The sequence below is a fragment of the Ranitomeya variabilis genome, chromosome 2 (genome assembly GCF_051348905.1).
Source record: "Ranitomeya variabilis isolate aRanVar5 chromosome 2, aRanVar5.hap1, whole genome shotgun sequence".
In the NCBI taxonomy this organism is placed as follows: Eukaryota; Metazoa; Chordata; class Amphibia; order Anura; family Dendrobatidae; genus Ranitomeya; species Ranitomeya variabilis.
The window spans coordinates 537,262,649-537,334,737 of NC_135233.1; positions in this window are offsets into that span (position 1 = coordinate 537,262,649).

A 72,089-nucleotide genomic window follows, 5' to 3' on the forward strand; every position below is an offset into this window, starting at 1 on the left:
CACTCTACACCCTACACCCTACACGCTACACCCGACACCCTACACCCTACACCCAACACGCTACACTCTACACTCTACACCCTACACCCTACACGCTACATGCTACACGCTACACTCTACACCCTACACGCTACACTCTACACCCTAAACCCTACACGCTACATGCTACACGCTACACCCTACATGCTACACGCTACACCCTACACGCTACACGTTACACTCTACACCCTACACGCTGCACGCTACACCCTACACGCTACACGTTACACTCTACACCCTACACGCTACACCCTACACTCTACACGCTACACGCTACACTCTACACTCTACACCCTACACGCTACACGTTACACGCTACACTCTACACCCTACACGCTACACCCTACACTCTACACCATACACTCTACACGCTACACGCTACACTCTACACCCTACACCCTACACGCAACACGCTACACTCTACACCCTACACGCTACACTCTACAGGCTACACGCTACACGCTACACTCTACACTCTACACGCTACATGCTACACTCTACTCCCTACACTCTACACACTACACGCTACACGCTACACCCTACACGCTACACCCTACACTCTACACCCTACACTCTACACGCTACACGCTACACTCTACACCCTACATGCAACACACTACACTCTACACCCTACACGCTACAGGCTACCCACTACACGCTACACGCTACATGCTACACTCTACACTCTACACCCTACACGCTTCACGCTGCACTCTACACCCTATACGCTACACGCTACACTCTACACGCTACACGATACACGCTACACACAATACGCTACACCCTACACTCTACACCCTAAACCCTACACGCTACACGCTACACCCTACATGCTACACCCTACACCCTACATGCTACACTCTACAACCTACATGCTACACGCTACACTCTACACGCTACACCCTTCACCCTACACTCTACACGCTACACCCTTCATCCTACACCCTACACCCCACACTCTACACTCTACACCCTACACTCTACACTCTACATCCTACACTCTACACCCTACACCCTACACTCTACACCCTACACTCTACACCCTACACCCTACACTCTACACTCTACACCCTACACCCTACACTCTACACTCTACACTCTACACCCTACACTCTACACTCTACACCCTACACTCTACACCCTACACCCTACACTCTACACTCTACACACTACACTCTACACCCTACACGCTACACTCTACACCCTACACGCTACACGCTACACGCTCACCGCTTCCCGTATGCTTGTAGGCCAGTTGAAAGAGCAAGAAAACGCAAAAAATTTCAAATTCTGATCATTCTGACACAAGTTATGACCCAATGGGGAAATGGGGAAAAATGTAAAATGTTTTCAGCTAGCTCCTATACTAACAGAGACTACTGCTCACTGCTTCCCGTATGCCTGTAGAACAGTGGAAAGAGCAAGAAAACGCAAAAAAATTCAACATCTGGTCATTCTGACACAAGTTATGACCCAATGGAGAGATAGGGAAAAATGGGATATGTTTTCAGTTATATCCTATACTAATAGAGACTACTGCTCACCGCTTCCTGTATGCCTGTAGGCCAGTTGAAAGAGCAAACGCTACACTCTACACCCTACACGCTACACGCTACACGCTACACCCTACACCCTACACTCTACACCCTACATGCTACACGCTACACGCTACACCCTACACGCTACACGTTACACTCTACACCCTACACGCTACACGCTACACCCTACACGCTACACTCTACACCCTACACGTTACACCCTACACTCTACACGCTACACGCTACACGCTACACTCTACACTCTACACCCTACACGCTACACGTTACACGCTACACTCTACACCCTACACGCTACACCCTACACTCTACACCATACACTCTACACGCTACACGCTACACTCTACACCCTACACCCTACACGCAACACGCTACACTCTACACCCTACACGCTACACTCTACATGCTACACGCTACACGCTACACTCTTCACTCTACACGCTACATGCTACACTCTACTCCCTACACTCTACACACTACACGCTACACGCTACACCCTACACTCTACACCCTACACTCTACACGCTACACGCTACACTCTACACCCTACATGCAACACACTACACTCTACACCCTACACGCTACAGGCTACCCACTACACGCTACACGCTACATGCTACACTCTACACTCTACACCCTACACGCTACACGCTGCACTCTACACCCTATACGCTACACGCTACACTCTACACGCTACACGATACACGCTACACACAATACGCTACACCCTACACTCTACACCCTAAACCCTACATGCTACACGCTACACCCTACACGCTACACCCTACACCCTACATGCTACACTCTACAACCTACATGCTACACGCTACACGCTACAATCTACACGCTACACGCTACACTCTACACCCTATACGCTACACGCTACACTCTACACGCTACACGATACACGCTACACACAATACGCTACACCCTACACTCTACACCCTAAACCCTACACGCTACACCCTTCACCCTACACTCTACACGCTACACCCTTCACCCTACACTCTACACTCTACTCTCTACATCCTACACCCTACACCCCACACTCTACACCCTACACCCTACACTCTACACCCTACACTCTACACCCTACACCCTACACTCTACACTCTACACCCTACACCCTACACTCTACACTCTACACCCTACACTCTACACCCTACACCCTACACTCTACACTCTACACCCTACACTCTACACTCTACACCCTACACTCTACACCCTACACCCTACACTCTACACTCTACACACTACACTCTACACCCTACACGCTACACTCTACACCCTACACGCTACACGCTACACGCTCACCGCTTCCCGTATGCTTGTAGGCCAGTTGAAAGAGCAAGAAAACGCAAAAAATTTCAAATTCTGATCATTCTGACACAAGTTATGACCCAATGGGGAAATGGGGAAAAATGTGAAATGTTTTCAGCTAGCTCCTATACTAACAGAGACTACTGCACACCGCTTCCCGTATGCCTGTAGAACAGTGGAAAGAGCAAGAAAACGCAAAAAATTTCAACTTCTGATCATTCTGACACAAGTTATGACCCAATGGAGAAATAGGGAAAAATGGGAAATGTTTTCAGTTATATCCTATACTAATAGAGACTACTGCTCACCGCTTCCCGTATGCCTGTAGGCCAGTAGAAAGAGCAAACGCTACACTCTACACCCTACACGCTACATGCTACACGCTACACCCTACACCCTACACTCTACACCCTACATGCTACACGCTACACGCTACACTCTACACCCTACACGCTACAACCGACACGCTACACCCTACATGCTAAACTCTACACCCTACATGCTACACGCTACACGCTACAATCTACACGCTACACTCTACACTCTACACCCTACACCCTATACTCTACACCCTACATGCTACACGCTACATGCTACACTCTACACCCTACACGCTACACCCGACACGCTACACGCTACATGCTACACTCTACACCCTACACTCTACACCCTACACCCTACACGCTACACGCTGCACGCTACACCCTACACCCTACACGCTACACTCTACACTCTACACCATACACGCTACACCCTACACTCTACACCCTACGCCCTACACGCTACACCCGACACCCTACACCCTACACCCAACATGCTACACTCTACACTCTACACCCTACACCCTACACGCTACATGCTACACGCTACACTCTACACCATACACGCTACACTCTACACCCTAAAAACTACACGCTACATGCTACACGCTATACCCTACACGCTACACGCTACACGCTACAACCTACACGCTAGACGTTACACTCTACACCCTACACACTACACGCTACACCCTACACGCTACACGTTACACTCTACACCCTACACGCTACACCCCACACTCTACACGCTACACGCTACACTCTACACTCTACACCATACACTCTACACGCTACACGCTACACTCTACACCCTACACCCTACACGCAACACGCTACACTCTACACCCTGCACGCTACACTCTACATGCTACACGCTACACGCTACACTCTACACTCTACACGCTACACGCTACACTCTACTCCCTACACTCTACACACCACACGCTACATGCTACACCCTACACACTACACCCTACACTCTACACCCTACACCCTACACTCTACACTCTACACCCTACACTCTACACTCTACACCCTACACTCTACACCCTACACCCTACACTCTACACTCTACACACTACACTCTACACCCTACACGCTACACTCTACACCCTACACGCTACACGCTACACGCTCACCGCTTCCCGTATGCTTGTAGGCCAGTTGAAAGAGCAAGAAAACGCAAAAAATTTCAAATTCTGATCATTCTGACACAAGTTATGACCCAATGGGGAAATGGGGAAAAATGTGAAATGTTTTCAGCTAGCTCCTATACTAACAGAGACTACTGCACACCGCTTCCCGTATGCCTGTAGAACAGTGGAAAGAGCAAGAAAACGCAAAAAATTTCAACTTCTGATCATTCTGACACAAGTTATGACCCAATGGAGAAATAGGGAAAAATGGGAAATGTTTTCAGTTATATCCTATACTAATAGAGACTACTGCTCACCGCTTCCCGTATGCCTGTAGGCCAGTAGAAAGAGCAAACGCTACACTCTACACCCTACACGCTACATGCTACACGCTACACCCTACACCCTACACTCTACACCCTACATGCTACACGCTACACGCTACACTCTACACCCTACACGCTACAACCGACACGCTACACCCTACATGCTAAACTCTACACCCTACATGCTACACGCTACACGCTACAATCTACACGCTACACTCTACACTCTACACCCTACACCCTATACTCTACACCCTACATGCTACACGCTACATGCTACACTCTACACCCTACACGCTACACCCGACACGCTACACGCTACATGCTACACTCTACACCCTACACTCTACACCCTACACCCTACACGCTACACGCTGCACGCTACACCCTACACCCTACACGCTACACTCTACACTCTACACCATACACGCTACACCCTACACTCTACACCCTACGCCCTACACGCTACACCCGACACCCTACACCCTACACCCAACATGCTACACTCTACACTCTACACCCTACACCCTACACGCTACATGCTACACGCTACACTCTTCACCATACACGCTACACTCTACACCCTAAAAACTACACGCTACATGCTACACGCTATACCCTACACGCTACACGCTACACGCTACAACCTACACGCTAGACGTTACACTCTACACCCTACACACTACACGCTACACCCTACACGCTACACGTTACACTCTACACCCTACACGCTACACCCCACACTCTACACGCTACACGCTACACTCTACACTCTACACCATACACTCTACACGCTACACGCTACACTCTACACCCTACACCCTACACGCAACACGCTACACTCTACACCCTGCACGCTACACTCTACATGCTACACGCTACACGCTACACTCTACACTCTACACGCTACACGCTACACTCTACTCCCTACACTCTACACACCACACGCTACATGCTACACCCTACACACTACACCCTACACTCTACACCCTACACTCTACACGCTACACGCTACACTCTACACCCTACATGCAACACGCTACACTCTACACCCTACACGCTACAGGCTACCCGCTACACGCTACACGCTACATGCTACACTCTACACTCTACACCCTACACGCTACACGCTGCGCTCTACACCCTATACGCCACACGCTACACTCTACACGCTACACGATACACGCTACACCCTACACGCTACACCCTACACTCTACACCCTAAACCCTACACGCTACACGCTACACCCTACATGCTACACCCTACACCCTACATGCTACACTCTACACCCTACATGCTACACGCTACAATCTACACGCTACACGCTACACTCTACACGCTACACCCTTCACCCTACACTCTACACGCTACACCCTTCACCCTACACTCTACACTCTACTCTCTACATCCTACACCCTACACCCTACACTCTACACCCTACACTCTACACTCTACATCCTACACTCTACACTCTACACCCTACACCCTACACTCTACACCCTACACTCTACACCCTACACCCTACACTCTACACTCTACACCCTACACCCTACACTCTACACTCTACACCCTACACTCTACACCCTACACCCTACACTCTACACTCTACACCCTACACTCTACACTCTACACCCTACACTCTACACCCTACACCCTACACTCTACACTCTACACACTACACTCTACACCCTACATGCTACACCCTACACCCTACACGCTACACGCTACACGCTCACCGCTTCCCGTATGCCTGTAGGCCAGTTGAAAGAGCAAGAAAACACAAAAAATTTCAAATTCTGATCATTCTGACACAAGTTATGACCCAATGGGGAAATGGGGAAAAATGTGAAATGTTTTCAGCTAGCTCCTATACTAATAGAGACTACTGCTCACCGCTTCCTGTATGCCTGTAGGCCAGTTGAAAGAGCAAAAAAACGCAAAAAATTTCAACTTCTGATCATTCTAACACAAGTTATGACCCAATGGGGAAATGGGGAAAAATGTGAAATGTTTTCTGCTAGCTCCTATACTAACAGAGACTACTGCTCACCGCTTCCCGTATGCCTGTAGAACAGTGGAAAGAGCAAGAAAACGCACAAAATTTCAACTTCTGATCATTCTGACACAAGTTATGACCCAATGGAGAAATAGGGAAAAATGGGAAATGTTTTCAGTTATATCCTATACTAATAGAGACTACTGCTCACCGCTTCCCGTATGCCTGCAGGCCAGTTGAAAGAGCAAACGCTACACTCTACACCCTACACCCTACACGCTACACGCTACACCCTACATCCTACACTCTACACCCTACATGCTACACGCTACACTCTACACCCTACACGCTACAACCGACACGCTACACCCTACATGCTACACTCTACACCCTACATGCTACATGCTACACGCTACAATCTACACGCTACACGCTACACTCTACACTCTACACGCTACACCCTACACTCTACACTCTACACCCTACACCCTATACTCTACACTCTACATCCTACACTCTACAATCTACACCCTACACCCTATACTCTACACTCTACACACTACACTCTACACCCTACACCCTACACTCTACACTCTACACCCTACACCCTACACTCTACACCCTACACTCTACACCCTACACCCTACACTCTACACTCTACACTCTACACCCTACACCCTACACTCTACAATCTACACCCTAAACACTACACCCTACACCCTACACTCTACACTCTACACCCTACACTCTACACCCTACACGCTACACTCTACACCCTACACGCTACAGGCTACACTCTACACGCTACACTCTACACCCTACACGATACACACTACACTCTACACCCTACACGCTACACGCTCACCGCTTCCCGTATGCCTGTAGGCCAGTTGAAAGAGCAAGAAAACGCAAAAAAATTTCAAATTCTGATCATTCTGGCACAAGTTATGACCCAATGGGGAAATGGGGAAAAATGTGAAATGTTTTCAGCTAGCTCCTATGCTAACAGAGACTACTGCTCACCGCTTCCCGTAAGCCTGTAGAACAGTGGAAAGAGCAAGAAAACACAAAAAATTTCAACTTCTGATCATTCTGACACAAGTTATGACCCAATGGGGAAATGGGGAAAAATGTGAAATGTTTTCAGGTAGCTCCTATACTAATAGAGACTACTGCTCACCGATTCCCGTATCCCTGTAGGCCAGTGGAAAGAGCAAGAAAACGCCAAAAATTTCAACTTCTGATCATTCTGACACAAGTTATGACCCAATGGGGAAATGGGGAAAAATGTGAAATGTTTTCAGCTAGCTCCTATACTAATAGAGACTACTGCTCACCGCTTCCCGTATGCCTGTAGGCCAGTTGAAAGATCAAACGCTACACTCTACACCCTACACGCTACACCCTACGCCCTACACTCTACACCCTACATGCTACACGCTACACTCTACACCCTACACCCTACACTCTACACCCTACACCCTACATGCTACACGCTACACTCTACACTCTACACCCTACACACTACACTCTACACACTACACGCTACACACTATGTGCTACACGCTACACGTTACACTCTACTCCCTACACCCTACACGCTGCACGCTACACCCTACACGCAACACGTTACACTCTACACCCTACACGCTACACTCTACACTCTGCACCCTACACGCTAAACGCTACATGCTGCACGCTACACCCTACACCCCACACCCTACACGCTACATGCTACAATCTACACGCTACACGCTACACTCTACACCCTACACTCTACATTCTACACCCTACACCCTACATGCTACACGCTACACTCTACACCGTACACGCTACACCCTACACACTACACCCTACACCCTACACGCTACACCCTACACCCTACTCTCGACACGCTACACCCTACAAGCTACACTCTACACGCTACACTCTACACCCTACACCCTACACTCTACACTCTACACCCTTCACTCTACACCCTACACGCTACACTCTACACCCTACACGCTACACGCTACACTCTACACGCTACACTCTACACCCTACATGCTACACCCTACACTCTGCACCCTACACGCTACACGCTACATGCTATACTCTACACCCTACACGCTACACCCGACACTCTACACGCTACACGCTACACTCTACACTCTACACCCTACACGCTACATGCTACACGCTACACTCTACACCCTACACGCAACACCCTACACTCTACACCGTACACTCTACACGCTACACTCTACACCCTACACCCTACACCCTACACGCTACACTCTACACCCTACATGCTACACTCTACATGCTACACGCTACACTCTACACTCTACACGCTACACGCTACACTCTACACTCTACACGCTACACCCTGCACCCTACACGCTACACTCTACACCCTACACGATACACCCTACACTCTACACCCTACACCCTACACGCTACACTCTACATGCTACACGCTACACTCTACACTCTACACGCTACACGCTACACTCTACACTCTACACGCTACACCCTGCACCCTACACGCTACACTCTACACCCTACACTCTACACCCTACACCCTACACGCTACAATCTACACCCTACACGCTACACCCTACACTCTACACCCTACACCCTACACGCTACACTCTACACCCTGCACGCTACACGCTACACTCTACACCCTACATGCAACACTCTACACCCTACACGCTACACGCTACACTCTACACCCTACACGCTACACGCTACACCCCACACGCTACACCCTACACCCTACATGCTACACTCTACACCCTACACGCTGCACGCTACAATCTACACGCTACACGCTACACTCTACACTCTACACGCTACACCCTACACTCTACACCCTACACTCTACACGCTACACTCTACACCCTACACTCTACACCCTACACCCTACACGCTACACGCTACACTCTACACCCTACACGCTACACCCTACACACTACACCCTACACCATACACGCTACACCCTACACCCTACACTCGACACGCTACACCCTACACGCTACACTCTACACGCTGCACTCTACACCCTACACCCTACACTCTACACTCTACACCCTTCACTCTACACCCTACACGCTACACTCTACACCCTACACGCTACACGCTACACTCTACACGCTACACTCTACACCCTACATGCTACACCCTACACTCTGCACCCTACACGCTACACGCTACATGCTATACTCTACACCCTACACGCTACACCCGACACTCTACACGCTAAACGCTACACTCTACACTCTACACCCTACACGCTACACGCTACAATCTACACCCTACACGCAACACCCTACACTCTACACCGTACACTTTACATGCTACACGCTACACTCTACACCCTACACCCTACACCCTACACGCTACACTCTACACCCTACACGCTACAATCTACATGCTACACGCTACACTCTACACTCTACACGCTACACGCTACACTCTACACTCTACACGCTACACCCTGCACCCTACACGCTACACTCTACACCCTACACGCTACACCCTACACTCTACACCCTACACCCTACACGCTACATGCTACACGCTACACCCTACACGCTACACCCTACACTGTACACCCTACACCCTACACGCTACACGCTACACGCTACACGCTACACTCTACACCCTACACGCTACACCCTACACTCTACACCCTACACCCTACACGCTATACGCTACACTCTACACGCTACACTCTACACCCTACACGCTACACCCTACACCCTACACTCTACACTCTACACACTACACTCTACACCCTACATGCTACACCCTACACCCTACACGCTACACGCTACACGCTCACCGCTTCCCGTATGCCTGTAGGCCAGTTGAAAGAGCAAGAAAACGCAAAAAATTTCAAATTCTGATCATTCTGACACAAGTTATGACCCAATGGGGAAATGGGGAAAAATGTGAAATGTTTTCAGCTAGCTCCTATACTAATAGAGACTACTGCTCACCGCTTCCTGTATGCCTGTAGGCCAGTTGAAAGAGCAAAAAAACGCAAAAAATTTCAACTTCTGATCATTCTAACACAAGTTATGACCCAATGGGGAAATGGGGAAAAATGTGAAATGTTTTCTGCTAGCTCCTATACTAACAGAGACTACTGCTCACCGCTTCCCGTATGCCTGTAGAACAGTGGAAAGAGCAAGAAAACGCAAAAAATTTCAACTTCTGATCATTCTGACACAAGTTATGACCCAATGGAGAAATAGGGAAAAATGGGAAATGTTTTCAGTTATATCCTATACTAATAGAGACTACTGCTCACCGCTTCCCGTATGCCTGCAGGCCAGTTGAAAGAGCAAACGCTACACTCTACACCCTACACCCTACACGCTACACGCTACACCCTACATCCTACACTCTACACCCTACATGCTACACGCTACACTCTACACCCTACACGCTACAACCGACACGCTACACCCTACATGCTACACTCTACACCCTACATGCTACATGCTACACGCTACAATCTACACGCTACACGCTACACTCTACACTCTACACGCTACACCCTACACTCTACACTCTACACCCTACACCCTATACTCTACACTCTACATCCTACACTCTACAATCTACACCCTACACCCTATACTCTACACTCTACACACTACACTCTACACCCTACACCCTACACTCTACACTCTACACCCTACACCCTACACTCTACACCCTACACTCTACACCCTACACCCTACACTCTACACTCTACACTCTACACCCTACACCCTACACTCTACAATCTACACCCTAAACACTACACCCTACACCCTACACTCTACACTCTACACCCTACACTCTACACCCTACACGCTACACTCTACACCCTACACGCTACAGGCTACACTCTACACGCTACACTCTACACCCTACACGATACACACTACACTCTACACCCTACACGCTACACGCTCACCGCTTCCCGTATGCCTGTAGGCCAGTTGAAAGAGCAAGAAAACGCAAAAGATTTCAAATTCTGATCATTCTGACACAAGTTATGACCCAATGGGGAAATGGGGAAAAATGTGAAATGTTTTCAGCTAGCTCCTATGCTAACAGAGACTACTGCTCACCGCTTCCCGTAAGCCTGTAGAACAGTGGAAAGAGCAAGAAAACACAAAAAAATTCAACTTCTGATCATTCTGACACAAGTTATGACCCAATGGGGAAATGGGGAAAAATGTGAAATGTTTTCAGGTAGCTCCTATACTAATAGAGACTACTGCTCACCGATTCCCGTATCCCTGTAGGCCAGTGGAAAGAGCAAGAAAACGCCAAAAATTTCAACTTCTGATCATTCTGACACAAGTTATGACCCAATGGGGAAATGGGGAAAAATGTGAAATGTTTTCAGCTAGCTCCTATACTAATAGAGACTACTGCTCACCGCTTCCCGTATGCCTGTAGGCCAGTTGAAAGATCAAACGCTACACTCTACACCCTACACGCTACACCCTACGCCCTACACTCTACACCCTACATGCTACACGCTACACTCTACATCCTACACCCTACACTCTACACCCTACACCCTACATGCTACACGCTACACTCTACACTCTACACCCTACACACTACACTCTACACACTACACGCTACACACTATGTGCTACACGCTACACGTTACACTCTACTCCCTACACCCTACACGCTGCACGCTACACCCTACACGCAACACGTTACACTCTACACCCTACACGCTACACTCTACACTCTGCACCCTACACGCTAAACGCTACATGCTGCACGCTACACCCTACACGCTACACCCCACACCCTACACGCTACATGCTACAATCTACACGCTACACGCTACACTCTACACCCTACACTCTACATTCTACACCCTACACCCTACATGCTACACGCTACACTCTACACCGTACACGCTACACCCTACACACTACACCCTACACCCTACACGCTACACCCTACACCCTACTCTCGACACGCTACACCCTACAAGCTACACTCTACACGCTACACTCTACACCGTACACCCTACACTCTACACTCTACACCCTTCACTCTACACCCTACACGCTACACTCTACACCCTACACGCTACACGCTACACTCTACACGCTACACTCTACACCCTACATGCTACACCCTACACTCTGCACCCTACACGCTACACGCTACATGCTATACTCTACACCCTACACGCTACACCCGACACTCTACACGCTACACGCTACACTCTACACTCTACACCCTACACGCTACATGCTACACGCTACACTCTACACCCTACACGCAACACCCTACACTCTACACCGTACACTCTACACGCTACACTCTACACCCTACACCCTACACCCTACACGCTACACTCTACACCCTACATGCTACACTCTACATGCTACACGCTACACTCTACACTCTACACGCTACACGCTACACTCTACACTCTACACGCTACACCCTGCACCCTACACGCTACACTCTACACCCTACACGATACACCCTACACTCTACACCCTACACCCTACACGCTACACTCTACATGCTACACGCTACACTCTACACTCTACACGCTACACGCTACACTCTACACTCTACACGCTACACCCTGCACCCTACACGCTACACTCTACACCCTACACTCTACACCCTACACCATACACGCTACAATCTACACCCTACACGCTACACCCTACACTCTACACCCTACACCCTACACGCTATACGCTACACTCTACACCCTGCACGCTACACGCTACACTCTACACCCTACATGCAACACTCTACACCCTACACGCTACACGCTACGCTCTACACCCTACACGCTACACGCTACACCCCACACGCTACACCCTACACCCTACACCCTACATGCTACACTCTACACCCTACACGCTGCACGCTACAATCTACACGCTACACGCTACACTCTACACTCTACACGCTACACCCTACACTCTACACCCTACATTCTACACGCTACACTCTACACCCTACACTCTACACCCTACACCCTACACGCTACACGCTACACTCTACACCCTACACGCTACACCCTACACACTACACCCTACACCATACACGCTACACCCTACACCCTACACTCGACACGCTACACCCTACACGCTACACTCTACACGCTGCACTCTACACCCTACACCCTACACTCTACACTCTACACCCTTCACTCTACACCCTACACGCTACACTCTACACCCTACACGCTACACGCTACACTCTACACGCTACACTCTACACCCTACATGCTACACCCTACACTCTGCACCCTACACGCTACACGCTACATGCTATACTCTACACCCTACACGCTACACCCGACACTCTACATGCTAAACGCTACACTCTACACTCTACACCCTACACGCTACACGCTACAATCTACACCCTACACGCAACACCCTACACTCTACACCGTACACTCTACATGCTACACGCTACACTCTACACCCTACACCCTACACCCTACACGCTACACTCTACACCCTACACGCTACAATCTACATGCTACACGCTACACTCTACACTCTACACGCTACACGCTACACTCTACACGCTACACCCTGCACCCTACACGCTACACTCTACACCCTACACGCTACACCCTACACTCTACACCCTACACCCTACACGCTACATGCTACACGCTACACCCTACACGCTACACCCTACACTGTACACCCTACACCCTACACGCTACACGCTACACGCTACACGCTACACTCTACACCCTACACGCTACACCCTACACTCTACACCCTACACCCTACACGCTATACGCTACACTCTACACGCTACACTCTACACCCTACACGCTACACCCTACACGCTACACCCTACACCCTACTCCCTACATGCTACACTCTACACCCTACACGCTACACGCTACAATCTACAGGCTACACGCTACACCCTACACTCTACACCCTACACTCTACACGCTGCACTCTACACCCTACACGCTACACGCTACACTCTACACGCTTCACTCTACACCCTACATGCTACACCCTACACTCTGCACCCTACACGCTACACGCTACATGCTATACTCTACACCCTACACGCTACACTCGACACTCTACACGCTACACGCTACACTCTACACTCTACACCCTACACGCTACACGCTACACGCTACACGCTACACTCTACACCCTACACGCTACATTCTACATGCTACACGCTACACTCTACACGCTACACGCTACACTCTACACTCTACACGCTACACCCTGCACCCTACACGCTACACTCTACACCCTACACGCTACACCCTACACTCTACACCCTACACCCTACACGCTACATGCTACACGCTACACCCTACACTCTACACCCTACACCCTACACGCTACACGCTACACGCTACACTCTACACCCTACACGCTACACCCTACACTCTACACCCTACACCCTACACGCTATACGCTACACTCTACACCCTGCACGCTACACGCTACACTCTACACCCTACACGCTACACTCTACACCCTACACGCTACATGCTACACTCTACACCCTACACGCTACACGCTACACCCCACATGCTACACCCTACATCCTACATGCTACACTCTACACCCTACACGCTGCACGCTACAATCTACACGCTACACGCTACACTCTACACTCTACACGCTACACCCTACACTCTACACCCTATACTCTACACTCTACACTCTTCACTCTACACCCTACACGCTACACTCTACACCCTACACGCTACACACTACTCTCTACACGCTACACTCTACACCCTACATGCTACACCCTACACTCTGCACCCTACACGCTACACGCTACATGCTATACTCTACACCCTACACGCTACACCCGACACTCTACACGCTACATGCTACACCCTACACTTTACACCCTACACGCTACACGCTACACGCTACACTCTACACCCTACAAGCAACACCCTACACTCTACACCGTACACTCTACACGCTACAATCTACACCCTACACCCTACACCCCACACGCTACACTCTACACCCTACACGCTACATTCTACATGCTACACGCTACATTCTACACTCTACACGATACACGCTACACTCTACACTCTACACGCTACACCCTGAACCCTACACGCTACACTCTACACCCTACAAGCTACACCCTACACTCTACACCCTACACCCTACACGCCACATGCTACACGCTACACCCTACACGCTACACCCTACACTCTACACCCTACACCCTACACGCTACACGCTACACGCTACACGCTACACCCTACACGCTACACCCTACACTCTACACCCTACACCCTACACGCTATACGCTACACTTTACACCCTGCACGCTACACGCTACACTCTACACCCTACACGCTACACTCTACACCCTACACGCTACATGCTACACTCTACACCCTACACGCTACACGCTACACCCCACACGCTACACCCTACACCCTACACCCTACATGCTACACAATACACCCTACACGCTGCACGCTACAATCTACACCCTACACTCTACACCTCACACTCTACACGCTACACTCTACAATCTACACTCTACACTCTACACCCTACACCCTACACGCTACACGCTACACTCTACACCCTACACGCTACACTCTACACCCTACACCCTACACGCTATACGCTACACTTTACACCCTGCACGCTACACGCTACACTCTACACCCTACACGCTACACTCTACACCCTACACGCTACATGCTACACTCTACACCCTACACGCTACACGCTACACCCCACACGCTACACCCTACACCCTACACCCTACATGCTACACAATACACCCTACACGCTGCACGCTACAATCTACACCCTACACTCTACACCTCACACTCTACACGCTACACTCTACAATCTACACTCTACACTCTACACCCTACACCCTACACGCTACACGCTACACTCTACACCCTACACGCTACACCCTACACCCTACACCATACACGCTACACCCTACACCCTACACTCCACACGCTACACCCTACACGCTACACTCTACACGCTGCACTCTACACCCTACACCCTACACTCTACACCCTTCACTCTACACCCTACACGCTACACTCTACACCCTACACGCTACACGCTACACTCTACACGCTACACTCTACACCCTACATGCTACACCCTACACTCTGCACCCTACACGCTACACGCTACATGCTATACTCTACACCCTACACCCGACACTCTACACGCTACACGCTACACTCTACACTGTACACCCTACATGCTACACGCTACACTCTACACCCTACACGCAACACCCTACACTCTACACCGTACACTCTACACGCTACACGCTACACTCTACACCCTACACCCTACACCCTACACGCTACACTCTACACCCTACACGCTACACTCTACATGCTACACGCTACACTCTACACTCTACACGCTACACGCTACACTCTACACTCTACACGCTACACCCTGCACCCTACACGCTACACTCTACACCCTACACGCTACACCCTACACTCTACACCCTACACCCTACACGCTACATGCTACACGCTACACCCTACACGCTACACCCTACACTCTACACCCTACACCCTACACGCTACATGCTACACGCTACACCCTACACGCTACACCCTACACTCTACACCCTACACGCTACACTCTACACCCTACACGCTACACCCTACACTCTACACCCTACACCCTACACGCTATACGCTACACTCTACACCCTGCACGCTACACGCTACACTCTACACCCTACACGCTACACTCTACACCCTACACGCTACACGCTACACTCTACACCCTACACGCTACACGCTACACCCTACACGCTACACCCTACACCCTACATGCTACACTCTACACCCTACACGCTACATGCTACAATCTACACGCTACACACTACACCCTACACTCTACACCCTACACTCTACATGCTACACTCTACACCCTACACCCTACACGCTACACTCTACACCCTACACGCTACACCCTACACACTACACCCTACACCCTACACGCTACACCCTACACCCTACACTCGACACTCTACACCCTACCCGCTACACTTTACACGCTACACTCTACACCCTACACACTACACTCTACACTCTACACCCTTCACTCTACACCCTACACGCTACGCTCTACACCCTACACGCTACACGCTACACTCTACACGCTACACTCTACACCCTACATGCTACACCCTACACTCTGCACCCTACACGCTACACGCTACATGCTATACTCTACACCCTACACGCTACACCCGACACTCTACGCGCTACATGCTACACTCTACACTCTACACCCTACACGCTACACGCTACACGCTACACTCTACACCCTACACGCAACACCCTACACTCTACACCGTACACTCTACACGCTACACGCTACACTCTACACCCTACACCCTACACCCTACACGCTACACTCTACACCCTACACGCTAAACTCTACATGATACACGCTACACTCTACACTCTACACGCTACACGCTACACTCTACACTCTACACGCTACACCCTGCACCCTACACGCTACACTCTACACCCTACACGCTACACCCTACACTCTACACCCTACACCCTACACGCTACATGCTACACGCTACACCCTACACGCTACACCCTACACTCTACACCCTACACCCCACACGCTGTACGCTACACGCTACACTCTACACCCTACACGCTACACCCTACACTCTACACCCTACACCCTACACGCTATACGTTACACTCTACACCCTGCACGCTACACGCTACACTCTACACCCTACACGCTACACTCTACACCCTACACGCTACACGCTACACTCTACACCCTACACGCTACACTCTACACCCTACACGCTACACCCTACACTCTACACCCTACACGCTACTCTCTACACCCTACACGCTACACCCTACACTCTACACCCTACACCCTACACCCTACACGCTACACGCTACACGCTATACGCTACACTCTACACCCTACACGCTACAATCTACACTCTACACCCTACACCCTACACGCTTAACGCTACACGCTAGACCCTACACTCTACACCGTACACCCTACACGCTAAACTCTACACCCTACACGCTACAACCTACACCCTACATGCTACACCCTACACTCTACACTCTACACCCTACAGGCTACACGCTACATGCTACACTCTACACCCTACACCCTGCACGCTACACGCTACACGCTACACTCTACACGCTGCTCCCTTCACCCTACACACTACACACTACACTCTACACGCTACACCCTACACTCTACACCCTACACGCTACACTAAAAAACGCTACACGCTACACGCTACATGCTGCACCCTACAACCTACACGCTACACGTTACACTCTACACTCTACACGCTAAACTCTACACCCTACACGCAACACCCTACACGCTACACTCTACACCCTACACCCTACACCCTACACGCTAAACGCTACACTCTACACGCTACACGCTACACTCTACACCCTACACGCTACACTCTACACCCTACACGCTACACCCTACACTCTACACCATACACGCTACACTCTACACCCTACACGCTACTCCCTACACTCTACACCCTACACCCTACACGCTACACGCTACACGCTACACTCTACACGCTACACTCTACACCCTACACGCTACACTCTACAACCTACACTCTACACCCTACACGCTACATGCTACACGCTACACTCTACACCCTACACGCAACACCCTACACTCTACACCGTACACTCTACACACTACACGCTACACTCTACACCCTACACCCTACACCCTACACGCTACACTCTACACCCTACACGCTACACTCTACATGCTACACGCTACACTCTACACTCTACACGCTACACGCTACACTCTACACTCTACACGCTACACCCTGCACCCTACACGCTACACTCTACACCCTACACGCTACACCCTACACTCTACACCCTACACCCTACACGCTGTACGCTACACGCTACACTCTACACCCTACGCGCTACACCCTACACTCTACACCCTACACCCTACACGCTATACGCTACACTCTACACCCTGCACGCTATACGCTACACTCTACACCCTACACGCTACACTCTACACCCTACACGCTACACGCTACACTCTACACCCTACACGCTACACTCTACACCCTACACGCTACACCCTACACGCTACACTCTACACCCTACACGCTACACCCTACACTCTACACCCTACACCCTACACCCTACACGCTACACGCTACACTCTACACCCTACACGCTACAATCTACACTCTACACCCTACACCCTACACGCTATACGCTACACGCTACATGCTACACCCTACACTCTACACCCTACACCCTACACGCTACACGCTGCACCCTACACCCTACATGCTACACGCTACACGCTACACTCTACACCCTACACGCTTAACGCTACACGCTAGACCCTACACTCTACACCGTACACCCTACACGCTAAACTCTACACCCTACACGCTACAACCTACACCCTACATGCTACACCCTACACTCTACACCCTACACCCTACAGGCTACACGCTACATGCTACACTCTACACCCTGCACGCTACACGCTACACGCTACACTCTACACGCTACACCCTACACTCTACACCCTACACGCTACACTCAAAAACGCTACACGCTACACGCTACATGCTACATTCTACACCCTACACGCTACACGTTACACTCTACACTCTACACGCTACACTCTACACCCTACACGCAACACCCTACATGCTACACTCTACACCCTACACGCTACACCCTACACTCTACACCCTACACGCTAAACGCTACACTCTACACGCTACACGCTACGCTCTACACCCTACACGCTACACTCTACATTCTACACGCTACACCATACACTCTACACCCTACACGCTACACTCTACACCCTACACGCTACTCCCTACACTCTGCACCCTACACCCTACACGCTACACGCTACACGCTACACTCTACACCCTACACACTACACTCTACACCCTACACCCTACAAGCTACACGCTACACGCTACATGCTACACCCTACACTCTACACGCTACAGCCTACACCCTACATGCTACACGCTACACTCTACACCCTACACGCTACACTCTACAACCTACACTCCACACCCTACACCCTACACGCTACACGCTACACCCTACACGCTACACGCTACACTCTACACCCTACACGCTACACTCTACACCCTACACGCTGCACGCTACACCCTACACGCTACAGCCTACACGCTACACGCTACACTCTACACCCTACAAGCTACACGCTACACCCTACACTCTGCACCCTACACCCTACACGCTACACTCTACACCCTACACGCTACACTCTGCACCCTACTCGCTACACCCTACACTCTACACCCTACACGTTACACTCTACACCCTACATGCTACACGCTACACGCTACAGCCTACACCCTACATGCTACACGCTACACTCTACACCCTACACGCTACACTCTACACCCTACACTCTACACCCTACACCCTACACACTACACCCTACATGCTACACACTACACTCTACACCCTACACGCTACACTCTACACCCCACACGCTGCACGCTACACCCTACACGCTACAGCCTACACGCTACACGCTACACTCTACACCCTACAAGCTACACGCTACACCCTACACTCTACACCCTACACCCTACACGCTACACTCTACACCCTACACGCTACACCCTACACTCTACACCCTACACCCTACACGCTACATGCTACACGCTACACCCTACACGCTATGACCTTGGCAAGGTTGACTCCCCGTGACTTCCCCCCCACCTTTCTTGAATAACCACACCACACCAGTAATTTGGATAATAACGGCCACAGCAGCCAATTTATTATTAATATTAATAAAGAACGGACCCTTGGTGCGGCCCTCGAAGCTAACCCGCTCCTGGTCTGGTGATTATTCCGTCGGCACTGCCTCTTCCCTCTCAGCCTTACTTCCCGCCGCGTTTTTTCCCCTAGGCTCAGAAGCATCATGAGTTGAGGAAAGAGGTTGCCTCCATCCGTTAACCTGTACCCGACTTCCATCGTTGGGTACCCACCCGTCGGTACCGCGCACCCGACCTCCAACATCAGGGTGGCCCTCCGGGTCCCCCGATAACGTGACCCCGACCTACCTCGTCGGGTATCACGCAAGTATCACCAGACCACAAACTAAGTAACTATCCATGGCAGTGGGGGGGGGGTCCCGCAGTGCAAGAATCCCCCCTCTACCGTACTTTTCTGCCAGCTTCGAGGACCCACCAACGCTCCAGTCATCATCCGATGATGTAACAGACCTCGCGCTCACAAAAAGCTATCCGCCACCAGTCAGGAGAGGAAAAAACCCCTGTGGGGGAAACCTCCAGGGAACCATGGTGATGGACTGCCCTTCCCCTGGGCTTAAAGGTAACTGCCAAACAAATAATTTTTTTTTTTTGTTTGGTTTTTTTTTGTTTATAAGTCTCGCTCATGTCCACGTCCGAATGGTTCATCTGGCTACTGCGACCCGGTCCTCCTTCTTTTCGTCAGGGATGGGTGGGTGGGGCTTGATGTCCGGCCGTCCTGAGAGGGAAAGAGGGCCACGGCTCCTCCCTGCGTCCTTTTTATCCCCCCGTGCCCCCCCTCTCCCCCCGTCCTAGGTCACTTCCTTCCCCTATGTCATTTCCCCTTTAATTAAGCCCCCTAATACTTCCTCCCCTCCCGGCTTACCCTTGCCTTGTCGTCCCCCTGCCTTCTCCCAACCCCCAACTCCCCCGTCACTTGCAACCTGCCCGGTCATGGCCCCCTCCTTACGGACCCTTCGTGCCTTATCCGGGGGTTACTTGACCTTGGCAAGGTTGACTCCCCGTGACTTCCCCCCCACCTTTCTTGAATAACCACACCACACCAGTAATTTGGATAATAACGGCCACAGCAGCCAATTTATTATTAATATTAATAAAGAACGGACCCTTGGTGCGGCCCTTGAAGCTAACCCGCTCCTGGTCTGGTGATTATTCCGTCGGCACTGCCTCTTCCCTCTCAGCCTTACTTCCCGCCGCGTTTTTTCCCCTAGGCTCAGAAGCATCATGAGTTGAGGGAAGAGGTTGCCTCCATCCGTTAACCTGTACCCGACTTCCATCGTCGGGTACCCACCCGTCGGTACCGCGCACCCGACCTCCAACATCAGGGTGGCCCTCCGGGTCCCCCGATAATGTGACCCCGACCTACCTCGTCGGGTATCACGCAAGTATCACCAGACCACGAACTAAGTAACTATCCATGGCAGTGGGGGGGGGGGTCCCGCAGTGCAAGAATCCCCCCTCTACCGTACTTTTCTGCCAGCTTTGAGGACCCACCAATGCCACACCGAGAGCGCTTGACCTTCAAGTGCTCGAGACCCCACCAACCAACCCTGCTGCGGCCTTCCGTATCCCCCCAACCAAGCCCTCAATCCATAAGTCAGTTCCCACGGTGTTCAAATGCACCCCGTCCCCTAGCCAGTAATCTCCTTCTGTAGAGTCCAGACCTGCGTGACGTATTGTCACCCCCCTGTTCCGTGACACGCACTTGGATACCTCCTTGTTCACTTTTATCCGTGCTTTGTTAACCTTTCCCACTGACCGTGCCCCTCGCCACTTTTTTCTAGGTACCATGTCTGACCACACTAGCCTCAAGTTTGGATATGCTAATCCCAGCTGCCTTATATCCCTTCTGATTTTGGCACTCAGCCCTTTTCCCGAGCTAGCCCCCAAGTCGTTCCCCCCTGCGTGTAACACTAATATATCTGGGACCCCATAGAGGTTCACCGCCCGGAAAAACTCGTGCAGTAACCGGCCCCATGTTAAACCCCGATAACCCAACCACCTAATCACTGCCCCATCCCTTGCCATACCTAGCTGTCTCCCGCCCGTCCGTCTGTCAGCCCGCTGTGCTCCCCAGTAAACGTATGAATGTCCTAGAATCCAAATCACGATCGGGACTTGTCCTGTAACAACAAAAAGGAATCAGTGAGATGTATTAATTCTGGGGGGGAATCGCCGCCTCATATCCTTGAGGTCGTACGTAAGACCTGTACTGCCGCGACTCCCACCGGCCAATTCGCTTTACTGTTTCCGGGCTCAGCCCACCCACTGCGGCCCCGATCCGGAAGGAATGACCTGTGTATCTCCCAGGGTTCCCACCTGCCCTTACCATACACGTCCGGAATACTCTAATAAATTGATACCTGGACAAATATGACCCATCCTCGTGACATAGCAGCGGTCCCCCCTGCTTAGGCCTAGCTGCCGAGAATATCCCGAAACACTTACATGGACACATCATAGAACCCCTTACTTTTCCCAATAACACCCTTTTTCCCTTCCCCTTTTGATCCATCTTTGACCTCCTAATCCAAAATTCCAATCCCCTTTTTGTCTTCATAACCTCTTCGGCTAGAATGCCCCCCACTATGGCCTTGCCTGGCGCTACAAGCTCCCCTATCCTCATCGCTCCAAAGAATGCGAGTGAAAAGGCCAACCTAAACAAGCCAACCTCAAATTGTGTCCTGCACACCCCCTCTAACTGCTCTCCTAATATCTCTAACATGCCAAAAGACACGGGCCGCCTGTTGTCTTTTCTAACCTTTCCCTTACGGTAGCCTTTTAAGGCCTGCCTGACTAAGAAACTCTTCGTCAAATCGGTTCTGTTCCTAAGCTTAAACCCAAACGCTATTCCTGCAATTAGTTGACTCATTTTTGCCGCCGACCAACTATCGTCTGCGGCCTGCCTAATTCCCATCAATAACACCCCAATCTGCTCCTCCTCTGACATGTCCTCGCCACCCCGGCCTAGCCATTGTTCCCACAGCCCCCACGACCGTCCGTACGCCGCCCACGTGCTACTTGTTACGGATGCCTTGATCAGCGGTTCAGCCGCCCAGATGCCACGTTCCATAATCCGGGAGGGCAGGGTAGGCCCTCTTCTTCCGCTTTGGGAGCCAACGCCCGAAACCGCTGCCACTGAAAACGAGAAAGCGCATCAGCGACCGAGTTAAATTCTCCTGGAACATGAGATGCTGTCACCTGAGCATTGATAACTAGGCATTCCAACACCAACTGCCTCAACACTCTAATTACGGGCGGCGAAGACGCGGTGATGTTATTTATGGCCATGACCACCCCCATGTTATCACACTTAAACCTCACTTTTCGGTTTTTGAGCCGATGTCCCCATAGTGTTACCGCTACCAGGATTGGGAAAATTTCCAATAATGCAATGTTTTTCGTCAGCCCTGAGCGCACCCAATCCTCTGGCCATGCTGCCGCACACCACTGTCCCTGACAGTAATCTCCAAAGCCATGACTGCCCGCTGCGTCCGTGTATAATTCAATATCCGTATTACAACATCCCCCTTCCATCAAGAGGGAAAGCCCGTTGTAATTTTTCAAGAATGTGTCCCAAACCGCCAGATCAGCTTTGTTATCTGCCGTCAATCGCACATAATGATGCGGCGATTTAATGCCGGCCGTTGCCGCCGCTAATCTCCTCGTGAATATTCTGCCCATCGGCATGACTCGACATGCGAAATTTAAACTCCCCAGCAAAGACTGTACGTCCCGAAGCTTCAGTTTTTTAGCTCTCCTAGCCCTGCCTATTTCCAATTTTAGGGCTTCCACCTTCTCCCCTGGGAGACGACACTCCCACCTTATCGTGTCGATCATGATTCCCAGAAATGAGATACATGACGTTGGGCCGACAGTTTTTTCGGGAGCCAATGGCACCCCGAACTCCTTAGCAACCCCCTGCAAACCCTTTAAGATGGTACCGCACACCTTTGATTGTGCCGGACCTACACACCAAAAGTCATCGAGGTAGTGGATCAACGATCCCAATCCCGTGATATCCTTCACTACCCACTCCAGGAATGTGCTAAAGGCTTCGAACAATGAACATGACAAAGAGCATCCCATTGGCAAACACCTGTCTATGAAATACTCTCCCTCCCAATAGCACCCGAGCAATCGCTGACTCTCCGGGTGTACCGGCAGTAGCCGAAAGGCAGCCTCCACATCCGTTTTTGCCATCAGCGCCCCCTTTCCGCATTTTCTCACCCACTCTAACGCCCGATCAAATGATGCGTATAGCACCGTACATAACTCAGGATCGATGCCGTCATTGACGGACTTACCACGAGGGTATGACAGATGATGGATCATTCGGAACTTGTTTGGTTCCTTCTTTGGTACAATGCCCAATGGAGAAACCACCAAGTCCGACACGGGTGGGGAACAAAACGGACCCGCCATCCGGCCCATCCGCACCTCTTTCTCAAGTTTCTGCTTTACAACTGCGGGGTGCTGATAGGCCGAACAGAGATTCCTCAGCTTCCGTGGCGTTTGGCGCGCCGGGGAAGGGATGGAAAACCCTTCCCTGAAACCTTTGATTAATAGGTCCGCGTTTTTCTTATTCGGGTATTTAGTTAGATAAGGGAGCATCGCGTGCAGCTTGACTGGTGTTTTGCCCTTGACCATAACCGGCTCCTCCCACCTTACCACCGTACTTTCTAGGACACCTATAGGCCCCATGAGCCGATCCCCCACAATTGGAACACGTGTGCCTAAATTTACAACCTGTTCCGAATTTGCACTGTCCCTCATTGAATTGCCAGCAGAGCCCCCGTTTTTGATTACCGCCCCGACCTTGGAAGTTCCCCCCTGCCATGCTTCCTGCGCTGTACCCTGTATGGCCGGCCCCCCCGGCCCCTCCCTGAAAGGGCATCCACTGTCTGTGATTCTGAGACATAATCTGAAGCCACAGGCCAATATCCTTTTGATCCCATCTCATAGATGGTCGCATGGCCTTGCGCTGACGAAACTGTTCGTCATACCTCAGCCAAGCGTGACCCCCATATGACTTGTAAGCCTCCCCAATGGTGTCCATGTAACAAAACAATTGCGAGCAATTTTCTGGCGCCTTTTGCCCAATAATGCTACCAAATATCACGAAAGCATGCCACCAATTTGAAAACGTATGCGCCACCGTAATTGCTCTCTCCTCTTCTTTCCTCCCTCCATCCTTTTCTATTTTTGTGCTCAACCTCTCCACAGGCAAAAGCGCGAAAATGTCCACATACTCCTCCCTCCATATTTTTTTCTTTCATCTCTTTCTTAAGGTGCATACCCAGGTTACCCGTAAAACAAAAATATATATCCCCCCGCGCGGTGTCATCTAACTGCCCATACTCTTCCCCGGCTGCTGCCGACTCGGGTGCCCAGTTTATAACGTCCCCACCCCCAGCGGCACCAGGCCGCAAGTATGGACTCGTCCAAGCTGATAGGTGCCCGGGCCCGCACCCCTCAACACGGTCCATTCTGTCTGCCAGACTCGCTATCATTGCCCTCGTTTCCCTAGCGGTGGCCTCTAAAGACCCTAAAATAGTGGCTACATTATCCCTATGTGATCCCCCGCCTCCCCCTTCCGCTAGCAATGGGCCTGCATCTGGGTATGATGGAAACATAGATTCATGGTTACCAGGCCGCACGGGAGTCATCCTCCCCCCGGCCGCTGTGCTCCTGGAATCCTCCTCGCCGTTGCCGTCGCTGTCCGCGTCCAGGGATGAGGGCCATCTTGCTCCTTGCGACCAGCGTCCGTCCTCAGCTCGTTCGTCTCCCGTTCTTTCCTGGCTCCCGTGACTATATTGTGTGGTGGCCACCATGTCGCTACTTCTGTTCACCTGCCTGGCTCTGCCCTGTGTGCTCTGCTGTTGGCTCTGCAACCCGCTACATGGCCCTGGCTGCCTGGGGGTGCTCACCATCCTGGGCCGTCGCCGTCTGTTAACGCTGGCCCCCCGCTCCCTCGACGGGCTCCTTGTCCTGCGCTGCTGACCCCTTATCGGCATCTCCATGGCCAGCCTCTCGGGGGGCCTGGTCCTGCGAGTTGTTCTCCTCCCTCCCTCTTCCCCCACGGGCATCTGGCTGGACGGCCCCGGACTCTGAATACTTTCCACAGGCACCTCGCTGGGCAGCCCGCTTTCCTGGGGCCTTTGGGAAGGACCCCGGAAACAAGATGGCACTGCCCATGTGTCCTGACTCTCTTGCCTGGCTGCTGGGGGAACGCTCACACCCCCGGCTGCAACTGCTGCAGGGGCTACTACCGGAGGCCTCCCTGGAGATCCCTGTCCCTGCTGCTGCGCTGCGGTGGGTCTTGTGGACTCGCTCCTCCGCCCCCCCCCCCGCCGGCTCCGTACCGCATTCTTCCTGCCTTTCCTGCCCATCGGAGCATGCCGCATCCGACGCTCGACGCCTGCTAGCCTGCGCGCTCCTCCTGCTGCTGCTACCCCCAGCGCTCCTCCTGCGGGATCCGGCGCTGCCCTCCCTGCCGCGCCCCGGACCTGTCCAACCAGCTGGCGCCGAGGACTTCCCACCACCACCGCTCACCCCCAGGATACCTTCCGCAATGCTTTCTAACCATCCTGGGGGGTGAGCGCTGGCAGCCGCCTGGAGCCTGGCGATGACGTCCATGCCGGTAAGATGTGTCGGGATGGGAGAGCTCGGTGGCAGGGTGGGAGAGCAGCTTGCTTGATGTCCGGCCGTCCTGAGAGGGAAAGAGGGCCACGGCTCCTCCCTGCGTCCTTTTTATCCCCCCGTGCCCCCCCTCTCCCCCCGTCCTAGGTCACTTCCTTCCCCTATGTCATTTCCCCTTTAATTAAGCCCCCTAATACTTCCTCCCCTCCCGGCTTACCCTTGCCTTGTCGTCCCCCTGCCTTCTCCCAACCCCCAACTCCCCCGTCACTTGCAACCTGCCCGGTCATGGCCCCCTCCTTACGGACCCTTCGTGCCTTATCCGGGGGTTACTCAACCTACACTCTACACCCCACACCCTACACGCTACACGCTACACTCTACACCCTACACGCTACACCCTACACTCTACACCCTACACCCTACACGCTATACGCTACACTCTACACCCTGCACGCTACACGCTACACTCTACACCCTACACGCTACACTCTACACCCTACACGCTACACTGTACAACCTACACGCTACACCCTACACTCTACACCCTACATGCTACACTCTACACCCGACACGCTACACCCTACACTCTACACCCTACACCCTACACGCTACACGCTACACTCTACACCCTACACGCTACACTCTACACCCAACACGCTATACGCTGCACGCTACATGCTACACTATACACTCTACACCCTACACCCTACACGCTACACGCTACACCCTACACCCTACATGCTACACGCTACACGCTACACTCTACACCCTACACGCTTAACGCTACACGCAATACCCTACACTCTACACCGTACACCCTACACGCTAAACTCTACACCCTACACGCTACAACCTACACCCTACATGCTACACCATACACTCTACACCCTACACCCTACAGGCTACACGCTACATGCTACACTCTACACCCTACACCCTGCACGCTACACGCTACACGCTACACTCTACACGCTACTCCCTACACCCTACACCCTACACTCTACACGCTACACGCGACACTCTACACCCTATACGCTACACATTACACTCTACACTCTACACACTACACTCTACACCCTACTCGCAACACCCTACACGCTACACTCTACACCCTACACGCTACACCCTGCACTCTACACCCTACACGCTAAACGCTACACTCTACACGCTACACGCTACACCCTACACTCTACACCCTACACGCTACACTCTACACCCTACACGCTACTCCCTACACTCTACATCCTACACCCTACACGCTACACGCTACACTCTACACGCTACACTCTACACCCTACACTCTACACCCTACACCCTACACTCTACACTCTACACCCTACACACTACACTCTACACCCCACACCCTACAAGCTACACGCTACACGCTACATGCTACATTCTACACTCTACACCCTACACCCTACACCCTACACTCTACACCCTACACCCTACACGCTACACGCTACACCCTACACGCTACAAGCTACACTCTACACCCTACACGCTACACTCTACACCCTACACGCTGCACGCTACACGCTACACCCTACACTCTACACCCTACACGCTACACTCTACACCCTACACGCTACACTCTACACCCTACTCGCTACACCCTACACTCTACACCCTACACGCTACACGCTACACTCTACACACTACACTCTACACTCTACACCCTACACCCTACACGCTACACGCTACACGCTACAGCCTACACCCTACATGCTAAACGCTACACGCTACACTCTACACCCTACACGCTACACTCTACACCCTACACTCTACACCCTACACCCTACACGCTACACACTACATGCTACACGCTACACTCTACACCCTACACGCTACACGCTACACTCTACACCCTACAAGCTACACACTACACGCTACACCCTACACTCTACACCCTACACGCTACACTCTACACCCTACACGCTACTCCCTACACTCTACACCCTACACGCTACACGCTACACGCTACACTCTACACCCTACACTCTACACCCTACACCCTACAAGCTACACGATACACGCTACATGCTACACCCTACACTCTACACCCTACACCCTACACGCTACACGCTACACGCTACAGCCTACACCCTACATGCTACACACTACACTCTACACCCTACACGCTGCACTCTACACCCTACACTCCACACCCTACACCCTACACACTACACACTACACCCTACACGCTACACTCTACACTCTACACGCTGCACGCTACACCCTACACGCTACAGCCTACACGCTACACGCTACACTCTACACCCTACAAGCTACACGCTACACCCTACACTCTACACCCTACACGCTACACTCTACACCCTACAAGCTACACTCTACACCCTACTCGCTACACCCTACACTCTACACCCTACATGCTACACTCTATACCCTACACGCTACCCCTACACTCTACACCCTACACCCTACACGCTACACGCTACACGCTACACTCTACACCCTACACTCTACACGCTACAGCCTACACCCGACATGCTACACGCTACACGCTACACTCTACACCCTACACGCTACACTCTACACCCTACACTCTACACCCTACACCCTACACGCTACACGCTACACGCTACACTCTACACCCTACACGCTACACGCTACACTCTACACCCTACACGCTACACTCTACACCCTACACACTACACACTACATGCTACAGCCTACACGTTACATGCTACACTGTACACCCTACAAGCTACACGCTACACGCTACACCCTACACTCTACACCCTACACCCTACACGCTACACTCTACACCCTACATGCTACACTCTACACCCTACACCCTACACTCTACACCCTACACACTACACCCTACACTCTACACCCTACACCCTACATGCTACATGCTACACGCTACACTCTACACCCTACATGCTACACGCTACACGCTACACCGTACACCCTACACCCTACATGCTACACGCTACACCCTGTAGCATGTAGGGTCTTGGGTGTAGGGTGTAGAGTGCAGAGTGTAGGGTGTAGACTGTAGACTGTAGGGTGTAGGGTGTAGACTGTAGACTGTAGGGTGTAGGGTGTAGAGTGTAGGGTGTAGAGTGTAGAGTGTAGGGTGTAGAGTGCAGGGTGTAGATAGTAGTGTGTAGGGTGTAGAGTGTAGGGTGTAGAGTGTAGGGTGTAGGGTGTAGAGCGTAGAGTGTACACTCTACACCCTACACGCAACACGCTACACTCAACACCCTACACGCTACACTCTACACTCTACGCGCAACATGCTACACTCTACACTCTACACCCTACACCCTACACTCTACACGTTACACATTACAAGCTACACCCTACACTCTACACCCAACACCCTACACGCTTCATGCTACACCTTACACCCTACACGCTACTCGCTACACCCTGCACCCTACACGCTACACTCTACACGCTACACGCTACACTCTACACTCTGCACCCCACACGCTACACCCTACATTCTACACCCTACACGCTACACCCTACACCCTACACGCCACACGCTACACCCTACACGCTACTCCCTACACTCTACACCCTACACCCTACACGCTACACGCTACACGCTACACTCTACACCCTACACTCTACACTCTACACCCTACACCCTACAAGCTACACGATACACGCTACATGCTACACCCTACACTCTACACCCTACACCCTACACGCTACACACTACACGCTACAGCCTACACCCTACATGCTACACACTACACTCTACACCCTACACGCTACACTCTACACCCTACACGCTGCACGCTACACCCTACACACTACAGCCTACACGCTACACGCTGCACTCTACACCCTACAAGCTACATGCTACACGCTACACCCTACACTCTACACCCTACACCCTACACACTACACTCTACACCCTACACCCTACTCGCTACACCCTACACTCTACACCCTACATGCTACACTCTACACCCTACAGGCTACTCCCTACACTCTACACCCTACACCCTACACCCTACACGCTACACGCTACATGCTACACCAAACACTCTACACCCTACACCCTACACGCTACAGCCTACACCCTACATGCTACACGCTACACGCTACACTCTACACCCTACACGCTACACTCTACACCCTACACTCTACACCCTACACCCTACACGCTACACGCTACGCGCTACACTCTACACCCTACACGCTACATGCTACACTCTACACCCTACACGCTACACTCTACACACTACACACTACATGCTACAGCCTACACGCTACACGCTAAACTCTACACCCTACAAGCTACACGCTACACGCTACACCCTACACTCTACACCCTACACCCTACACGCTACACTCTACACCCTACACGCTACACTCTACACCCTACACCCTACACGCTACACTCTACACCCTACACACTACACCCTACACTCTACAGCCTACACCCTACATGCTGCACGCTACAAGCTACACTCTACACCCTACATGCTACACTCTACACGCTACACCGTACACCCTACACCCTACATGCTACACGCTACACCCTGTAGAATGTAGGGTCTTGGGTGTAGGGTGTAGAGTGCAGAGTGTAGGGTGTAGACTGTAGACTGTAGGGTGTAGGGTGTAGACTGTAGACTGTAGAGTGTAGGGTGTATAGTGTAGGGTGTAGAGTGTAGAGTGTAGGGTGTAGAGTGTAGGGTGTAGAGAGTAGTGTGTAGGGTGTAGAGTGTAGGGTGTAGGGTGTAGGGTGTAGAGTGTAGAGTGTAGGGTGTAGAGCGTAGAGTGTACACTCTACACCCTACACGCAACACGCTACACTCTACACCCTACACGCTACACTCTACACTCTATGCGCTACATGCTACACTCTACACTCTACACCCTACACACTACCCTCTACACGTTACACATTACACGCTACACCCTACACTCTACACCCAACACCCTACACGCTACATGCTACACCTTACACCCTACATGCTACACGCTACACCCTGCACCCTACACGCTACACTCTAAACGCTACATGCTACACTCTACACCCCACACGCTACACCCTACACTCTACACCCTACACGCTACACCCTACACCCTACACGCTACACGCTACACGCTACACTCTACACTCTACACCCTACACGCTACACGTTACACTCTACACCCTATACGCTACACGCTACACTCTACACGCTACACCCTACATGCTACACCCTACACTCTACACCCTACACCCTACACGCTACACGCTACACGCTACACCCTACACGCTACACCCTACACCCTACACGCTACACTCTACACCCTACACCCTACACGCTACACCCTACACTCTACACTCTACATTCTACACCCTACACTCTACACTCTACACCCTACACTCTACACTCTACACTCTACATCCTACACTCTACACTCTACACCCTACACCCTACACTCTACACGCTACACTCTACACCCTACACGCTACACCTGACACGCTACACTCTACACCCTACACCCTACACCCTACACGCTACACGCTATACCCTACACCCTACATACTACACTCTACATGCTACACGCTACACTCTACTCCATACACGCTACACCCTACACTCTACACCCTACACGCTACACCCGACACCCAACACCCTACATGCTACACTCTACACTACACCCTACACCCTACACGCTACACGCTACATTCTACACCCTACACGCTACACTCTACACCCTACACCCTACACCCTACACGCTATACGCTACACACTACACCCTACACACTACACGCAACACTCTACACACTACACGCTACACCCTACACTCTACACCCTACACCCTACACTCTACACTCTACACGCTACACGTTACACGCTACACTCTACACCCTACACGCTACACTACACCCTACACGCTACACTACACCCTACACGCTACACCCTACACTCTAAACCCTACACCCTACACGCTACACTCTACACGCTACACGCTACCCTCTACACCCTACACGCTACACTCAAAAACGCTACACGCTACACGCTACATGCTACACCCTACACACTACACGTTACACTCTACACTCTACACGCTACACTCTACACCCTACATGCAACACCCTACATGCTACACTCTACACCCTACACGCTACACCCTACACTCTACACCCTACACCCTACACGCTAAACGCTACACTCTACACGCTACACGCTACACTCTACACCCTAAACGCTAAACGCTACACTCTACACGCTACACGCTACACTCTACACCCTACACGCTACACTCTACACCCTACATGCTACACGCTACACTCTACACCCTACACACTACACTCTACACCCTACACCCTACAAGCTACACGCTACACGCTACATGCTACACCCTACACTCTACACCCTACACGCTACACGCTACACGCTACAGCCTACACCCTACATGCTACACGCTACACTCTACACCCTACACGCTACACTCTACACCCTACACTCTACACCCTACACCCTACACGCTACACGCTACACCCTACATGCTACACTCTGCACCCTACACGCTACACTCTACACCCTACAAGCTACACGCTACACGCTACACCCTACACTCTACACATTACACCCTACACAATACACTCTACACCCTACACGCTACACTCTACACCCTAATCGCTACACCCTACATTCTACACCCTACACGCTACACTCTACACCCTACACCCTACACGCTACACGCTACACTCTACACCCTACACTCTACACCCTACACCCTACATGCTACACGCTACATGCTACACGCTACACTCTACACCCTACACCCTACACGCTACACGCTACAGCCTACACCCTACATGCTACACGCTACACGCTACACTCTACACCCTACACGCTACACTCTACACCCTACAATCTACACCCTACACCCTACACGCTACACGCTACACGCTACACTCTACACCCTACACGCTACACACTACACTCTACACTCTACACGCTACACTCTACACCCTACACGCTACACCCTACACGCTACAGCCTACACGCTACACGCTACACTCTACACGCTACACTCTACACCCTACACACTACACCCTACACGCTACACGCTACACGTTACACTCTACACACTACATGCTACACTCTACACCCTACACTCTACACCCTACACCCTACACTCTACTCTGTAGAGTGTAGAGTGTAGGGTGTAGAGTGTAGGGTGTAGAGAGTAGTGTGTAGGGTGTAGAGTGTAGGGTGTAGGGTGTAGGGTGTAGGGTGTAGAGTGTAGAGTGTAGGGTGTAGAGCGTAGAGTGTACACTCTACACCCTACACGCAACACGCTACACTCTACACCCTACACGCTACACTCTACACTCTATGCGCTACATGCTACACTCTACACTCTACACCCTACACACTACACTCTACACGTTACACATTACACGCTACACCCTACACTCTACACCCAACACCCTACACGCTACATGCTACACCTTACACCCTACACGCTACACGCTACACCCTGCACCCTACACGCTACACTCTAAACGCTACATGCTACACTCTACACCCCACACGCTACACCCTACACTCTACACCCTACACGCTACACCCTACACCCTACACGCTACACGCTACACTCTACACTCTACACCCTACACGCTACACGTTACACTCTACACCCTATACGCTACACGCTACACTCTACACGCTACACCCTACATGCTACACCCTACACTCTACACCCTACACCCTACACGCTACACGCTACACGCTACACCCTACATGCTACACCCTACACCCTACACGCTACACTCTACACCCTACACCCTACACGCTACACCCTACACTCTACACTCTACACCCTACACCCTACACTCTACACGCTACACTCTACACCCTACACGCTACACCTGACACGCTACACTCTACACCCTACACCCTACACCCTACACGCTACACGCTATACCCTACACCCTACATACTACACTCTACATGCTACACGCTACACTCTACTCCATACACGCTACACCCTACACTCTACACCCTACACGCTACACCCGACACCCTACACCCTACATGCTACACTCTACACTACACCCTACACCCTACACGCTACACGCTACATTCTACACCCTACACGCTACACTCTACACCCTACACCCTACACCCTACACGCTATACGCTACACACTACACCCTACACGCTACACGCAACACTCTACACACTACACGCTACACCCTACACTCTACACCCTACACCCTACACTCTACACTCTACACGCTACACGTTACACGCTACACTCTACACCCTACACGCTACACTACACCCTACACGCTACACTACACCCTACACGCTACACCCTACACTCTAAACCCTACACGCTACACGCTACACTCTACACCCTACAGGCTACACTCTACACCCTACACGCTACACTCTACACCCTACATACTACAACCTACACTCTACATGCTACACCCTACACTCTACACCCTACACCCTACAGGCTACACGCTACATGTAACACTCTACACCCTACACCCTGCACGCTACACGCTACACTTTACACTCTACACGCTACTCCCTACACCCTACACGCTACACTCTACACGCTACACGCTACCCTCTACACCCTACACGCTACACTCAAAAACGCTACACGCTACACGCTACATGCTACACCCTACACACTACACGCTACACTCTACACCCTACATGCAACACCCTACATGCTACACTCTACACCCTACACGCTACACCCTACACTCTACACCCTACACCCTACACGCTAAACGCTACACTCTACACGCTACACGCTACACTCTACACCCTAAACGCTAAACGCTACACTCTACACGCTACATGCTACACGCTACACCCTACACGCTACACTCTACACCCTACATGCTACACGCTACACTCTACACCCTACACACTACACTCTACACCCTACACCCTACAAGCTACACGCTACACGCTACATGCTACACCCTACACTCTACACCCTACACGCTACACGCTACACGCTACAGCCTACACCCTACATGCTACACGCTACACTCTACACCCTACACGCTACACTCTACACCCTACACTCTACACCCTACACCCTACACGCTACACGCTACACCCTACACGCTACACTCTGCACCCTACACGCTACACTCTACACCCTACAAGCTACACGCTACACGCTACACCCTACACTCTACACATTACACCCTACACAATACACTCTACACCCTACACGCTACACTCTACACCCTACTCACTACCCCCTACATTCTACACCCTACACGCTACACTCTACACCCTACACCCTACACGCTACACGCTACACTCTACACCCTACACTCTACACCCTACACCCTACATGCTACACGCTACATGCTACACGCTACACTCTACACCCTACACCCTACACGCTACACGCTACAGCCTACACCCTACATGCTACACGCTACACGCTACACTCTACACCCTACACGCTACACTCTACACCCTACAATCTACACCCTACACCCTACACGCTACACGCTACACGCTACACTCTACACCCTACACGCTACACACTACACTCTACACCCTACACGCTACACTCTACACCCTACACGCTACACCCTACACGCAACAGCCTACACGCTACACGCTACACTCTACACGCTACACTCTACACCCTACACACTACACCCTACACCCTACATGATACACGCTACACTCTACATCCTACATGCTACACGCTACACCGTACACCCTACACCCTCCATGCTACACGCTACACGCTGTAGAATGTAGGGTCTTGGGTGTAGGGTGTAGAGTGTAGAGTGTAGGGTGTAGACTGTAGACTGTAGGGTGTAGTGTGTAGAATGTAGGGTGTAGAGTGTAGGGTGTAGAGTGTAGGGTATAGAGAGTAGTGTGTAGGGTGCAGAGTGTAGGGTGTAGAGTGTAGTGTGTAGGGTGTAGAGTGTAGAGTGTAGGGTGTAGAGCATAGAGTGTACACTCTACACCCTACACGCAACACGCTACACTCTACACCTTACACGCTACACTCTACATGCTACACGCTACATGCTACACTCTACACTCTTCACCCTACACCCTACACGCTACATGCTACACCTTACACCCTACACGCTACACGCTACACCCTGCACCCTACACGCTACACTCTACACTCTACACCCCACACGCTACACCCTACACTCTACACCCTACACGCTACACCCTACACCCTACACGCAACACGCTACACTCTACACCCTACACGCTACACTCTACACTCTACACGCTAGACGCTACACTCTACACTGTACACCCTACACACTACACGTTACGCTCTACACCCTATACGCTACACGCTACACGTTACACGCTACACCCTACATGCTACACCCTACACTCTACACCCTACACCCTACACGCTACACGCTACACCCTACACGCTACACCCTACACCCTACACGCTACATTCTACACCCTACACGCTACACCCTACACTCTACACTCTACATTCTACACCCTACACTCTACACTCTACACCCTACACCCTACACTCTACACTCTACTCCCTACACCCTACACTCTACACCCTACATTCTACACCCTACACCCTTCACTCTACACTCTACACCCTACACTCTACACTCTACACCCTACACTCTACACCCTTCACCCTACACTCTACATGCTACACTCTACACCTTACACGCTACACCCGACACGCTACACACTACACTCTACACCCTACACTCTACACCCTACACCCTACACGCTACACCCTACACCATACATGCTACACTCTACACGCTACACGCTACACTCTACACCATACACGCTACACCCTAAACTCTACACCCTACACCGTACACGCTACACCCGACACCCTACACCCTACACGCTACACTCTACACTACACCCTACACGCTACGCGCTACACTCTACACCCTACACGCTACACTATACACCCTACACCCTGCACGCTACATGCTACACACTACACCCTACACGCTACACGCAACACTCTACACACTACACGCTACACCCTACACTCTACAGCCTACACCCTACACTCTACACTCTACACGCTACACGTTACACGCTACACTCTACACCCTACAGCTACACTACACCCTACACGCTACACCCTACACTCTAAACCCTACACGCTACACGCTACACTCTACACCCTACAAGCTACACTCTACACCCTACACGCTACACTCTACACCCTACATGCTGCACCCTACACTCTACACCCTACACACTACACGCTACATGCTACACTCTACACCCTACACCCTACACGCTACACGCTACACTCTACACGCTACACTCTACACCCTACACGTTACAGTCTACACACTACACGCTACACTCTACACCCTACACGCTACACGCTACACCCTACACGCTACACTCTACACCCTACACGCTACACGCTACACGCTACACTCTACACCCTACGCGCTACACTCAAAAACGCTACACGCTACACGCTACATGCTACACCCTACACACTACATGTTACACTCTACACTCTACATGCTACACTCTACACCCTACACGCAACACCCTACACTACACTCTACACCCTACACGCTACACCCTACACTCTACACCCTACACCCTACACGCTAAACGCTACACTCTACACGCTACACACTACACTCTACACCCTACTCGCTACACTCTACACCCTACACGCTACACCCTACAATCTACACCCTACATGCTACACTCTACACCCTACACGCTACTCCCTACACTCTACACCCTACACCCTACACGCTACACGCTACACTCTACACCCTACACACTACACCGTACACCCTACAAGCTACACGCTACACGCTACATGCTACACCCTACACTCTACACCCTACACGCTACACGCTACAGCCTACACCCTACATGCTACACGCTACACTCTACACCCTACACGCTACACTCTACACCCTACACTCTACACCCTACACCCTACACGCTACACGCTACACCCTACACGCTACACTCTGCACCCTACACGCTACACTCTACACCCTACAATCTACACCCTACACCCTACACGCTACACGCTACACGCTACACTTTACACCCTACACGCTACACGCTACACTCTAAACCCTACACGCTACACTCTACACCCTACACGCTACACCCTACACGCTACAGCCTACACGCTACACTCTACACGCTACACTCTACACCCTACACGCTACACTATACACCCTACACCCTGCATGCTACATGCTACAAACTACACCCTACACGCTACACGCAACATTCTACACACTACACGCTACACCCTACACTCTACAGACTACACCCTACACTCTACACTCTACACGCTACACGTTACACGCTACACTCTACACCCTACAGCTACACTACACCCTACACGCTACACCCTACACTCTAAACCCTACACGCTACACGCTACACTCTACACCCTACAGGCTACACTCTACACCCTACACGCTACACTCTACACCCTACATGCTGCACCCTACACTCTACACCCTACACGCTACACGCTACATGCTACACTCTACACCCTACACCCTACACGCTACACGCTACACTCTACACGCTACACTCTACACCCTACACGTTACAGTCTACACACTACACGCTACACGCTACACTCTACACCCTACACGCTACACGCTACACCCTACACGCTACACTCTACACCCTACACGCTACACGCTACACGCTACACTCTACACCCTACACGCTACACTCAAAAACGCTACACGCTACACGCTACATGCTACACCCTACACACTACACGTTACACTCTACACTCTACACGCTACACTCTACACCCTACATGCAACACCCTACATGCTACACTCCACACCCTACACGCTACACCCTACACTCTACACCCTACACCCTACACGCTAAACGCTACACTCTACACGCTACACGCTACACTCTACACCCTAAACGCTAAACGCTACACTCTACACGCTACACGCTACACGCTACACCCTACACGCTACACTCTACACCCTACATGCTACACGCTACACTCTACACCCTACACACTACACTCTACACCCTACACCCTACAAGCTACACGCTACACGCTACATGCTACACCCTACACTCTACACCCTACACGCTACACGCTACACGCTACAGCCTACACCCTACATGCTACACGCTACACTCTACACCCTACACGCTACACTCTACACCCTACACTCTACACCCTACACCCTACACGCTACACGCTACACCCTACACGCTACACTCTGCACCCTACACGCTACACTCTACACCCTACAAGCTACACGCTACACGCTACACCCTACACTCTACACATTACACCCTACACAATACACTCTACACCCTACACGCTACACTCTACACCCGACTCGCTACACCCTACATTCTACACCCTACACGCTACACTCTACACCCTACACCCTACACGCTACACGCTACACTCTACACCCTACACTCTACACCCTACACCCTACATGCTACACGCTACATGCTACACGCTACACTCTACACCCTACACCCTACACGCTACATGCTACAGCCTACACCCTACATGCTACACGCTACACGCTACACTCTACACCCTACACGCTACACTCTACACCCTACAATCTACACCCTACACCCTACACGCTACACGCTACACGCTACACTCTACACCCTACACGCTACACACTACACTCTACACCCTACACGCTACACTCTACACCCTACACGCTACACCCTACACGCAACAGCCTACACGCTACACGCTACACTCTACACGCTACACTCTACACCCTACACACTACACCCTACACCCTACATGATACACGCTACACTCTACATCCTACATGCTACACGCTACACCGTACACCCTACACCCTCCATGCTACACGCTACACGCTGTAGAATGTAGGGTCTTGGGTGTAGGGTGTAGAGTGTAGAGTGTAGGGTGTAGACTGTAGACTGTAGGGTGTAGTGTGTAGAATGTAGGGTGTAGAGTGTAGGGTGTAGAGTGTAGGGTATAGAGAGTAGTGTGTAGGGTGCAGAGTGTAGGGTGTAGAGTGTAGTGTGTAGGGTGTAGAGTGTAGAGTGTAGGGTGTAGAGCATAGAGTGTACACTCTACACCCTACACGCAACACGCTACACTCTACACCTTACACGCTACACTCTACATGCTACACGCTACATGCTACACTCTACACTCTTCACCTTACACCCTGCACTCTACACGTTCCACATTACACGCTACACCCTACACTCTACACCCATCACCCTACACGCTACATGCTACACCTTACACCCTACACGCTACACTCTACACCCTGCACCCTACACGCTACACTCTACACTCTACACCCCACACGCTACACCCTACACTCTACACCCTACACGCTACACCCTACACCCTACACGCAACACGCTACACTCTACACCCTACACGCTACACTCTACACTCTACACGCTACACGCTACACTCTACACTGTACACCCTACACACTACACGTTACGCTCTACACCCTATACGCTACACGCTACACGTTACACGCTACACCCTACATGCTACACCCTACACTCTACACCCTACACCCTACACGCTACACCCTACACGCTACACCCTACACGCTACATTCTACACCCTACACGCTACACCCTACACTCTACACTCTACATTCTACACCCTACACTCTACACTCTACACCCTACACCCTACACTCTACACTCTACTCCCTACACCCTACACTCTACACCCTACATTCTACACCCTACACCCTTCACTCTACACTCTACACCCTACACTCTACACTCTACACCCTACACTCTACACCCTTCACCCTACACTCTACACGCTACACTCTACACCTTACACGCTACACCCGACACGCTACACACTACACTCTACACCCTACACTCTACACCCTACACCCTACACGCTACACCCTACACCATACATGCTACACTCTACACGCTACACGCTACACTCTACACCATACACGCTACACCCTAAACTCTACACCCTACACCCTACACGCTACACCCGACACCCTACACCCTACACGCTACACTCTACACTACACCCTACACGCTACGCGCTACACTCTACACCCTACACGCTACACTATACACCCTACACCCTGCACGCTACATGCTACACACTAAACCCTACACGCTACACGCAACACTCTACACACTACACGCTACACCCTACACTCTACAGCCTACACCCTACACTCTACACTCTACACGCTACACGTTACACGCTACACTCTACACCCTACAGCTACACTACACCCTACACGCTACACCCTACACTCTAAACCCTACACGCTACACGCTACACTCTACACCCTACAAGCTACACTCTACACCCTACACGCTACACTCTACACCCTACATGCTGCACCCTACACTCTACACCCTACACACTACACGCTACGTGCTACACTCTACACCCTACACCCTACACGCTACACGCTACACTCTACACGCTACATTCTACACCCTACACGTTACAGTCTACACACTACACGCTACACTCTACACCCTACACGCTACACGCTACACCCTACACGCTACACTCTACACCCTACACGCTACACGCTACACGCTACACTCTACACCCTACGCGCTACACTCAAAAACGCTACACGCTACACGCTACATGCTACACCCTACACACTACATGTTACACTCTACACTCTACATGCTACACTCTACACCCTACACGCAACACCCTACACTACACTCTACACCCTACACGCTACACCCTACACTCTACACCCTACACCCTACACGCTAAACGCTACACTCTACACGCTACACACTACACTCTACACCCTACTCGCTACACTCTACACCCTACACGCTACACCCTACAATCTACACCCTACACGCTACACTCTACACCCTACACGCTACTCCCTACACTCTACACCCTACACCCTACACGCTACACGCTACACTCTACACCCTACACACTACACCGTACACCCTACAAGCTACACGCTACACGCTACATGCTACACCCTACACTCTACACCCTACACGCTACACGCTACAGCCTACACCCTACATGCTACATGCTACACTCTACACCCTACACGCTACACTCTACACCCTACACTCTACACCCTACACCCTACACGCTACACGCTATACCCTACACGCTACACTCTGCACCCTACACGCTACACTCTACACCCTACAATCTACACCCTACACCCTACACGCTACACGCTACACGCTACACTCTACACCCTACACGCTACACGCTACACTCTAAACCCTACACGCTACACTCTACACCCTACACACTACACCCTACACGCTACAGCCTACACGCTACACTCTACACGCTACACTCTACACCCTACACGCTACACTTTACACCCTACACCCTGCATGCTACATGCTACAAACTACACCCTACACGCTACACGCAACACTCTACACACTACACGCTACACCCTACACTCTACAGACTACACCCTACACTCTACACTCTACACGCTACACGTTACACGCTACACTCTACACCCTACAGCTACACTACACCCTACACGCTACACCCTACACTCTAAACCCTACACGCTACACGCTACACTCTACACCCTACAGGCTACACTCTACACCCTACACGCTACACTCTACACCCTACATGCTGCACCCTACACTCTACACCCTACACGCTACACGCTACATGCTACACTCTACACCCTACACCCTACACGCTACACGCTACACTCTACAAGCTACACTCTACACCCTACACGTTACAGTCTACACACTACACGCTACACGCTACACTCTACACCCTACACGCTACACGCTACACCCTACACGCTACACTCTACACCCTACACGCTACACGCTACACTCTACACCCTACACGCTACACTAAAAAACGCTACACGCTACACGCTACATGCTACACCCTACACAATACATGTTACACTCTACACTCTACATGCTACACTCTACACCCTACACGCAACACCCTACACTCTACACTCTACACCCTACACGCTACACCCTACACTCTACACCCTACACCCTACACACTAAACGCTACACTCTACACGCTACACGCTACACTCTACACCCTACTCGCTACACTCTACACCCTACACGCTACACCCTACACTCTACACCCTACACGCTACACTCTACACCCTACACGCTACTCCCTACACTCTACACCCTACACCCTACACGCTGCACGCTACACTCTACACCCTACACACTACACCATACACCCTACAAGCTACACGCTACACGCTACATGCTACACCCTACACTCTACACCCTACACGCTACACGCTACAGCCTACACCCTACATGCTACACTCTACACTCTACACCCTACACGCTACACTCTACACCCTACACTCTACACCCTACACCCTACACGCTACACGCTACACCCTACACGCTACACTCTGCACCCTACACGCTACACTCTACGCCCTACAATCTACACCCTACACCCTACACGTTACACGCTACACGCTACACTCTACACCCTACACGCTACACGCTACACTCTAAACCCTACACGCTACACTCTACACCCTACACGCTACACCCTACACGCTACAGCCTACACGCTACACTCTACACGCTACACTCTACACCCTACACACTACACCCTACACTCTACACCCTACACCATACATGCTACACGCTACACTCTACATCCTACATGCTACACGCTACACGCTACACCGTACACCCTACACCCTCCATGCTACACGCTACACGCTGTAGAATGTAGGGTCTTGGGTGTAGGGTGTAGAGTGTAGAGTGTAGGGTGTAGACTGTAGACTGTAGGGTGTAGGATGTAGACTGTAGACTGTAGGGTGTAGTGTGTAGAATGTAGGGTGTAGAGTGTAGGGTATAGAGAGTAGTGTGTAGGGTGTAGAGTGTAGGGTGTAGAGTGTAGTGTGTAGTGTGTAGAGTGTAGAGTGTAGGGTGTAGAGCATAGAGTGTACACTCTACACCCTACACGCAACACGCTACACTCTACACCTTACACGCTACACTCTACACGCTACACGCTACACTCTACACTCTTCACCCTACACCCTGCACTCTACACGTTACACATTACACGCTACACCCTACACTCTACACCCAACACTCTACACGCTACATGCTACACCTTACACCCTACACGCTACACGCTACACCCTGCACACTACACGCTACACTCTACACCCCACACGCTACACCCTACACTCTACACCCAACACGCTACACCCTACACCCTACACGCAACACGCTACACTCTACACCCTACACGCTACACTCTACACTCTACACGCTACACGCTACACTCTACACTGTACACCCTACACGCTACACGTTACGCTCTACACCCTATACGCTACACGCTACACGCTACACCCTACATGCTACACCCTACACTCTACACCCTACACCCTACACGCTACACGCTACACCCTACACGCTACACCCTACACCCTACACGCTACACTCTACACCCTACACCCTACACGCTACACCCTACACTCTACACTCAACATTCTACACCCTACACTCTACACCCTACACCCTACACTCTACACTCTACACCCTACACCCTACACTCTACACCCTACAATCTACACCCTACACCCTACACTCTACACTCTACACCCTACACTGTACACCCTACACTCTACACCCTACACCCTACACTCTACACGCTACACTCTACACCTTACACGCTGCAACCGACACGCTACACGCTACACTCTACACCCTACACTCTACACCCTACACCCTACACGCTACACGCTACACGCTACACCCTACACCCTACATGCTACACTCTACACGCTACACGCTACACTCTACACCATACACGCTACACCCTACACTCTACACCCTACACCCTACACGCTACACCCGACACCCTACACCCTACACGCTACACTCTACACTATACCCTACACGCTACGCGCTACACTCTACACCCTACACGCTACACTCTACACCCTACACCCTACACGCTACATGCTACACACTACACCCTACACGCAACACTCTACACACTACACGCTACACCCTACACTCTACACCCTACACCCTACACTCTACACGCTACACTCTACACCTTACACGCTACAACCGACACGCTACACGCTACACTCTACACCCTACACTCTACACCCTACACCCTACACTCTACACGCTACACTCTACAGCTTACACGCTACAACCGACACGCTACACGCTACACTCTACACCCTACACTCTACACCCTACACCCTACACGCTACACGCTACAGCTACACCCTACACCCTACATGCTACACTCTACACGCTACACGCTACACTCTACACCATACACGCTACACCCTACACTCTACACCCTACACCCTACACGCTACACCCGACACCCTACACCCTACACGCTACACTCTACACTACACCCTACACGCTACGCGCTACACTCTACACCCTACACGCTACACTCTACACCCTACACCCTACACGCTACATGCTACACAATACACCCTAAACGCTACACGCAACACTCTACACACTACATGGTACACCCTACACTCTACACCCTACACCCTACACTCTACACGCTACACGTTACACGCTACACTCTACACCCTACAGCTACACTCTACCCTACACGCTACACCCTACACTCTAAACCCTACACGCTACACGCTACACTCTACACCCTACAGGCTACACTCTACACCCTACACGCTACACTCTACAACCTACATGCTGCACCCTACACTCTACACCCTACACGCTACACGCTACATGCTACACTCTACACCCTACACGCTACACGCTACACTCTACACGCTACACTCTACACCCTACACGTTACAGTCTACACACTACACGCTACACGCTACACTCTACACCCTACACGCTACACGCTACACCCTACAAGCTACACGCTACACTCTACACCCTACAAGCTACACGCTACACGCTACACTCTACACCCTACACGCTACACTCAAAAACGCTACACGCTACACACTACATGCTACACCCTACACACTACACGTTACACTCTACACTCTACACGCTACACTCTACACCCTACACGCAACACCCTACACGCTACACTCTACACCCTACACGCTACACCCTACACTCTACACCCTACACCCTACACGCTAAACGCTACACTCTACACGCTACACGCTACACTCTACACGCTACACTCTACACCCTACACGCTACACCCTACACTCTACACCCTACACGCTACACTCTACACCCTACACGCTACTCCCTACACTCTACACCCTACACCCTACACGCTACACGCTACACTCTACACCCTACACACTACACTCTACACCCTACACCCTACAAGCTACACGCTACACGCTACATGCTACACCCTACACTCTACACCCCACACGCTACACGCTACACGCTACAGCCTACACCCTACATGCTACACGCTACACTCTACACCCTACACGCTACACTCTACACCCTACACTCTACACCCTACACCCTACACGTTACACGCTACACCCTACACGCTACACTCTGCACCCTACACGCAACACTCTACACCCTACACCCTACACGCTACACCCTACACTCTACACTCTAAATTCTACACCCTACACTCTACACTCTACACCCTGCACCCTACACTCTACACTCTACACCCTACACCCTACACTCTACACCCTACATTCTACACCCTACACCCTTCACTCTACACTCTACACCCTACACTCTACACTCTACACTCTACACCCTACACTCTACACCCTACACCCTACACTCTACACGCTACACTCTACACCTTACACGCTATACCCGACACGCTACATGCTACACTTTACACCCTACACTCTACACCCTACACCCTACACGCTACACCCTACACCCCACATGCTACACTCTACACGCTAAACGCTACACTCTACACCATACACGCTACACCCTACACTCTACACCCTACACCCTACACGCTACACCCGACACCCTACACCCTACACGCTAGACTCTACACTACACCCTTCACCCTACACGCTACGCGCTACACTCTACACCCTACACGCTACACTCTACACCCTACACGCTACACCCTACACTCTACACCCTACACCCTACACGCTAAACGCTACACTCTACACGCTACACGCTACACTCTACACGCTACACTCTACACCCTACACGCTACACCCTACACTCTACACCCTACACGCTACACTCTACACCCTACACGCTACTCCCTACACTCTACACCCTACACCCTACACGCTACACGCTACACGCTACATGCTACACCCTACACTCTACACCCCACACGCTACACGCTACACGCTACAGCCTACACCCTACATGCTACACGCTACACTCTACACCCTACACGCTACACTCTACACCCTACACTCTACACCCTACACCCTACACGTTACACGCTACACCCTACACGCTACACTCTGCACCCTACACGCAACACTCTACACCCTACACGCTACACCCTACACTCTACACTCTAAATTCTACACCCTACACTCTACACTCTACACCCTACACCCTACACTCTACACTCTACACCCTACACCCTACACTCTACACCCTACATTCTACACCCTACACCCTTCACTCTACACTCTACACCCTACACTCTACACTCTACACTCTACACCCTACACTCTACACCCTACACCCTACACTCTACACGCTACACTCTACACCTTACACGCTATACCCGACACGCTACATGCTACACTCTACACCCTACACTCTACACCCTACACCCTACACGCTACACGCTACACCCTACACCCCACATGCTACACTCTACACGCTACACGCTACACTCTACACCATACACGCTACACCCTACACTCTACACCCTACACCCTACACGCTACACCCGACACCCTACACCCTACACGCTACACTCTACACTACACCCTTCACCCTACACGCTACGCGCTACACTCTACACCCTACACGCTACACTCTACACCCTACACCCTACACGCTACATGATACACACTACACCCTACACGCTACACGCAACACTCTACACACTACACGCTACACCCTACACTCTACACCCTACACCCTACACTCTACACTCTACACGCTACACGTTACACGCTACACTCTACACCCTACAGCTACACTACACCCTACACGCTACACCCTACACTCTAAACCCTACACGCTACACGCTACACTCTACACCCTACAGGCTACACTCTACACCCTACACGCTACACTCTACACCCTACATGCTGCACCCTACACTTTACACCCTACACGCTACACGCTACATGCTACACTCTACACCCTACACCCTACACGCTACACGCTACACTCTACACGCTACACTCTACACCCTACACGTTACAGTCTACACACTACACGCTACACGCTACACTCTACACCCTACACACTACACGCTATACCCTACACGCTACACGCTACACTCTACACCCTACACGCTACACGCTACACGATACACTCTACACCCTACATGCTACACTCAAAAACGCTCCACGCTACACGCTACATGCTACACCCTACACACTACACGTTACACTCTACACTCTACACGCTACACTCTACACCCTACACGCAACACCCTACACGCTACACTCTACGCCCTACACGCTACACCCTACACTCTACACCCTACACCCTACACGCTAAACGCTACACTCTACACGTTACACGCTACACTCTACACCCTACACGCTACACTCTACACCCTACACGCTACACCCTACACTCTACACCCTACACTCTACACCCTACACGCTACTCCCTACACTCTACACCCTACACCCTACACGCTACACGCTACACTCTACACCCTACACACTACACTCTACACCCTACACCCTACAAGCTACACGCCACACGGTACATGCTACACCCTACACTCTACACCCTACACGCTACACGCTACAGCCTACACCCTACACGCTACTCCCTACACTCTACACCCTACACCCTACACGCTACACGCTACACTCTACACCCTACACACTACACTCTACACTGTACAGCCTACAAGCTACATGCTACACGCTACATGCTACACCCTACACTCTACACCCTACACGCTACACGCTACACGCTACAGCCTACACCCTACATGCTACACGCTACACTCTACACCCTACACGCTACACTCTACACCCTACACTCTACACCCTACACCCTACACGCTACACGCTACACCCTACACGCTACACTCTGCACCCTACACGCTACACTCTACACCCTACACGCTGCACGCTACACCCTACATGCTGCAGCCTACACGCTACACGCTACACTCTACACCCTACACGTTACAGTCTACACACTACACGCTACACGCTACACTCTACACCCTACACGCTACACGCTACACCCTACACGCTACACTCTACACCCTACACGCTACACGCTACACTCTACACCCTACAGGCTACACTAAAAAACGCTACACGCTACACGCTACATGCTACACCCTACACACTACATGTTACACTCTACACTCTACATGCTACACTCTACACCCTACACGCAACACCCTACACTCTACACTCTACACCCTACACGCTACACCCTACACTCTACACCCTACACCCTACACGCTAAACGCTACACTCTACACGCTACACGCTACACTCTACACCCTACTCGCTACACTCTACACCCTACACGCTACACCCTACACTCTACACCCTACACGCTACACTCTACACCCTACACGCTACTCCCTACACTCTACACCCTACACCCTACACGCTACACGCTACACTCTACACCCTACACACTACACCATACACCCTACAAGCTACACGCTACACGCTACATGCTACACCCTACACTTTACACCCTACACGCTACACGCTACAGCCTACACCCTACATGCTACACTCTACACTCTACACCCTACACGCTACACTCTACACCCTACACTCTACACCCTACACCCTACACGCTACACGCTACACCCTACACGCTACACTCTGCACCCTACACGCTACACTCTACGCCCTACAATCTACACCCTACACCCTACACGCTACACGCTACACGCTACACTCTACACCCTACACGCTACACGCTACACTCTAAACCCTACACGCTACACTCTACACCCTACACGCTACACCCTACACGCTACAGCCTACACGCTACACTCTACACGCTACACTCTACACCCTACACACTACACCCTACACTCTACACCCTACACCATACATGCTACACGCTACACTCTACATCCTACATGCTACACGCTACACGCTACACCGTACACCCTACACCCTCCATGCTACACGCTACACGCTGTAGAATGTAGGGTCTTGGGTGTAGGGTGTAGAGTGTAGAGTGTAGGGTGTAGACTGTAGACTGTAGGGTGTAGGATGTAGACTGTAGACTGTAGGGTGTAGTGTGTAGAATGTAGGGTGTAGAGTGTAGGGTATAGAGAGTAGTGTGTAGGGTGTAGAGTGTAGGGTGTAGAGTGTAGTGTGTAGAGTGTAGAGTGTAGGGTGTAGAGCATAGAGTGTACACTCTACACCCTACACGCAACACGCTACACTCTACACCTTACACGCTACACTCTACACGCTACACGCTACACTCTACACTCTTCACCCTACACCCTGCACTCTACACGTTACACATTACACGCTACACCCTACACTCTACACCCAACACTCTACACGCTACATGCTACACCTTACACCCTACACGCTACACGCTACAACCTGCACACTACACGCTACACTCTACACCCCACACGCTACACCCTACACTCTACACCCAACACGCTACACCCTACACCCTACACGCAACACGCTACACTCTACACCCTACACGCTACACTCTACACTCTACACGCTACACGCTACACTCTACACTGTACACCCTACACGCTACACGTTACGCTCTACACCCTATACGCTACACGCTACACGCTACACGCTACACCCTACATGCTACACCCTACACTCTACACCCTACACCCTACACGCTACACGCTACACCCTACACGCTACACCCTACACCCTACACGCTACACTCTACACCCTACACCCTACACGCTACACCCTACACTCTACACTCAACATTCTACACCCTACACTCTACACCCTACACCTTACACTCTACACCCTACACCCTACACTCTACACCCTACAATCTACACCCTACACCCTACACTCTACACTCTACACCCTACACTGTACACCCTACACTCTACACCCTACACCCTACACTCTACACGCTACACTCTACACCTTACACGCTGCAACCGACACGCTACACGCTACACTCTACACCCTACACTCTACACCCTACACCCTACACGCTACACGCTACACGCTACACCCTACACCCTACATGCTACACTCTACACGCTACACGCTACACTCTACACCATACACGCTACACCCTACACTCTACACCCTACACCCTACACGCTACACCCGACACCCTACACCCTACACGCTACACTCTACACTATACCCTACACGCTACGCGCTACACTCTACACCCTACACGCTACACTCTACACCCTACACCCTACACGCTACATGCTACACACTACACCCTACACGCAACACTCTACACACTACACGCTACACCCTACACTCTACACCCTACACCCTACACTCTACACGCTACACTCTACACCTTACACGCTACAACCGACACGCTACACGCTACACTCTACACCCTACACTCTACACCCTACACCCTACACTCTACACGCTACACTCTACCGCTTACACGCTACAACCGACACGCTACACGCTACACTCTACACCCTACACTCTACACCCTACACCCTACACGCTACACGCTACAGCTACACCCTACACCCTACATGCTACACTCTACACGCTACACGCTACACTCTACACCATACACGCTACACCCTACACTCTACACCCTACACCCTACACGCTACACCCGACACCCTACACCCTACACGCTACACTCTACACTACACCCTACACGCTACGCGCTACACTCTACACCCTACACGCTACACTCTACACCCTACACCCTACACGCTACATGCTACACAATACACCCTAAACGCTACACGCAACACTCTACACACTACACGGTACACCCTACACTCTACACCCTACACCCTACACTCTACACTCTACACGCTACACGTTACACGCTACACTCTACACCCTACAGCTACACTCTACCCTACACGCTACACCCTACACTCTAAACCCTACACGCTACACGCTACACTCTACACCCTACAGGCTACACTCTACACCCTACACGCTACACTCTACACCCTACATGCTGCACCCTACACTCTACACCCTACACGCTACACGCTACATGCTACACTCTACACCCTACACGCTACACGCTACACTCTACACGCTACACTCTACACCCTACACGTTACAGTCTACACACTACACGCTACACGCTACACTCTACACCCTACACGCTACACGCTACACCCTACAAGCTACACGCTACACTCTACACCCTACAAGCTACACGCTACACGCTACACTCTACACCCTACACGCTACACTCAAAAACGCTACACGCTACACACTACATGCTACACCCTACACACTACACGTTACACTCTACACTCTACACGCTACACTCTACACCCTACACGCAACACCCTACACGCTACACTCTACACCCTACACGCTACACCCTACACTCTACACCCTACACCCTACACGCTAAACGCTACACTCTACACGCTACACGCTACACTCTACACGCTACACTCTACACCCTACACGCTACACCCTACACTCTACACCCTACACGCTACACTCTACACCCTACACGCTACTCCCTACACTCTACACCCTACACCCTACACGCTACACGCTACACTCTACACCCTACACACTACACTCTACACCCTACACCCTACAAGCTACACGCTACACGCTACATGCTACACCCTACACTCTACACCCCACACGCTACACGCTACACGCTACAGCCTACACCCTACATGCTACACGCTACACTCTACACCCTACACGCTACACTCTACACCCTACACTCTACACCCTACACCCTACACGTTACACGCTACACCCTACACGCTACACTCTGCACCCTACACGCAACACTCTACACCCTACACCCTACACGCTACACCCTACACTCTACACTCTAAATTCTACACCCTACACTCTACACTCTACACCCTACACTCTACACTCTACACTCTACACCCTACACTCTACACCCTACACCCTACACTCTACACGCTACACTCTACACCTTACACGCTATACCCGACACGCTACATGCTACACTTTACACCCTACACTCTACACCCTACACCCTACACGCTACACCCTACACCCCACATGCTACACTCTACACGCTAAACGCTACACTCTACACCATACACGCTACACCCTACACTCTACACCCTACACCCTACACGCTACACCCGACACCCTACACCCTACACGCTAGACTCTACACTACACCCTTCACCCTACACGCTACGCGCTACACTCTACACCCTACACGCTACACTCTACACCCTACACGCTACACCCTACACTCTACACCCTACACCCTACACGCTAAACGCTACACTCTACACGCTACACGCTACACTCTACACGCTACACTCTACACCCTACACGCTACACCCTACACTCTACACCCTACACGCTACACTCTACACCCTACACGCTACTCCCTACACTCTACACCCTACACCCTACACGCTACACGCTACACGCTACATGCTACACCCTACACTCTACACCCCACACGCTACACGCTACACGCTACAGCCTACACCCTACATGCTACACGCTACACTCTACACCCTACACGCTACACTCTACACCCTACACTCTACACCCTACACCCTACACGTTACACGCTACACCCTACACGCTACACTCTGCACCCTACACGCAACACTCTACACCCTACACGCTACACCCTACACTCTACACTCTAAATTCTACACCCTACACTCTACACTCTACACCCTACACCCTACACTCTACACTCTACACCCTACACCCTACACTCTACACCCTACATTCTACACCCTACACCCTTCACTCTACACTCTACACCCTACACTCTACACTCTACACTCTACACCCTACACTCTACACCCTACACCCTACACTCTACACGCTACACTCTACACCTTACACGCTATACCCGACACGCTACATGCTACACTCTACACCCTACACTCTACACCCTACACCCTACACGCTACACGCTACACCCTACACCCCACATGCTACACTCTACACGCTACACGCTACACTCTACACCATACACGCTACACCCTACACTCTACACCCTACACCCTACACGCTACACCCGACACCCTACACCCTACACGCTACACTCTACACTACACCCTTCACCCTACACGCTACGCGCTACACTCTACACCCTACAAGCTACACTCTACACCCTACACCCTACACGCTACATGATACACACTACACCCTACACGCTACACGCAACACTCTACACACTACACGCTACACCCTACACTCTACACCCTACACCCTACACTCTACACTCTACACGCTACACGTTACACGCTACACTCTACACCCTACAGCTACACTACACCCTACACGCTACACCCTACACTCTAAACCCTACACGCTACACGCTACACTCTACACCCTACAGGCTACACTCTACACCCTACACGCTACACTCTACACCCTACATGCTGCACCCTACACTTTACACCCTACACGCTACACGCTACATGCTACACTCTACACCCTACACCCTACACGCTACACGCTACACTCTACACGCTACACTCTACACCCTACACGTTACAGTCTACACACTACACGCTACACGCTACACTCTACACCCTACACACTACACGCTATACCCTACACGCTACACGCTACACTCTACACCCTACACGCTACACGCTACACGATACACTCTACACCCTACATGCTACACTCAAAAACGCTCCACGCTACACGCTACATGCTACACCCTACACACTACACGTTACACTCTACACTCTACACGCTACACTCTACACCCTACACGCAACACCCTACACGCTACACTCTACGCCCTACACGCTACACCCTACACTCTACACCCTACACCCTACACGCTAAACGCTACACTCTACACGTTACACGCTACACTCTACACCCTACACGCTACACTCTACACCCTACACGCTACACCCTACACTCTACACCCTACACGCTACACTCTACACCCTACACGCTACTCCCTACACTCTACACCCTACACCCTACACGCTACACGCTACACTCTACACCCTACACACTACACTCTACACCCTACACCCTACAAGCTACACGCCACACGGTACATGCTACACCCTACACTCTACACCCTACACGCTACACGCTACAGCCTACACCCTACACGCTACTCCCTACACTCTACACCCTACACCCTACACGCTACACGCTACACTCTACACCCTACACACTACACTCTACACTGTACAGCCTACAAGCTACATGCTACACGCTACATGCTACACCCTACACTCTACACCCTACACGCTACACGCTACACGCTACAGCCTACACCCTACATGCTACACGCTACACTCTACACCCTACACGCTACACTCTACACCCTACACTCTACACCCTACACCCTACACGCTACACGCTACACCCTACACGCTACACTCTGCACCCTACACGCTACACTCTACACCCTACACGCTGCACGCTACACCCTACATGCTGCAGCCTACACGCTACACGCTACACTCTACACCCTACAAGCTACACGCTACACGCTACACCCTACACTCTACACCCTACACCCTACACGATACACTCTACACCCTACACGCTACACTGTACACCCTACTCGCTACACCCTACACTCTACACCCTACACGCTACACTCTACACCCTAAACGCTACTCCCTACACTCTACACCCTACACCCTACATGCTACACGCTACACTCTACACCCTACACTCTACACCCTACACCCTACACGCTACACGCTACATGCTACACCCTACACTCTACACCCTACACCCTACACGCTACACGCTACAGCCTACACCCTACATGCTACACGCCACACGCTACACTCTACACCCTACACGCTACACTCTACACCCTACAATCTACACCCTACACCCTACACGCTACACGCTACACTCTACACCCTACACGCTACACGCTACACTCTAAACCCTACACGCTACACTCTACACCCTACACGCTACACCCTACACGCTACAGCCTACACGCTACACTCTACACGCTACACTCTACACCCTACACACTACACCCTACACTCTACACCCTACACCATACATGCTACACGCTACACTCTACATCCTACATGCTACACGCTACACGCTACACCGTACACCCTACACCCTCCATGCTACACGCTACACGCTGTAGAATGTAGGGTCTTGGGTGTAGGGTGTAGAGTGTAGAGTGTAGGGTGTAGACTGTAGACTGTAGGGTGTAGGGTGTAGACTGTAGACTGTAGGGTGTAGTGTGTAGAATGTAGGGTGTAGAGTGTAGGGTATAGAGAGTAGTGTGTAGGGTGTAGAGTGTAGGGTGTAGAGTGTAGTGTGTAGGGTGTAGAGTGTAGAGTGTAGGGTGTAGAGCATAGAGTGTACACTCTACACCCTACACGCAACACGCTACACTCTACACCTTACACGCTACACTCTACACGCTACACGCTACACTCTACACCCTACACGCTACACTCTACACCCTACACCCTACACGCTACATGCTACACACTACACCCTACACGCAACACTCTACACACTACACGCTACACCCTACACTCTACACCCTACACCCTACACTCTACACGCTACACTCTACACCTTACACGCTACAACCGACAAGCTACACGCTACACTCTACACCCTACACTCTACACCCTACACCCTACACTCTACACTCTACACCTTACACGCTACAACCGACACGCTACACGCTACACTCTACACCCTACACTCTACACCCTACACCCTACACGCTACACGCTACACGCTACACCCTACACCCTACATGCTACACTCTACACGCTACACGCTACACTCTACACCATACACCCTACACGCTACACCCGACACCCTACACCCTACACGCTACACTCTACACTACACCCTACACGCTACGCGCTACACTCTACACCCTACACGCTACACTCTACACCCTACACCCTACACGCTACATGCTACACACTACACCCTAAACGCTACACGCAACACTCTACACACTACACGCTACACCCTACACTCTACACCCTACACCCTACACTCTACACTCTACACGCTACACGTTACACGCTACACTCTACACCCTACAGCTACACTCTACCCTACACGCTACACCCTACACTCTAAACCCTACACGCTACACGCTACACTCTACACCCTACAGGCTACACTCTACACCCTACACGCTACACTCTACACCCTACATGCTGCACCCTACACTCTACACCCTACACGCTACACGCTACATGCTACACTCTACACCCTACACGCTACACGCTACACTCTACACGCTACACTCTACACCCTACACGTTACAGTCTACACACTACACGCTACACGCTACACTCTACACCCTACACACTACACGCTATACCCTACACGCTACACGCTACACTCTACACCCTACACGCTACACGCTACACTCTACACCCTACACGCTACACTCAAAAACGCTACACGCTACACGCTACATGCTACACCCTACACACTACACGTTACACTCTACACTCTACACGCTACACTCTACACCCTACACGCAACACCCTACATGCTACACTCTACGCCCTACACGCTACACCCTACACTCTACACCCTACACCCTACACGCTAAATGCTACACTCTACACGTTACACGCTACACTCTACACCCTACACGCTACACTCTACACCCTACACGCTACACCCTACACTCTACACCCTACACGCTACACTCTACACCCTACACGCTACTCCCTACACTCTACACCCTACACCCTACACGCTACATGCTACACTCTACACCCTACACACTACACTCTACACCCTACACCCTACAAGCTACACGCCACATGCTACATGCTACACCCTACACTCTACACCCTACACGCTGCACGCTACAGCCTACACCCTACATGCTACACGCTACACTCTACACCCTACACCCTACACCCTACACTCTAAACCCTACACGCTACACGCTACACTCTACAGGCTACACTCTACACCCTACACGCTACACTCTACACCCTACATGCTGCACCCTACACTCTACACCCTACACGCTACACGCTACATGCTACACTCTACACCCTACACCCTACACGCTACACGCTACACTCTACACGCTACACTCTACACCCTACACGTTACAGTCTACACACTACACGCTACACGCTACACTCTACACCCTACATGCTACACGCTACACCCTACACGCTACACGCTACACTCTACACCCTACACGCTACACGCTACACGCTACACTCTACACCCTACACGCTGCACGCTACACCCTACATGCTGCAGCCTACACGCTACACGCTACACTCTACACCCTACAAGCTACACGCTACACGCTACACCCTACACTCTACACCCTACACCCTACACGATACACTCTACACCCTACACGCTACACTGTACACCCTACTCGCTACACCCTACACTCTACACCCTACACGCTACACTCTACACCCTAAACGCTACTCCCTACACTCTACACCCTACACCCTACATGCTACACGCTACACTCTACACCCTACACTCTACACCCTACACCCTACACGCTACACGCTACATGCTACACCCTACACTCTACACCCTACACCCTACACGCTACACGCTACAGCCTACACCCTACATGCTACACGCCACACGCTACACTCTACACCCTACACGCTACACTCTACACCATACAATCTACACCCTACACCCTACACGCTACACGCTACACTCTACACCCTACACGCTACACGCTACACTCTAAACCCTACACGCTACACTCTACACCCTACACGCTACACCCTACACGCTACAGCCTACACTCTACACGCTACACTCTACACCCTACACACTACACCCTACACTCTACACCCTACACCATACATGCTACACGCTACACTCTACATCCTACATGCTACACGCTACACGCTACACCGTACACCCTACACCCTCCATGCTACACGCTACACGCTGTAGAATGTAGGGTCTTGGGTGTAGGGTGTAGAGTGTAGAGTGTAGGGTGTAGACTGTAGACTGTAGGGTGTAGGGTGTAGACTGTAGACTGTAGGGTGTAGTGTGTAGAATGTAGGGTGTAGAGTGTAGGGTATAGAGAGTAGTGTGTAGGGTGTAGAGTGTAGGGTGTAGAGTGTAGTGTGTAGGGTGTAGAGTGTAGAGTGTAGGGTGTAGAGCATAGAGTGTACACTCTACACCCTACACGCAACACGCTACACTCTACACCTTACACGCTACACTCTACACGCTACACGCTACACTCTACACTCTTCACCCTACACCCTGCACTCTACACGTTACACATTACACGCTACACCCTACACTCTACACCCAACACTCTACACGCTACATGCTACACCTTACACCCTACACGCTACACGCTACACCCTGCACCCTACACGCTACACTCTACACTCTGCACCCCACACGCTACACCCTACACTCTACACCCAACACGCTACACCCTACACCCTACACGCAACACGCTACACTCTACACCCTACACGCTACACTCTACACTCTACACGCTACACGCTACACTCTACACTGTACACCCTACATGCTACACGTTACGCTCTACACCCTATACGCTACACGCTACACGCTACACGCTACACCCTACATGCTACACCCTACACTCTACACCCTACACCCTACACGCTACACGCTACACCCTACACGCTACACCCTACACCCTACACGCTACACTCTACACCCTACACCCTACACGCTACACCCTACACTCTACACTCTACATTCTACACCCTACACTCTACACTCTACACCCTACACCCTACACTCTACACTCTACACCCTACACCCTACACTCTACAGCCTACAATTTACACCCTACACCCTACACTCTACACTCTACACCCTACACTGTACACCCTACACTCTACACCCTACACCCTACACTCTACACGCTACACTCTACACCTTACACGCTACAACCGACACGCTACACGCTACACTCTACACCCTACACTCTACACCCTACACCCTACACGCTACACGCTACACGCTACACCCTACACCCTACATGCTACACTCTACACGCTACACGCTACACTCTACACCATACACGCTACACCCTACACTCTACACCCTACACCCTACACGCTACACCCGACACCCTACACCCTACACGCTACACTCTACACTACACCCTACACGCTACGCGCTACACTCTACACCCTACATGCTACACTCTACACCCTACACCCTACACGCTACATGCTACACACTACACCCTACACGCAACACTCTACACACTACACGCTGCACCCTACACTCTACACCCTACACCCTACACTCTACACGCTACACTCTACACCTTACACGCTACAACCGACACGCTACACGCTACACTCTACACCCTACACTCTACACCCTACACCCTACACTCTACACGCTACACTCTACACCTTACACGCTACAACCGACACGCTACACGCTACACTCTACACCCTACACTCTACACCCTACACCCTACACGCTACACGCTACACGCTACACCCTACACCCTACATGCTACACTCTACACGCTACACGCTACACTCTACACCATACACGCTACACCCTACACTCTACACCCTACACCCTACACGCTACACCCGACACCCTACACCCTACACGCTACACTCTACACTACACCCTACACGCTACGCGCTACACTCTACACCCTACACGCTACACTCTACACCCTACACCCTACACGCTACATGCTACACACTACACCCTACACGCTACACGCAACACTCTACACACTACACGCTACACCCTACACTCTACACCCTACACCCTACACTCTACACTCTACACGCTACACGTTACACGCTACACTCTACACCCTACAGCTACACTCTACCCTACACGCTACACCCTACACTCTAAACCCTACACGCTACACGCTACACTCTACACCCTACAGGCTACACTCTACACGCTACACTCTACACCCTACATGCTGCACCCTACACTCTACACCCTACACGCTACATGCTACACTCTACACCCTACACGCTACACGCTACACTCTACACTCTACACCCCACACGCTACACCCTACACTCTACACCCAACACGCTACACCCTACACCCTACACGCAACACGCTACACTCTACACCCTACACGCTACACTCTACACTCTACACGCTACACGCTACACTCTACACTGTACACCCTACACGCTACACGTTACGCTCTACACCCTATACGCTACACGCTACACGCTACACCCTACATGCTACACCCTACACTCTACACCCTACACCCTACACGCTACACGCTACACCCTACACGCTACACCCTACACCCTATACGCTACACTCTACACCCTACACCCTACACGCTACACCCTACACTCTACACTCTACATTCTACACCCTACACTCTACACTCTACACCCTACACCCTACACTCTACACTCTACACCCTACACCCTACACTCTACACCCTACAATCTACACCCTACACCCTACACTCTACACTCTACACCCTACACCCTACACTCTACACGCTACACTCTACACCTTACACGCTACAACCGACACGCTACACGCTACACTCTACACCCTACACTCTACACCCTACACCCTACACGCTACACGCTACACGCTACACCCTACACCCTACATGCTACACTCTACACGCTACACGCTACACTTTACACCATACACGCTACACCCTACACTCTACACCCTACACCCTACACGCTACACCCGACATCCTACACCCTACACGCTACACTCTACACTACACCCTACACGCTACGCGCTACACTCTACACCCTACACGCTACACTCTACACCCTACACCCTACATGCTACATGCTACACACTACACCCTACACGCAACACTCTACACACTACACGCTACACCATACACTCTACACCCTACACCCTACACTCTACACGCTACACTCTACACCTTACACGCTACAACCGACACGCTACACGCTACACTCTACACCCTACACTCTACACCCTACACTCTACACGCTACACTCTACACCTTACACGCTACAACCGACACGCTACACGCTACACTCTACACCCTACACTCTACACCCTACACCCTACACGCTACACGCTACACCCTACACCCTACATGCTACACTCTACACGCTACACGCTACACTCTACACCATACACGCTACACCCTACACTCTACACCCTACACCCTACACGCTACACCCGACACCCTACACCCTACACGCTACACTCTACACCCTACATGCTGCACCCTACACTCTACACCCTACACGCTACACGCTACATGCTACACTCTACACCCTACACCCTACACGCTACACGCTACACTCTACACGCTACACTCTACACCCTACACGTTACAGTCTACACACTACACGCTACACGCTACACTCTACACCCTACACGCTACACGCTACACCCTACATGCTACACGCTACACTCTACACCCTACACGCTACACGCTACACTCTACACCCTACACGCTACACTCAAAAACGCTACACGCTACACGCTACATGCTACACCCTACACACTACATGTTACACTCTACACTCTACATGCTACACTATACACCCTACACGCTACACCCTACACTCTACACCCTACACGCTACACTCTACACCCTACACGCTACTCCCTACACTCTACACCCTACACCCTACACGCTACACGCTACACTCTACACCCTACACACTACACTCTACACTGTACAGCCTACAAGCTACATGCTACACGCTACATGCTACACCCTACACTCTACACCCTACACGCTACACGCTACACGCTACAGCCTACACCCTACATGCTACACGCTACACTCTACACCCTACACGCTACACTCTACACCCTACACTCTACACCCTACACCCTACACGCTACACGCTACACCCTACACGCTACACTCTGCACCCTACACGCTACACTCTACACCCTACACGCTGCACGCTACACCCTACATGCTGCAGCCTACACGCTACACGCTACACTCTACACCCTACAAGCTACACGCTACACGCTACACCCTACACTCTACACCCTACACCCTACACGATACACTCTACACCCTACACGCTACACTGTACACCCTACTCGCTACACCCTACACTCTACACCCTACACGCTACACTCTACACCCTAAACGCTACTCCCTACACTCTACACCCTACACCCTACATGCTACACGCTACACTCTACACCCTACACTCTACACCCTACACCCTACACGCTACACGCTACATGCTACACCCTACACTCTACACCCTACACCCTACACGCTACACGCTACAGCCTACACCCTACATGCTACACGCCACACGCTACACTCTACACCCTACACGCTACACTCTACACCCTACAATCTACACCCTACACCCTACACGCTACACGCTACACTCTACACCCTACACGCTACACGCTACACTCTAAACCCTACACGCTACACTCTACACCCTACACGCTACACCCTACACGCTACAGCCTACACGCTACACTCTACACGCTACACTCTACACCCTACACACTACACCCTACACTCTACACCCTACACCATACATGCTACACGCTACACTCTACATCCTACATGCTACACGCTACACGCTACACCGTACACCCTACACCCTCCATGCTACACGCTACACGCTGTAGAATGTAGGGTCTTGGGTGTAGGGTGTAGAGTGTAGAGTGTAGGGTGTAGACTGTAGACTGTAGGGTGTAGGGTGTAGACTGTAGACTGTAGGGTGTAGTGTGTAGAATGTAGGGTGTAGAGTGTAGGGTATAGAGAGTAGTGTGTAGGGTGTAGAGTGTAGGGTGTAGAGTGTAGTGTGTAGGGTGTAGAGTGTAGAGTGTAGGGTGTAGAGCATAGAGTGTACACTCTACACCCTACACGCAACACGCTACACTCTACACCTTACACGCTACACTCTACACGCTACACGCTACACTCTACACCCTACACGCTACACTCTACACCCTACACCCTACACGCTACATGCTACACACTACACCCTACACGCAACACTCTACACACTACACGCTACACCCTACACTCTACACCCTACACCCTACACTCTACACGCTACACTCTACACCTTACACGCTACAACCGACACGCTACACGCTACACTCTACACCCTACACTCTACACCCTACACCCTACACTCTACACGCTACACTCTACACCTTACACGCTACAACCGACACGCTACACGCTACACTCTACACCCTACACTCTACACCCTACACCCTACACGCTACACGCTACACGCTACACCCTACACCCTACATGCTACACTCTACACGCTACACGCTACACTCTACACCATACACGCTACACCCTACACTCTACACCCTACACCCTACACGCTACACCCGACACCCTACACCCTACACGCTACACTCTACACTACACCCTACACGCTACGCGCTACACTCTACACCCTACACGCTACACTCTACACCCTACACCCTACACGCTACATGCTACACACTACACCCTAAACGCTACACGCAACACTCTACACACTACACTCTACACCCTACACCCTACACGCTACACCCGACATCCTACACCCTACACGCTACACTCTACACTACACCCTACACGCTACGCGCTACACTCTACACCCTACACGCTACACTCTACACCCTACACCCTACATGCTACATGCTACACACTACACCCTACACGCAACACTCTACACACTACACGCTACACCATACACTCTACACCCTACACCCTACACTCTACACGCTACACTCTACACCTTACACGCTAAAACCGACACGCTACACGCTACACTCTACACCCTACACTCTACACCCTACACTCTACACGCTACACTCTACACCTTACACGCTACAACCGACACGCTACACGCTACACTCTACACTCTACACTCTACACCCTACACCCTACACGCTACACGCTACACGCTACACGCTACACCCTACACCCTACATGCTACACTCTACACGCTACATGCTACACTCTACACCATACACGCTACACCCTACACTCTACACCCTACACCCTACACGCTACACCCGACACCCTACACCCTACACGCTACACTCTACACCCTACATGCTGCACCCTACACTCTACACCCTACACGCTACACGCTACATGCTACACTCTACACCCTACACCCTACACGCTACACGCTACACTCTACACGCTACACTCTACACCCTACACGTTACAGTCTACACACTACACGCTACACGCTACACTCTACACCCTACACGCTACACGCTACACCCTACATGCTACACGCTACACTCTACACCCTACACGCAACACGCTACACGCTACACTCTACACCCTACACGCTACACTCAAAAACGCTACACGCTACACGCTACATGCTACACCCTACACACTACATGTTACACTCTACACTCTACATGCTACACTCTACACCCTACACGCAACACCCTACACTATACACTCTACACCCTACACCCTACACTCTACACCCTACACCCTACACGCTAAACGCTACACTCTACACGCTACACGCTACACTCTACACCCTACTCGCTACACTATACACCCTACACGCTACACCCTACACTCTACACCCTACACGCTACACTCTACACCCTACACGCTACTCCCTACACTCTACACCCTACACCCTACACGCTACACGCTACACTCTACACCCTACACACTACACTCTACACTGTACAGCCTACAAGCTACATGCTACACGCTACATGCTACACCCTACACTCTACACCCTACACGCTACACGCTACAGCCTACACCCTACATGCTACACGCTACACTCTACACCCTACACGCTACACTCTACACCCTACACTCTACACCCTACACCCTACACGCTACACGCTACACCCTACACGCTACACTCTGCACCCTACACGCTACACTCTACACCCTACACGCTGCACGCTACACCCTACATGCTGCAGCCTACACGCTACACGCTACACTCTACACCCTACAAGCTACACGCTACACGCTACACCCTACACTCTACACCCTACACCCTACACGATACACTCTACACCCTACACGCTACACTGTACACCCTACTCGCTACACCCTACACTCTACACCCTACACGCTACACTCTACACCCTAAACGCTACTCCCTACACTCTACACCCTACACCCTACATGCTACACGCTACACTCTACACCCTACACTCTACACCCTACACCCTACACGCTACACGCTACATGCTACACCCTACACTCTACACCCTACACCCTACACGCTACACGCTACAGCCTACACCCTACATGCTACACGCCACACGCTACACTCTACACCCTACACGCTACACTCTACACCCTACAATCTACACCCTACACCCTACACGCTACACGCTACACTCTACACCCTACACGCTACACGCTACACTCTAAACCCTACACGCTACACTCTACACCCTACACGCTACACCCTACACGCTACAGCCTACACTCTACATCCTACATGCTACACGCTACACGCTACACCGTACACCCTACACCCTCCATGCTACACGCTACACGCTGTAGAATGTAGGGTCTTGGGTGTAGGGTGTAGAGTGTAGAGTGTAGGGTGTAGACTGTAGACTGTAGGGTGTAGGGTGTAGACTGTAGACTGTAGGGTGTAGTGTGTAGAATGTAGGGTGTAGAGTGTAGGGTATAGAGAGTAGTGTGTAGGGTGTAGAGTGTAGGGTGTAGAGTGTAGTGTGTAGGGTGTAGAGTGTAGAGTGTAGGGTGTAGAGCATAGAGTGTACACTCTACACCCTACACGCAACACGCTACACTCTACACCTTACACGCTACACTCTACACGCTACACGCTACACTCTACACCCTACACGCTACACTCTACACCCTACACCCTACACGCTACATGCTACACACTACACCCTACACGCAACACTCTACACACTACACGCTACACCCTACACTCTACACCCTACACCCTACACTCTACACGCTACACTCTACACCTTACACGCTACAACCGACACGCTACACGCTACACTCTACACCCTACACTCTACACCCTACACCCTACACTCTACACGCTACACTCTACACCTTACACGCTACAACCGACACGCTACACGCTACACTCTACACCCTACACTCTACACACTACACCCTACACGCTACACGCTACACGCTACACCCTACACCCTACATGCTACACTCTACACGCTACACGCTACACTCTACACCATACACGCTACACCCTACACTCTACACCCTACACCCTACACGCTACACCCGACACCCTACACCCTACACGCTACACTCTACACTACACCCTACACGCTACGCGCTACACTCTACACCCTACACGCTACACTCTACACCCTACACCCTACACGCTACATGCTACACACTACACCCTAAACGCTACACGCAACACTCTACACACTACACGCTACACCCTACACTCTACACCCTACACCCTACACTCTACACTCTACACGCTACACGTTACACGCTACACTCTACACCCTACAGCTACACTCTACCCAACACGCTACACCCTACACTCTAAACCCTACACGCTACACGCTACACTCTACACCCTACAGGCTACACTCTACACCCTACACGCTACACTCTACACCCTACATGCTGCACCCTACACTCTACACCCTACACGCTACACGCTACATGCTACATTCTACACCCTACACGATACACGCTACACTCTACACGCTACACTCTACACCCTACACGTTACAGTCTACACACTACACGCTACACGCTACACTCTACACCCTACACACTACACGCTATACCCTACACGCTACACGCTACACTCTACACCCTACACGCTACACGCTACACTCTACACCCTACACGCTACACTCAAAAACGCTACACGCTACACGCTACATGCTACACCCTACACACTACACGTTACACTCTACACTCTACACGCTACACTCTACACCCTACACGCAACACCCTACACGCTACACTCTACGCCCTACACGCTACACCCTACACTCTACACCCTACACCCTACACGCTAAACGCTACACTCTACACGTTACACGCTACACTCTACACCCTACACGCTACACTCTACACCCTACACGCTACACCCTACACTCTACACCCTACACGCTACACTCTACACCCTACACGCTACTCCCTACACTCTACACCCTACACCCTACACGCTACATGCTACACTCTACACCCTACACACTACACTCTACACCCTACACCCTACAAGCTACACGCCACACGCTACATGCTACACCCTACACTCTACACCCTACACGCTGCACGCTACAGCCTACACCCTACATGCTACACGCTACACTCTACACCCTACACGCTACACCCTACACTCTAAACCCTACACGCTACACGCTACACTCTACAGGCTACACTCTACACCCTACACGCTACACTCTACACCCTACATGCTGCACCCTACACTCTACACCCTACACGCTACACGCTACATGCTACACTCTACACCCTACACCCTACACGCTACACGCTACACTCTACACGCTACACTCTACACCCTACACGTTACAGTCTACACACTACACGCTACACTCTACACCCTACATGCTACACGCTTCACCCTACACGCTACACGCTACACTCTACACCCTACACGCTACACGCTACACGCTACACTCTACACCCTACACGCTACACTCAAAAACGCTACACGCTACACGCTACATGCTACACCCTACACACTACATGTTACACTCTACACTCTACATGCTACACTCTACACCCTACACGCAACACCCTACACTCTACACTCTACACCCTACACGCTACACCCTACACTCTACACCCTACACCCTACACGCTAAACGCTACACTCTACACGCTACACGCTACACTCTACACCCTACTCTCTACACTCTACACCCTACACGCTACACCCTACACTCTACACCCTACACGCTACACTCTACACCCTACACGCTACTCCCTACACTCTACACCCTACACCCTACACGCTACACGCTACACTCTACACCCTACACACTACACTCTACACCGTACAGCCTACAAGCTACACGCTACACGCTACATGCTACACCCTACACTCTACACCCTACACGCTACACGCTACACGCTACAGCCTACACCCTACATGCTACACGCTACACTCTACACCCTACACGCTACACTCTACACCCTACACTCTACACCCTACACCCTACACGCTACACGCTACACCCTACACGCTACACTCTGCACCCTACACGCTACACTCTACACCCTACACGCTGCACGCTACACCCTACATGCTGCAGCCTACACGCTACACGCTACACTCTACACCCTACAAGCTACACGCTACACGCTACACCCTACACTCTACACCCTACACCCTACACGATACACTCTACACCCTACACGCTACACTGTACACCCTACTCGCTACACCCTACACTCTACACCCTACACGCTACACTCTACACCCTAAACGCTACTCCCTACACTCTACACCCTACACCCTACATGCTACACGCTACACTCTACACCCTACACTCTACACCCTACACCCTACACGCTACACGCTACATGCTACACCCTACACTCTACACCCTACACCCTACACGCTACACGCTACAGCCTACACCCTACATGCTACACACCACACGCTACACTCTACACCCTACACG